We start from the raw sequence: 72,089 nt of genomic DNA, 5'->3' as shown, positions 1-72,089 counted from the left end.
CAAATTAATCATTTTCGTAGTAATATTTGCATAGATTTTACCAGTTTCCATTCGTAGTCTATCACGGCCTCCATGTCCAATAGCAATGTGGGCTTTTTCGATTTCATCAAAAATTTCCTCAACTGGCAAATAATAGAGTATTTCCTCATTCTTGGATTTAGCAATTATTCGCTGTGCCCCACCCACCTCTATGATATCAAAACGATTTAAACGCCGATACTGCAATGAAGTTTTTTTCGAGGCCAGTTTAGCATCTTTAATTTCTTGAAGTAATATTTCATATTCTTCTCTGTTCATAACAGTGTATTTACATGATTTTGAATCTTCGCTATTTAGTAATTCATGCAGAAACCTCTGTTTCCCCAATGTCAATGAAGTATTGATTTCGAGATGAAAAACTAAAAGAAAGAAGAAGAAAAAACAATACTCAAAGAGTTATTTTTAAAAAAACGCACATATCAAATTAACTTACAATAACTTTAGTTGGTACTGTGCCATTAAAGGTCATGAAAAATCTCAAAATCGTGAGGCGCGAATTCGGCACCACATAAGCAGCCTTTCATCGTAATGGTCACTATAGAGAATACCTAGGGCAATGGCACTTTTAAAAAATTTAGTGTTGGGTATACACAAAAATTTAGTGTTGGGTATACAGGATAGTGACTCTTAACCTTAAAAAAAAACATTAGTTTAGGGTATAAGAGGCAGTGGCACTTAACCTTAAAAAAACATCAGTACAGGGTATATCGGGCAGTGGCACTTAGCCTTAAAAAAAAACGTTGTTGTAGAGCAAATCGATCAATGGCAATCACATCCTTTGATCAATCAATTATTAAAAATAATATACAGTAATTCTTATTAATTGATTATGTTTGAAGTTCGATTTGGCAAAAAAAAATAATAATCACCTAGGGCTCCTTTAACGAAAGAGTAGTTTTTAGTCTAAAAAATGCAGACATGCTTTCCTGACACCTGATTGTATAGGTTAGTTTTTTTCAAAACTTAAAAATAAATGAAACCATCTATATATTTTAGGCGAAATTATCTAATCTGGCAACAATAAGCCATTACCTAACATTGTCGCAGGATGAGAAAGGGTAACAAATTTCAGTATGTATCGCTCATTAATCTGTGTTAACAATTTATTGATAAACGTGTAGTAAGAATATGTTTTAACTAAAATGTGCAGTAAATAGCAGAAACAAAATTTTAACCCAGATTTCTCCTCAGAAATTAAAAAGAAATCATGAATGCTCGTAGATATTTTACATTTTTACCAGTAATTTCATGTCAAAACTCCTTTAGCCATTTATGTAAACATACATAAGAAACTGCATACATATTAAATTATTGTTCTAAGCACTTCAAGAATTTAGGTTCCCTTTTAAAATGTTTTTTAAAAGATATAATGAAATCGAAAACCTTTAAACTGCCAATTACTTACTTAAAATCAGCTGCTATATATCATAAAAATGATGAAAGTTATAAATTTAAAATTATATCTACTTTACTAAAAACAAAAAAGAACATAGAAATTTTAAGTAAAACTATTTTGTTTGCACTGTTAGGAATAAAATTTTTTTCATACTTTATTAATATAGTGCAAAATTTGTTGAATGTTTAGTAGTTAGTATCCATATTATTTTTAAAAAAATTTAACATTATTGAACAGTATAGAACCAATACCAGTTTGATGTGATATAGTAGTTTATAAACTTCAGTAAGATTAAAGTAAATGCCTTTTAAAAATATATAAAACACAGATTTAAAGAGAAAGAAAAAAATTGATCATTGACTAAATAAATATTAGACTAAATCAAATTATATTAGATAAATACAAACAATGAAAACATTTTGATATCTAAATTACAAAAATAGAGTATGTTAAACATTTTAAATAATAATTAAAATCAAAATAGCGTCTAAGGATAGATTAAAATCGTCTAAGGATAGATTAAGGATATATATATATATTTATTTGTTTTTGGTTTAAAACTTACAAGTAATAATAATAATAATTGCACCTCGAAAAATTTTTGAAAGAAAATGGCTTTACAATAGACTAAAGGATTTGAATAAACAAAAGCATATAAAAAAATGCAATAAATATATTATGTAAAGTTGTTAAAAAAATTTTATTTTTAAGAACCTAAAAAAGGTACTACAATAATCTACACAGTTAAACCTTACAAAGAAAAGGTCTAACACATGCTTAAAAATGCAAATATAGACTGTAACTTACAATGTAGCTACTAAAAATCAAACAATTGTTAAAAAATTTTTAAAAGAAAACGAATTTAAAAACAAATAAATAAAATAAAAAACAATTGTATAAAACTACGTGTATTTTAAACTAATAAAAGCATAAAAAAGTTTATAAGATATAATGTACAGTTAAATAAAGAAAAATGTTTTTAGGACCTCAAAAAGTATAAAGATAATCAAAAAATTAGCCCACAAATTAATCTTATACATATTAAAAAGTACTGAAAAACAATACTTGTTATTTTGCTTGTTATTTAAACTGGTTATTTATACTTATTATACTATTATACTTGTTATTTTAAAATACAAATGTTAAAACGCATATTGAAAGTACAACATTAATAAACCCAAAAGTACAATTTTTTAAACATAAGGGGTTTTTTTTTAAGAAAAACTGCAATAAAATTAATCTTATCAATAAAATTAATCTTAAAGCATATTTTCAGCATAATAAACTACATATTTTAAAACAACAAGATTTTATAAAAAAAAATATTATGCAAATTTATTATGAAACAAAATTTCATTATTTTTTTAAAAAAAAAAGTATTAGGATAATCTTTAAAGGTAAGCCATACAAAATAAACTAAAAAGCTCACTATGTGCTAAAAAAAAACTGAAATATACAATACATAAAATACAAATAATACAATAATAGTAAAAATACAAATATAACAATATATATTAAAATACAATATTACTATATTAAAAATATAAATATTACATTACATATTAAAAATACAAATTTTACATTATGCATTAAAAATACATATATTACAATAATGCAATGCTTAAAAACCAAGCACTATAAAAAGGTGATATAATCTTGATTGACTTTTATCTTAACCAATGTAAGATAAATGAAGTTTCGTAAGAAAAATACAGTAATTATGGCAACTTTGATCTGAAAATAGCAGTATATTTCATTCAGGTCTATGTATTTAAAATCAAAGTGTTTTGGGAGAAAAAAAATTAAACCGTGTAATAAAATTTTTAATAGTGTTTACAATCAGAGAGAAGTAGGCATGTTCCCATATCTGCTTCTGTACTCTCCAACTGCATTCACCATGCTTGTATAGCACTACCCAGTTCTCTCATTTAAATTTTATATACAGTGGTTACAAATTATACCTTCTGAATTCATCTCATTTAGTGAGCTTTTTATTTCTCTTACTTTCTTGTCACTAAGACCTGGAAATTATTTTGGTGAAGGTACCAATATGATTATCTTCCCAAATTGTCATACAATTTAGGCATTTTAAGAAATCAGTTGGGAAGTATATTTCCTATATTTCCGTAAAAGCTGAAATCTTAATTTTTTTTCAGCTACCATATCTTTTTAAAATTGTTTTTAAACTAAAGAAGAAGAAAATATTAACAGAAATGATAAAATAACATAAGATCTTTAATTACAAAAGAATTGCATAACTTGAAAGAAATAATTCCTGATTGAATGATACCACGGGGATATTTCCGTATCGTGATCGGGCAAACTACAAGATGCCAAATAGATTTTAAACTTGCAATTTTTTTTTAAAAAAAATATGTAGATGTTTGCCTGGGGGTGGCTACGAGTTATACCTTTCAAGTTGGCCCCTTTTTCTGATGGTTTCTTTTTAAATTTTTCTTTTAGTTTCTCACGGGCTGGTGCCGGGAAGTTGTCAAGACTTGGCAATTATTCTGCCACAGATCACAGTACAAAAGCTTCCCCATGATACCATTAAACAACATAAGAAAACATACGATTTATAAGCACTATAAGTATTAAACATGAATAATAAATCAAATGTAATCCAATGAATATGATGCAAAGCAATAACTAACACAAAAGAAAAATAGTTAAAAATTAAATGAAAAATTCAGCTACAACAAGAAATAAAAAGTAGCGATATTTTTATTTTTTATAAACTAATTTTAATAAGTTTTAACAACAGTGGCTTATTAGCGTCACCCGAAAATGTTCTAGTTTACAAAGACCGTCGGTCATATTTAGGACACTGTTTAATATTATATTTTCAATTCAAATAATTTGTATAAAGCAATAATATGGAAAGAAGTTTAGCTCTTCATAATGGAATTCAGAAAATAGGAAATTAGTTTAACTTAGAATGTAAAATCAAAACAAAATTAATGATTATTTTCCCTAAAAGTAGCTACTCTCAAAACAATGAAGGTTAACAATAAAAAAATACTAATAATAAGGAAAGATCAGAATTAAAATTAAAAGAAATATCAGAAACAAGAATGTTTTGTAGACAAATAAGGATATATTTCAAGAAATGATTTGTTTCAATCATAATTTATTTTAATTGATGATAATGATATTCAATTTTAAATACTTATGTTAAAATGCATAATGTGCTTATAGCTTATATTGACAAGAAAGGGCAATAAATTGAAAGACACCTTTATATTTTTAATTTTCTCATGCGTATTTATATATTTTAGAAAGCTTCTTCTAGTCATATTTTTTTCAATTTTAATCTAATCTTTTTATTAAAAACATATTAACACTACATTACTTTTAACCGCAACAGTGCTTATCTTTCTGCTGTTTATGGTTCAAGTAAATAATCCGATTCAATTGAATCAACTTTTTAGATTTTTTTCGCATATATTTTTATTGCATTGCCTACTTTATGAACGCAAACTTTTCATCGGTCCGAACTGTCTCTACCTTACTAAGTTTCATAAGTATTGTTTACTTACAAGATTTCAAGAAACTATTATTACAAATTGAAATAATTACTCGCTGAACTGCATGAAATAAAATATTTATTTCTAGTTAGCAAGATCTTAAAATTAAATTCTTCCAGATAATGGATGATTTTAAAAAAGTCAAAGAAACTTATAGTCAAAAATTCAAAGTACTTAATACTACGCATGTTAAATATTTTCTAACCAAGAGAATGAAATAGCATATTTAAAAAAAATCATTACATTTTTTTTTTGTTGACATATTTATAAACATATTCTGCAGTACCATATTCCGCTGTATTCTGTTTTGCTCGTTATTAATATTTTTTTATAGGGATATGGGATATGCTTTGTAATGAATCACTTAAAAATTCATTTTTCCGTTTTTCTAAAATTGGATTTTGGCGTAAATATTTTTTCCTTTTGACACATTAATACCTTTTATTTATTTAAAACGTTATCAGTATTATTTGTTACATAATATAATTACAAATAATAACAGTAATTCTTGTATTTTAACAAGTTTTCAGTCAATTTTTTTTTTATTTATAATAAATTAAAATATGGCATCATATGTAAAATGGAAAGATTTCTGTATCGTCATCTACGTTAAAATAATCGCCGATTCTTGGCAACTTCAGTGCAGTGGCTCATGCTAAACTAAAAGGAAAACGTGACAGAATGGGATTAACTTAAAGGGTATAATTCCAAACCTCTATATGTTTTTTTTTTTTAATTGCAAATTTAAAATCCATTTTGCAGCTTAATGATTGCAGTTGGATTAACAAATCACAATACAAAAATATCCGCCATGAAGTAATTTTAAAAAGATTAGGAAAATGTTACTCATTCATTAAATTTGTCTCTTAAGTGGGGAAGATTTTCCATCTTGGTCCGTCGCCAATAGCCCATTGCGCAGCTCTTAGTGCGACGTAAATGAACAACAACAACCATCTTGGTACCTATGCCAAAAAATCTTCGCATTTTGACAGCAACCTGGTAGTAGAAGACGAATGGGGATTCTATCATATTGGTATCTATTTGTGCCAATTAAATTTATCAAGTCACCGAAAATATTTTAAACATTCAAACAAATGTAAAAATAAAACAAGTAGAGGTTTAGCGGGAATGGCTAAGAGTCATACCGTTTGAGTTGGCTTCCTTTTCAGATTTTTTTTTTTGCTTATTATTATAATTTTAGTTTATCTAGTGATGCAGAAATCTTTCAAAAAACAAACTAAAAAAAAATATATCACAGAACGGGACTAACCTGAAAGGTACAACTGATAACACCTTTCTTTAAACAATCAACTACCTACTTCTTAAAAAAAAAAACAATTTCTAGTGCCAAAATCCTTGGTTTTAGTAGTTGGTAGCGAACAGGTAACAATACAGAAAAGTTGCTTTAATATACTTTTAAATTTTTAAAATATATGAGAGATTTATTGCATATATATTATATTTATATTGATTGAAAGAAAATTTATCATAATCATTAAAAATATGCTAACAGTTTTGTTTTTTTTAATCTTTAATGGCTGCTGTATCAAAAATTTCTATACATAATTATTTAAAACGACGCCCGGCGGCTGAGTGGTAGCACTTCACGCTCGCATGCCACAGGTCCTGGGTTCGATCCTCGGGCTGGGCAAGGTTGACTCAGCCTTTCATCCCTTCAGTGGGTCGATAAATGAGTACCAAGCATGCTTGGGAACTAAACACTGGGTTTTCCACATTTGGCTGACCACCTAACCGGAACATCTGCTTTTGCACCCCAGAGCCCAAGGTCAAGAAAACTGAGATGGGCACAGTAGGCCTTGGCGCTCTACGGGCTGTTGCGCCACTTTAGTTATCTTAAATCTGGTAGATAGAATAAAAGTTGAGCTACATGAATAATAAAATCCTCATTAATAATTCAAACAATTTTCATTTTCAGCTCTAATATCAAATGTATGACTAGAGCACTATTTGCAGAGAATACTGTACTTATACTTTTGTTTTGATGTAAATTTATATCTTGGCATGAATGTATAAAATCTAGCATTCTGTAAAATCATATATTTTATAGAATGTCTTGTCATGGTATAGAATGCCTGTAATTGGCTGACAATATAGGAAGTGATTCATATTTTTCACAATATCTCTGCCTTTTATAAAATGACCGTTAAAGTGCCTACCAACATTCCTTACAATGACTATGAACAGTCTATATATAATTCTCATATTTCATACTTTACCTAAAGAGCATTTATCATTCCATAGAATATAATATTACTTAAATTGATAGTAACATGTATAACAATGTAATATGAGTTCAATGTTATTACCTTTTTTTGTATTGATTTTTTCTTAAAGATTTCAGAATTGAATACTATTTTTCATATATATATGTATATATAAACTAATTTATGTGAATTTTTAGGGCTTTGGATCTTATACAGAATGTATGACTAGAGGATTGTTCACAGGCTTATCTTCTTTTGCACTATGTAAGCATGTCATTTCAACTTAGTATTTTTATAACAAATATATTTGATTTGAAAAAAAAAATTCATTGTTGAACATTTTCTTAAATCTTAATTTTTTTTCGTGAAATTTAATATTTACAACTTTTTAGAATTTTAAAATTTACTAGAAATTGTAAAGAATAAGGCTCATTTAACCACTCTTTAATATTTCAATTTTTTGAAGAAATTTAAAATAAATTTTACTACTTGATAAAATTCCTAAATATGCTTCAGTTATTTCCTATCAATTTTTTAAGGCATAAACCGTAGCTTTCTTTTAAAAGCAATTATATTTCCACGCAGGCCTTATAAACCATCCATAAATTCTTTAATTTTCTTTTTATTTAAAAAAAAATTGAATTTTTGTATATTAAATTTTATTTCTTCACATGCTTATTAGGTAATGAAATTAGAATTTTCCCCTTAAATGGACACTATACCATGGATGAAATGTTTCATTACAAATTTTGTTTAATGTCCATTGGTAATTTAAAATTCAAAAATTAGAGAAAAGTGAGTAAAGGTAAATCTAAAATAAACCACGGAGTTGCAAATGGTGAAAATAATGCTTTCCAAATATCAAAAGGCAAACAAATTATGTCAAAATTACTTCTCCACTGCATAATTCTGCCTTAATTTGTTTTTGAAACTTTATGATTTAATTTAGGTTAACCTGAATTCACTTTTTCTATAGCTACTTTAAATTTCTTTTGTAACTGAAAGAGAATTTGCCATGATGTATTTTTACCAAAGCATAGTATAGATGGTTTATTTGTTTCATTGTTAACATGTTTATTTATTAACATGTAAGCAAATTTATTAACAAGTTTGATTTTTATTAAAAGCAGTGTAAGCCGTTTTAGCCTTACTAAAATTAGTTGCAATTTTGGTGTTTTTATTCAAAATTTCTAGGCTATGCTTCTTGAAGATATTATTTGATTTGAAAAATTTTTTATATCTGTAATATCACTGTGGATTGGCAACTTTTGTCAGATATTATATTTTGCTTTGAAAAAAAAAAAAAGTTGCAAAACGAGACACTCTATTGCTTAAGTTATTTTATAAGAAATTAGTGCACAAATTTCGATACTTTTCCATTTTGCCAGCAATAAAGTTTCTAGTGTAAATTAAACTGTTTTTTTTTCTTTATTACTATTTTTTAAGGGAAGATTTTTTTTGATAAATAAAAATAAATGAACAGATAAATAAAATAGTTGAGTTTACTTACACCAGCAAAAAAAAGTATACAAATTTCTTATTAAAAATATTTTTTAGACTTTGAAAGATGCATTTATACTTCTCACTTGCTGGCATTATTTTAATTACACTTTCAAAAAGAAATCTTAAAAATCACATCTTTTTCTGATCGTTACACGTATTTTCCTATTAAAATACAAAAAATATCAGAAAATTAAGATATGATATATGTTTTAGTACTTTTAACACTTCGTATCATTAATATTTTATTATTATAACGGATCTGCTGCCTCTCAACACTGATATGTCATTTGTCAATTTCATACCTTGCATCAAATTTTGTTAAGGGAGGAAAGGAATTGCATCAATTTCTAAAATATTCTGAGCAAATTAGTCTTCAAAGAGTTTTCTGTAAACTGTCATCAGTCTGTTGAGATAGCTGAAACCTCTCTCACAGGAAGCTGTGTTCACTGGTAGAACAGCACAAACATGTTGTAATCTGGAGCATATTTGGGAATATCGGCGAACATTCTTTACTGTTAAACTTCCGTAGCATCTGAGTCAATGTTAGTGAAGTGATCATAAACTTGAATTTTGCCCACTCTGCTGACACAGCATCCTCTTGTTCATTAAAGAGACTTGGGTTTAAATACATGGAGAGTTTCCTAATCTCCTCTAATTCAAATTTTTCTTTTCAAATTCAAATTTTTTCTTCGGTAGCATCAAAAACACACAGAGTTAACACATCTGTTTATATAGATTGCAGTCTTTCTGTGATGCACATCTTACATATTTAATTAATATCCCTCTTAAATCTGAAACTATTGCTCCCCATTTTTATTATTTGTCAAATGAAAACTCATAAATCTAGAAAAAATATAGTAGTCTGATTCGAAACACAACATTTTTTAAGACAAAACTTACTTGCCAGCTCAAAATATTGGGTTGCCAACGACGAGCTGGCGAGAGGAAATTTCGCACCCTTTTCTACTATCTATGCATAAATATTTATTTTAGAAATTATTTGTATTATATGTAGTTTTTAACATTCCAGCTTTTTCAGCGATGTACTTTACTCAAGTACTTTTGAAGCGTCATCTTCCATATGAGCAAAAATATTTTCTACTCCTGCCATCCATTGCTAGTACAATTATTGCATGGAAAGTTACGTCTGAAAGAGCTAAGTTATGCCAAGATGCTTGGGTTTCCTCTGAAGCACAATATACTAGTTATGACAAAAAGAGATAAAATTGTTTTTATGATGTTAGATTTTTAAGTTATTAAAAGTTTGTGTTTGTCTGCATAATGTTTATTGTGTTCATCATTAAGAATTTAGTTTTAAGTCAATGTTAATCAGTTTGTATATTATTAAAATTTTCAAACCATGTGTGATATTGTTTTCTATCCATTGCTAATTGCAATTATCACAATTCTATAATATTCTCCTTTTTTTAATATTTTTTATTTTTCAAATGTTTTTTTCTTCTCTTCTAGTTAATAATTATAGACCTATGTTATTAGATAAATTGACAATGTCACTGAAATGTTTTTAAATTCAACTTTATTTTCAATAGCTGTTACACTAATAACAGCTATTGAACTAACCTTTGTCTTCATTTGTAACACCATGATTAAAATTCTGCAATTTATCGGTAAAGCTTGTGGTTAAGTATTTATATTCAAATGTTACAATTGGTAGTTTTGCAAGTTTTAAAATGCAGAGATATTTAATGCTATGATACATGATAAACTAACTACACTACTTAAAATATTGAATTAATTAATTGAAACTTAATTTGTGAAAACTTAACTTGTGAAGACATTAAACATGCTTTTTTTTTTACTTAATTTTGACTGCAATTTTATTTTTTTAATATTAGGTTTATTTTTGTCTAGAAGTTGAAAATCAATCTGAAGCACTCACTAAAATGACACTCTTATTCTGCTATTGTGGCTGTAACATTTATTTTAGAACTTAGAAGGAAAAAAAAGTTATAAATTAATTATACCTTGAAGAAATAGTGAAAATTATTCAGAAATTTTTTAAATAATAGAAAATACCTGCACTAAAATAACAAACCCTTTGTGGGAATTTACAAATAAAAACTTTATTTGAATAGTGATTAGTGTTTTATTTATCTCTGATTATATTCAAGCTTCAGTAATATAGTGCTCCCATTCTGCTTATTAAAGAAATTTGTAATTAGTCTCTCTTTCACATGGATACTAGTCATTTATATCTTATTTTTATAATTAGTATTTCTCCAGCTTTCTTCTGCTGCCAACTCAAGGCCACTAAAACTCAGATAATATAGAAAAGTTATTCCTAAGTTCCAAAAATTATTAAGCGCCTTTTCTCTTAATCTAATAAAGTGAAACTTGTTTACCCTACCTTTGGGCTGCAGAATAATACACTAACATAAAAAAGTTATAAAAAGTAAAAAATTGAGTCCATGGAAATCGAAAATTTAGCCTAAAATCTAAAAAAGCGAGAGCAGAGAGTTCTTAAATAAATGTACACGAGTGCAAAGTTTAAAATGGATGGAAATTCTTTAAATGTGGTGATTAAAACACTCAAAGAAGGTAAAAGGAAAAAATAGTAATATTTTAGAAGCTATGTTTTATCTTAACAGAGTCGTTGACTCACATCAACCTAAAAAAAAATTTTTTTAGCTGAAATAGAAAAAAAATATACCCAAAAATTAGTATGCACTCTCCATAACATAATTACGTTTTTTTTTTTAAATATAATTATATTTACAAAAAAATAATAATGTTTTAAAAAACATAACTATCTTTTAATAAACATAATTATATTTTTTAAAAAAGTAACTAATCTCCTTTTAGACATCACAGAACATAATTTACTTTTGAAAGCCAAGTTTTCTACACCTCTTCATCTGCATAACGAAAGAGAAGGGTACGCTTTCTTTTTTTAGAAAACTGTTCATTTATTTTTTATTTATAAATATGCATATATATTTACATAACTTAAACAGTTTTCTAAAAGTAAAAAGTGTCCCTCCCCTCTCACCCTATGCCTTCATTACTTATTTTTGAACAAAATGTCATGATTTTTAACTTAACTAAAACAAAAACTTGGTTACATTTGTTGGTGCTAAAACAAAATACTGCCCAAAAAAAAAAAAGAGGCAGATTTATCAAATCTTAAGTTTTGCTTTAACTTCTGTGTTCTGTAATCCTTGTCAAAGGTGTAATAAAGGCAACAATTTATATTAAAAGCATAATTAGACACCAATTTTAAATTCACTTCAATTTGTTATGGAAAAGTTATACCTATGTGCTTGATTACAAGCAATAGAATTGATAATTACTTTGATTTATATTCGCTGATTCTAAATTTTTAAAAAATTGAGTACTAAAGAAAATTTTTTACAAAGACCTTAGGTTAACATGTAGGATCAAGACTGAGAAGAAGAAAAGGGTTAGAAATTCTCCAAAACATGCTTACATAAAACTTGAACAGCTTCTTGGTAAATATATTTGCCTTTAATTGAATCATGGATAAATAATTTTTCTAGGATATTCAAATTTCATTTGAAGATCTTCCAGAATGTGAAAGTACAACATTTACACTATTTTTACATGAATTTTAAAATTGAATTCACTTTGAAAATCTTAATTTGATCATGACTATTTTTTTTTATCTTAGATAAAGATTATGTTCCGCTTAAAAAATTTATTAACTAACCATGATCAGTATTTTTGCTGTAATCAGTATATAACAAAGTAGTACCTACCATATTTCTTTATGAGAAAAGTATAAAATTTTAACAAGATATACTAATAATTATTATTTACAGTATTTTTTTAAACATAACAAGATAATCAATTTATTTCTTGGAGTCGATCAGATTAGAAGTTGTAACATTTTAAAAATATTTAAATTAGCTTAGAATAATTGAATTTTCATAACAAAGATTCAAATTAAGTCACTATAAACTATTTATCAATTTATGAACGAAACTTATGACACATAGTTTACAAGTCATAGTTTGCCAACCGCTGACTTAGACCACGAACCTTTATTTTAATTTATACATTTAAATTTTTTTTAAAAATTTCATCAGTGAATGATTTTGTAATAAAGCAAATTGAAAAATTTAAGTTGGGATTTAAAGTTGATATTAATTCTTATTGGTTTTCCAACCAATTAGAAATTAGCTTTGGTTAACAAACTAATTGGTTTTCGTTTAAAAATTTTTCTGTTGCAGTTATTTTTCAACCTTTTCATATATATATACACTCTATGACAAAAAAATCGACGCACCACGAAGCAATCATCCGATTGCTTTGAAATTTTGTATGCATGAATGTTTTGAACAGATATGGCTGGCGACGACATCCTAAGACCTGTTTTGCTACCGTTTCTATTGCAGCGCCCTGGGCTGGTTTTTCTGTAGGGCAATGCCAGAGCACATACGGCACGTGCTGCTATGAACTGTCTGCAAGCTTGTCAAACTTTTCTTTGGCCTGCCAGATCTCTCTTCCATCGAGCATGTCTGGGAAATGATGGGAAGGCGATTGCATCTGGCACGGAATGTTGATGACCTCGTTCGACAATTAGATCGAATTTGGCAGGAAATACCGCAAGAGACCATCTGGCAGCTTGTATCCAGGCTAGTTCCGGGTCAACACCTTATTGAACTTGTTACTGTAACTCTGCAACAAATTATTCAATTGTTCTGAAATTTTAATCATTTACTATTCTGTACTTTGTCTTCCAATAAACCAATTTTCGTTTCAATCGGACAACTCCTTGGTGCGTCGATTTTTTTTGTCATATTGTGTATATAGAAATTATGCATATTAACGTGAAGGCAGAAAATCACAAATTTGAGGAAAATTTTTGTATCTGGTTAAATCAACTTTCAGTTGATAACTTTAATTTAATCTATTCATAACTAAAATCGACGAGGATGAAAAGCATTTGCGTTATCATCTGTTAGTCATATGAAATTAGTGAGAAGCCTAAAAAAATCTTATTCAGAAATAGTCCATTTTTATTAAGCTGCATTGGGTTAAAATGTAGATTCAAATACTACTTGGTATCACAACAAATTTTGCATAAACTTCATTTCTGCTTACCATGATATTCTTCGCTTTCATTGACATCACTTTCAGGATACTACAGGTCTTGTTTTATCATTATGCAATTTATTCTTGATTTACTTTCCTATTAAATAAACTCGCCACAAATAAGAGTAACGTTCAATTGCAAACTTTTATCCATTGTTCTTAAATAAATTTCTTATTGAAAAAAACGCACAAATGAAACCTTAATTAAAATAAACATAATGTTGAAGCTTATTTATTTCATTCTAAAGGATCATAAAAACATGATGAACTAATGCATTAAACTAAAATAACACAATATAAACTATCTAGAGACTGTTACACATAGACAATATCACAACGATTATAACTACATATCAACATTATCACTACATTCAGTCACATACTTTTCCAGATGAGTATTCTTCTGATATAACTCATCGTTTTCCTGAGCTAGTTTATTAATCTCGTCCTTAAACACTTCGATTTTGGCCATCTCAGAGTCTACATCAATTCCACTCAATCCTAACAATCTTTTCCGTTCCCTAATGACATTAAGTTGTTTTTCCAAAACTTCAATCCTATCTTCCGCGTCAATCCATCGCTCTATCAATTCAAATTTGGTCAACTTCTGAAGGTAACTACTGTAATAGTTCTCATACTCTTCCTCAAAGTCCTTGTCAAAAGAATCTTCTCGACAATATACCTCTCTATCTAAGCAAAAATCCTCTGGTGATGACAAACCTCTATCTTTTATCAAAAAGTCACTGGTATTATGGGGTGCTAAAGCTACTCCAGCAGCAAGAAGAGCATCCCGATCTCTCTGAATTCTTTTCAGCTCCCGCTCGTGGACTTTTTCCCGTTCTTTACGAGTGAGTTTCCACAGAGGCCTCCATTTTCGCTTTTTCATAGGCTTTGATTTTTTCTTTAAGACTCTTGATCGATGCTTTTGCTTTGATGTGGGTGATTTGTGTTTAGATTCCGGTAGTTCCTTTATTTCGCTGGCAAACTCTCCACAAGATGCGTCATGTTCTAAATTCAAAATATCAGTTATATCATGGTGAGATGGATTCTCTGTACGAACTCGAATTGAAGGAGCTCCTACGTCAATGTTTTCAAGTTTTTCACAGATGCGATTAGATTCCTCATTATTCATCTCACTATCATCAATAGGCATTTGCTCTTCATCAGTAGCAGCACTTTTAAATTGATCTTTTTCACTTTTTTCAGAGTCAGACATAGTTTTAAATTCGAAAACGTTTGCAAAAGAATATTAAATTTGTTTGATACTCAGCAGTTACTAATTTGAGTATTGAGTATAGTTAAGTGCTGCGAGCTCTCTGCTTATCGCTTATTTACTAATTTTGATTTCATCATCTAACTTTTTGTTTTTATTGTTAGTTGAAGTTGAAGTTTCAAATTGATTTTTCGATAAAAACAAGTTGCAAGTTTAGTTTTTACGAGTTTAGGTCAAAGCGTACAATAATATTCTCCATGTTCGATCTTTTAAAGTAAATTAATGTTGTCATTGTCACTCGATTACAACGAGCTCGATTACAAAAGTAAATTTAAACCAAAACTTGTCAGAATCTAATAAGTCATGTTAGCTCTTATAATTTAGTTTTTATATTTTTATTCAATGGATTGTTTTCAACTAAAAATAGTTTGCTTTGGTAAGATAAATATTTGTACACGAGATAAAATTTTATTACATGTTCTAAATAACTTGAAAAAGATTATTATGTATGTCTCTTTTTTTTAACATAGGTGGATTTAAATCGTTTTTGAATCATGAAAATTTTCTTTATTTGTCTAAAATATTGAAGAGAACTTTCGGAAATTTCTAATTATTGAAAAAGGGCTTATCCCCGCCAACGTTTGCCATAGTTGAAGTTTATTCAATATCGCTTTTCGAAAGAGCATTAGATTATTTCCATTATAAAATTATTTATATCTTAAAACTTGTATATAGACCAAAAAATTTATAGAAAAAAATTGTTAAATCGCTATGTCCATACTTTCGTGATTCTTTCTTAGTTAATTAATTTTTTTTCCCTATGCTTTGAAATTAGTTGAATTTTGAAAATAATGTCTGAAAGATTAACCTTTAATAAACACACATTAGAAATGTTCCCTGCTTCTTCCCTCACCACTGTTGAAAAATTAAAATTAGCTGTTACATTTTAAGAAGTCTCAATATTTATTAAAACACAGGATTATAGATAATACTTTTCTAGTAAACATGCAGTAGTTGCTTCTTAATTGCTCAAAAATACCACTCATGGCTAATATATACTCAACATATTTTGTCGAAATAAAACTACATTGTGGAGGTAAGGAAATTAACTGAGAAATTGATAATAATTGAGCTGATTTTTACTTATGGATTAAAAGTGCTGTTTAAAAACATGAAATTCATAATTAATGAAAAACATTATAAATTATATGCTGGTTTTGGACAACCATTTTTGATTAAAAAAACATTCTTATGGATAACTGCAAAAACCACAAGTTTTAACTGAGACTATAAAATTTCATAAAAAAATGGATTAAAATTTTCAAAAAAAAAACAAAAAAATTATGAATAAATGTATTGTGTTCTTAAGAAAAGAAATGTAAAAATAAAAAAAAATTTGACATCTTTTTGACCTATTGAATGCACTTAGGATTTTATGTTCAGTATACCCTGATCATATGGGATAAGAAAACTAAATTATTACAACCTTGATTTCCTGATAATGGTACAATATACAATTTTGATTATTCTTTATTATTTGATTATTATTTTATATAATCAAACAATTTTGATTATGTTTGATTATTATTTTNGGGGTAATTCCTGATCAAAAAATGCAAACATCTATTTTGTGAAAAAACTATTCAAGATAGAATTTTAATATTTACTGGAAGTTTGAGGCTATATGAGATGAGTCCTATGCTACCTTCTTTTGTTTGAAAATCTAATTAGAATTTAAAAGATTTTAAATTTTTAGTGATCAGGAATTACCTCTTCTATTGATCATTTCTGGGGTAATTACTGATCACCACTTTTTATAGTAAAGGGGCTGTTTAAAAGTAATTATGCAGTGGTAATTAACAAATAAGACATCAAGATCAAACAAATAAGTCAAAGAGATATGTTTAAGCAGCTAATAAAACGATTTATTTAAAAGCAAGAATAAGGATTAACACTTTAAATTTTCCAAAAATCTTTGCTTCATGCCATACATTTTAGGCAAGCAGCCAACTCATTCTAATGTTCTACTAGAATATAAGAAAGAGTTGCCGCATAGGTTACTTTTGCTGGATTTTTTAACTTCATTAAGTGAGAGTGTAAAGTTAAGTAAGGTATGTCAACAGCTCTGACAGCAGCTTTCACACTGAAATTTTCATTTTCAATCATTAAAAGAAATTCACTAATTTTGCTTTCTGGAAGCTTAGTATTTTTTTAGGCTTATAATTTTTCACACTACTTATATTAGGCAAATTTATAAACTTAAAAATTATTCTAACAATGTACACACATAAAATTAAGATAGAAGCAAGGTAAGGCAAACCATCAATGGTGAAAATCAGAACATATTTGTCTTGTATACAGTTAAAAGCAAATTTTGTGATTACAGTTAAAATACATTTTATAGTTGTTCCACTTAATAAATATGAACTGTTATTTAAGAAAGGACAATCCGCTATTTATTAGCTATTTTTTATACTATTTATAAGAAAAAATGACAGTGATCAGGAATTACCCCAGTGATCAATAATTACCCCATGTGTAGGGGCAACATTTGATATAGTTTCCTATAATTAATTACAATGTTTACAGTAGATGCGAAACAATTAAACAAAAGCTTACTCTATTTTTATATCAAAGAAAAAGAAAGTAACTCAAAATATTTATTATTAAGAGAAGGAGGGGAATCTTTGCAGAAATGTGCACATTTTGAAACCCATCTTTGAAATGGAAAATACAGAAAGCAGTTTAAAAGATACTTATTTTGTTAGATTAAACAAAAAACTATTATTAAGTAAATGTAGTTATATTTTAGTAAAATGTACAAGCATTCTTGTCCATGTCTCAAATTTTAAAAAAAAAAAAATTTAAAATAAAACTTAGGTGATCATTATTTACCCCAGAAACAGAGTGATCGTGAATTACCCCGGGTCACCCTACATTGTGAAGATAAGGAAATTAACTGAGAAATTGATAATAACTGAGCTGATTTTTACTTATGGATTAAAAGTGCTGTTTAAAAACATGAAATTCATAATTAATGAAAAACATTATAAATTATATGCTGGTTTTGGACAACCATTTTTGATAAAAAAGCATTCTTCTGGATAACTGCAAAAACCACAAGTTTTAACTGAGACTATAAAATTTCATAAAATGGATTAAAATTTTCAAAAACAAAAACAAAAAAATTCTGAATAAATTTATTGTGTTCTTAAGAAAAGAAATGTAAAAATAAAAAAAATTGTGACATCTTTTTAACCTATTGAATGCACTCAGGATTTTATGTTCAGTATACCCTGATCATATGGGATATGAAAACTAAATTATTACAACCTTGATTTCCTGAAAATGGTGCAATATACAATTTTGATTATTCTTTATTGTTTGATTATTATTTTATGTAATCAAACAATATTGATTATGTTCGATTATTATTTTATATAATAATTAATCAATTTACTGTGCGCTTAAGAAAGGAAATGTAAAAATAAAAAAAAATTTGACATCTTTTTAACCTATTGAATGCACTCAGGATTTTATGTTCAGTATACCCTGATCATATGGGATAATAAAACTAAATTATTACAACCTTGATTTCCTGATAATGGTGCAATATACAATTTTGATTATTCTTTATTGTTTGATTATTATTTTATATTGCGTTAATTTTTTGACTATTAAGGAGAGAGTTTAGAAGATTATGTCACACTCTTCCTTCATTGGAATACATTCCAAGGAGTTCCTCTTTTAATGTGTGGTTGTATCAAAAGAAGTAATGTTTCTAACAATTTATCTGAAACTTTTGCTTAATTAAATTATCTATTGTCAGTTAGAAGCAAAGTATTTTGTTTTAGAATAGCAAAAATGTTTTAAATTTATTTTGCAGTGATTTTTATGGGAACTGAAAAAATTTATCAATGTTTCATTTGCTATATTAGAATAAATGATTGAGTTCAGTTTATCTAATTGGTTATAAAAAAATATATATTCCATCAATGCAATAGCAAACGGGTCTTTATGTATCAATCATTAAGAAAAAACTAGATTATATTAAGGGGATCACACAAAGAATACAGACTTTATTGAGTACATAGTGGCTCATTTAACTTTTGTTTTTTACCTATAATGCTCATAGTTCATACCTATCTGTGTGTGTAATTAATATTTTGATGAAAATATCATTCTTGTCACTATTATTAACCTTTTTTTATGTAATGTTTTTATGAAATATAATCATCTTATAAGCACCTATTATTTACCTATTCATAGGCTACAAAAGTGAAAAAGAACGTACATAATGGCTATTGTTAGATGTTAAATACCTACTTATTTTTAACCTGACGTTATAGTTTTAATCTTTTGAAATATTTATTTTAGATTAAATTGGAAAAATGTCTGAGAACGTTGAAGATATCATTGCTAAACAGCAAGCTATTCTAGATGAGTATTTCAGTCTGTTAGGAAATTTTGCGTATGACAAAGCAAAAGAATTTTTGGTATGTATAATACATAAAAAATAGTTTTAAATGTGCTGTTAATAAAATGTATTAAAGCTTTTACTTTCATCACTTACGGGATGTGTGTTTTAAAATAAATTATTAAAATTATAAATATTGAAAAGTTAACAAAAAATATAGTACATGATTGTTTTATTTCTGTGACTATTTATTGATACAGAGATGACTGTGCTCCAGAAAAAATCCGGATTTTTCACTGACCGCGATCTGTGCATTTCCACGAAATCATCGATCACATTTGTGTAAAAAATTTCTTGTACATTTTATTTAAAAATATTAGAACTAGAATTTATACTCTTTCATTTGTAAATATTTTTTCTGGTAGAATATGATTAGAGAAAAAAGGTGACTTATAAATAATTATTCATTTAAATTATGCTGCATGTAATTTATTTAGAATTTCATGTTTTGAAAATATCAATAATTTAAATTTATAAAGACAAATTTTTTTGAAATGCATCATTAATGATTTTATTCAAGAAATTTTCAGGATTTTCGAGTTGGGCTCACAATCACCCCTGTTGATACTATGTGCATTTAAATAAATATTATTGCAAAACATTTGATTTAAATCTTAAAACTAGCTTAGAAAACATTTAAGAAGTAGAAAACATTTTTAAATGATAATCTTCTAATTTTTGTTAACTTTTATTTTGCTTTTACTTCAGATACTACACGACTTTATAATGTCACCACTATTGATGATTAACTAATAAATTTTGTGATAATTGGTTATAATTTCAATTATTACTAAAAGTGAACCATAAGCATTAATGAATTTAAATGGAAAGAAAAGTTCAGAGAAAATTTTAGTGATAAGATATGTATTACAATAACAATATATGTTATGACAAAATATGAAATGTTCATATGATATCATGTCTTTGTTTGTGTCTTAAATTGTTATGAAATTTTAAATGCTTAGTTTTTTTAATTTCTTTCAATTACTTTTATTAATTTATTTCTGTATTGTCTGTAATAAGACTTATTCCAATGTTTTTCATTTTAATGTATAAAAATTAGTTAAAAAATAATAGCAAAACATTGTACCAGTTTGTAAATTTAAAAAAAAAGATTTTTTGCCAACAAAACTTGACTTATATATTTTTTAGTATGTTCTTATTTCTGGATTTCTTTTTAGGAAAAAGAACGAGATGTAGCAGTAAAAAATCATGCAGTTGCCCCTTTCTTTAGTTCTGCCTTGTCAGCCTTTGCAGCTTTAGCTCCTGCTGAAAAGAGTTATTCAAATTTTATGTTCCTTGGACCAAAGGGTTTTTTACGAAAGGATGTGAGAAAATTTACATTCTTATTGTATTCTAAACTATTTTACTTTTATTGAAATAAATTTCACCTATATTTGAAGCTTTTATATTTAGAATTAATTTCAAAAAGTTTCTTGAAGAGATTTTCTCAAACTAAAAAAATAAATAAATAAACTCCTTCAACATCCTTCCATCTGAAATTCTAGTTAAATGTTTGTCACGGCATTAAAAGTCATTACGTTTCGTAGTTTCTGAATATCATTTAACTTTTAAGTTAACATTTAATCCTTTTTCTAAAAAAATAAATTTCAGCATGTTTTATTCACAGAAAACAATTATCACAATTTAACACTTGTAAAAAAAGTTTTTACTCTTAAAATAGATTTCAACTACACAATAAATAAGAAAATTACTGATAATATATATTCTTTTAATAACGGAGGAAGGCCAAGTTTGTCATTATAAACAGGCATTTAAAATTATTATTGAGTTAAAATTTTGACCAAATTATTACAACTTTGCCACCCTTTTTCATTTGAATTAGATATATGTTTGATATAATAGTAGATCTCTTCCTATATTGAGTGACCCTCACTGACTTTTGATTCAAACTTTAAAGAAAAATGCCAATAAAGAGAATTGACCCTTCCTTCAGTTTTCTTTCTGTACAAAAATTCAAAATTGTTATTTTTGGAATGATTTTTCATGACTTGGAATAGATGTAAAGAGCATAGACATATGTTTTCTGTAAAAAAAAAATTTAAAAAAATCCTCAATAATGATTCTAAGATAATAAAATATGACTTGAATTTTTTCATTTAAAACCCTATTTTTCTTTATACATAAACTCAAAACCTAAATTTTTAACTATACTTATTTTTCTGAGTCATTTTTTATTTATAAAAGTATCAAAAAAACAAAATGCTATCTTAGTTTTTCTGCATTAATGTACAATATTAACTGTATATGTTGATCTTTTGGGCAGCAAATTAGTGCTCTTAGCCTTACCACCTAATTAGAAATTGATTTATTTTTTTTTGTTACATGGTAAAGTACGTATCTTTAAAACTCTTAGGAACTTTTAAAATTCTGCACATTAAGTTAAATACTGATACATAAATATTTTACAAACAGTTTTTATTTTATCATGTGGTCAACTTATAAAGTATTTAAATTAGAATTTCGTAACAATTCCAGTCAAATTTAGTTTACTTCACTTGTCAACAGATTACATAAACTGGTGGTCAGTTTGCTATGATTTTGCCCCCCCCCCCTTTTTTTATAAAATAAATGCTTAATACTATTTAACACAGTTCGATATTATTGGTTTAACTGTGTATGAAATCATTGTTTTTATAATAAACGATTAATTTTGCTCCAGAAAACAAACTACGTTGATTTTACTATATAACACAGTTCAATATTATTGGTTTGACTGTGTATGAAATCATTGTTTTTATAATAAAAGATTAATTTTGCTCCAGAAAACAAACTGCGTTGATTTTTAAGAATTGCAGCATTTTTAGAGTCATACTTTTATAATAAGTTCTATAAATGTTTTATTTAAAAAAAAACATGAGGTAACAAAAATAATGAAATTTTCAGAATGTTTTATTAGTTTCACTATTATTGTTGATAACAATTTTTGTATTTTTAGTTCAATTGAACATTATTACTTTTAACTTTCAGAGTACCTTAAAATCAACCTATGAAACCCTTTTAAATGAGTATCAAAAACTTGAAGACAAACACTATATAACTCCTGTATCAACACCTACCATGTCTCCAACATCATCCTGTCGAACACCCTCTCCACCCACTGCCCTGCCATCACCTTCTCCAATCAGTGCCTGCAGTGAAGTTTCTGGATCAACTGCTAGTTCTATAAGTATTGGTAGCTCAGCACGTGGTAGTGTACACACTTTTCCTACTTACCTTGGGGAAGATATTCTGGAAAATTTAGCTAGTCATTTATGTGGACAATTATTGAGTTATGTTAGGGCACGCTTGAAGACAATGGAGTTGTATCCTTCATATTTGTTCTATTTAAGCAAGTTATGATAAAAAATGTTACATATATCGGAACTGATTATTTTTTAATGAAACATAAAATTTACTACTAACATGAAAATTTAGCAATTGATGACATATTCCCTAATTAGCATAAAGTTAAGTGGGTTCATTACGCTTAAAAACTGTCAAACACGAATAGATAACACTGGAAACTTTTCCAAACCGGTTCGTTGCAAAATTACAACAGACATTTGTTGAAAGCCAAGTTTTTCAATTTACCTATGACGTATCAGACTTCGAATTATACATTAACGTATGACATATGCATGAGCTCAGACTTTCTGTCTTGAAATATTCTGCCTAAACTTTCTGCCAAATTCATAGCAGCTTAAATTTAACAGATTTATTATTTTATAACAGTAATTAAAGTACGTGTTATCCTGTGCCCATGAATAAAAATGCCTGTTTTTTTTTCCATGTAAAATCCTCTAAATTTCTTTCTTTTCTTATTATAGTCATTCTTATGTTTATTATTTTTGAGCTATATATATATATTAAGCCTCATTAAATTTGTTGTTTAACCTCAACCTACATGTGTTTTTCTATATTCACAGTGAGTTAATCACCATGTATTTAAAAAAAAAAGTTATGGATATTATCTTCTAATGTAACAAATAAATTGCAGCTCTAAATGCAAAAATGAATTCTCACAAAAGGAAAATTAAAATCAAAGGTAAAAATTAAATTCCTTTTACATTATCATTGTTTTTTTGTTTTTTTTAGAAAGGGAAAACCTTGCTTATGCATCACTGTTGTAAAATATAACTTGCCTATGTTCTTTAAAAAAAAGAATCTATAAATTATATTTTATAAATACTGTGCCTAATATGCATGCATGTTTTGCATTTCTCATTATTTATATACCTTTATGAAAAATTTCTATGTAATATAACATATATTTTCTTAGCTGATACTTAGTTATGAAAAAATGCATTCCATGAGTTCAACTAGATTTATGAAGTTTGAACAGCTATTAGCGATGATATCAGATATTGTAAAATCAAATCAGAAACTTTTCCATCATCCTATGTTATCACCACTAAAGTCCTCTTTTAGGTATTCAAATTTATTTTTACTATTCTAAGAAAAAAAATATTCTTTTCAGCCTCTTGTCTAACTTGTACTAAAATTTGAATTGCTTTTAGGTACAATATATATATACAATGAAACCTCTTTACGTTATCTGTTTCATAGGTTATCCCGCTTCCTTTGTCATTTTCTTTCTGCTGTATCGTGATAATAGCCTTTTCCAGTAATATTAAATTATCTCAGGATCTTTGTAAAGAAATCCTGCTTTATATGTTTTTCTTGCAGATCAAAACCATTTTTTCTCTACAAAGTTCACACAAACGTTCGTAATATTTTTTCTTTTATAAAAAGGAATAGAGGCTGGTTTAATAATTGTTGGAAGCTGTTCTGACATTCTTTCTTTTCAATCTCATCGTCCTTTTATCTGTGAGAGGGAACCAATTTGTCAAAATCAGAAAGGTGGTGTGATGGGCTAAGTAGAAGAAGTGTGGTAAAACTAAGTAAGTATGGGAGATTAAATTGCAATTTTTGCAAGTGAGTTTTTTCCACTCCTCTTTTCAATCTTTGAATCATAGAATTATTCAATCATTTAAAGAATGTTATGCTTACCACCTGTTTAAGTAATCATTTCTTTTTCTGATTCTGGTGACTTGCAAGATGCTTTCATAACAAAAAATGAATGTCCTCGAAGCTTTGAATTTGATTTTGACAGTGTTGAATAAAATGCATTTCGAATGTGGTTTTATTAATGTAGTCTTCTCTGGATCCGACAGGAACATTGGCTCTTCAGAATAACATTGCATGGCTAAAGATTTGTTGCTGATATGTATATCGACTGCAACACACATCCCTATTGCTTGTTAACTCCTTCAATATCTAGTTTAATGCCTGCTTCCGATGATAGTTATAAAAACGATGAAGATAAGTAAAAAATATCAACAGCTATATCCACAGTTGTACAAGAGTTCCAAAGCATAAAAACTCTGAAACAATATTTATTTTCAAATGTAAACCAAAAAGCAAATTTGTGAACAATAGTAAGTTTTGAAAAAGAACATTGTTGGGTAAATTGTATCTAAAGTAATGATTACACATTTTTTCTAATAGTCATCTCGTAAGTGTTACATTTTGAAAAATATATATTTTTTTTTTACCCTCGTTTTCCACTTAGTGCGTTTTTAACTCTAGTCCGACTGAAAATTTTAAAGCAGGGTTCAACTGTATGTATATATACATGCATATATACAGTAGAGCGCCAATTATCCGAACTGCTCGGGACCGAACATGGTTCGGATAATAAAAAGTTCGGATAATTGGAAAGTTGTTTAAATTATTATTATTTATGCACTAACTTCCCTTCACATATTTTCTAGACTTAGGACTGGCAGAGTACTATCTAATATAGTCCTGGCGTGTTTAAAAGTTGTTTTTTTTTTTTTCAATTTTTAAATACTTTTTATTTTATTTTTTTAAACTTTTTTTTTTCATTTTGAATTATTTTTACCATATTTCAGCTTTTTATAAATTTTTTTTATCAATTACTGATTTTAAATTTTTTTTTTCTTATCTTCCATTGCAAGAGAAATACGGGAAAGACTTTTGTTTCAAAGAAGATGCTCTTTTTTGAGCAGCCATATCCCTTATTCTTTTTAAATAAATCAACTGAACTGGATCAACATCATTTTGACGTTTTAGCCAATTCATTGCAATATTTAGTGAATTGCATGCCTCTATATGAGAAGGTCCACTATCTTGAAATTGATCACCTACTTCTTTCTCTTCGTCTGTGGAGTTCCGATTTTCATGCAAAATTTCAGCATCAATTCCATTATCATTTAAAATTTGAAGTTCTGGGTGATTTTCAGTGTCTCGACACTAGTCTTCTATTTCTTCTGCTGTATAACCTGGCATCTTTTCATCGGGAAGATCTACTGGTTCAGAAGCTTCTGTTTCATTTATTTATTTGTTAAGAATTTTATTCCTAGATTTAAGATTCCAAGCACTGTAATCACTAATCATTAACAATAAGTGACAAGTACCCATCCCCCTATTGTAAATCTTCAGCACATATCTATTCATAAACTTCTTCCTCTTTTCAACCATTGTAGACTGTCAAATTAAAACTCGCATTCTTGATTCAAATAGTTTTCAGTGGAAGAGGGCTAAAGGGGTATGTAGGTTTAACTGTATAACAATGCATGTATGTATCGGCTACTATAAGAAAACTGCTAAAAAAGGTTGTAAATTAAATATGGTCTTCAGATGTAGTGGATATTATTAATTCTTCTAAATTTAGAAAAATTGTCGATAAGTTAAAAATTATTCTAAACTTTAAATAGAAAAAAAAGAAACGAATTCGGACATGGTTCGGATAATTGGACGTTCGGATAATCGGCGCTCTACTGTATATATATACATATATATATATCCATATATGTATATAAGTTCAAAAATGTAGATAAAACAAGGGAGAAATTACAGAACAATGAAAAACGGGGGGGGGGGACAAATTTTTTTTTAAAATATCCGAAAATGAAAGATATAATATTTCAATCAGCCCACACGATTATATCCGCAAAAAAGAGTGCTTTCTAATATTGTATCAATATAGCCAAAACAAAATATATCAATACAATAGTGTGAATTATTGTTTATTGCAATTATTATAGTCTATTGTTTTTCTTAATTTTCTTCATGTTTTTTGTATTTATTTATTATGTTATATATATATTATAGACCACTTCAAAAATGACAAATGAAATCAAAAAGAATAAAAACAAAAGATGATAAAAAAGTATATTCCTAAACTAGGCAATTTATTCTCACCAAAGTTTATAAAATTAACTGCAAAGTTTGTCAACAGATATTGATGATGAAAGAGATTAATCTAAAAAATAATGTTTTCAAAATAATCACCATTTGCAGCAATAACATAATGCAATCGGTGGACAAAATTAGTAGATTCCCATGCAAATATTTCAGTTGAAATGATCTGACATGCAGCATAAAAAATTATTTTATAGAGTTTTTAGTAGACTGCGCCAGCTTTTAAATTTACAACAAATTTATTATTTTAAATTTACTAATTTTAAATTTACAAAATTTTATGAAAATAAAATTATAATTTCCTAAGCAGAATGCAGAAATCCATACATTCATATCTTCTTGCACTTTTTTTAAAATTGATATTATGTAAAATTGAATATCCAGTATAATGTTCCAAAACTCTTTTTGATTAATTTCGAAACACCTTATATAAATTAGGTAACTCAAAATTACATATTACTAATTTTGTAAAAAAATATTTTAAGTCTTTTGAAATAAAAGACTGTTTTAGAATGATTTATAAAAGTATATGCATGTTTCTTTTGTAGCTCTGAATGTGAGATTTTGGTGAAATTACTTGAAGCTGAAATACACATGCAAAACTGGAGATTTTTGCCTTCACTGTTGTGCTTGCATGATGCTCATTCAAAATTAGGTGCCTGGCTCTCATTACCGAAAGATGTAATTTCATATAAGTAGTTTTTTTCTTTTTTAATTTAGATTTTTTTTAAATTTATTGTATGGGAAACTTTTTTTTCTTAAAAAAATATAACAGTAAGTAATTTCTCAAAAAACTGTAACATCAAAATTAATTAAAATAAATATTTTTTTTTCTTTCACTGCTCTAAACCTAATTTTAAATTAGTAATCAGATGCATCTTTAAGTAATGTGAACCCTCTGCAATCGATTAATTATTCCGGGTGACTACAGAGTAGGAAAATCAGTGAATCTTATCATAATAGAAAAATTAGACAAGTTTCAGGGAATTAAACTAAAATATCCAAAAATTCAAAGAAAAGAAATTAATTTGAGTTTGAAGTACCTAGAAGTCCATTTTTTTGATCTTGTAATTAAAAGAAGAAAACATTATTTTCAACTTATGTTACAAGCTATTAATATTTTGTATTATATTTTATTCATCAGAATAAACCAAAGCCAAAAAAATTAATGATCACTTTTATGCCACCAATTTCATAAAACCAAGGAAATTCAATAAGTTTAATCTGGACAAGTCCGGGACATTTTTTTAGTCTTATTGTCCCTTCTGTTGTAATATCATACCTGCCAAGTCTCCTGTTTTTTATTGAAGACTCCTGTATTTTACGACTATCTCCTGTTTAACCGTATATTCTCAAATTTCTCCATATTTCTTGAAGAAATTGAAAAATAATTTTTGGCAATAAAATATCCTCTGATGACCAAAATACCTCTCTTATTCCTGGTAACCCAGATGGTACTATTGCCAGTACAACAGTATGTTGAGTGTTAATAGTTGAAGTAATTATAAATAATGGTTTAAAAAATCTTCTTAAGATTAATATTTATGTACATAATTTTTACTTCGCGAAATGTAAGAATAAAGTAATGTAAGAATTAAGTCTGCCAAATTATATTATTTTTAATTTCTCTTTTTGACTTACATGATTGTGCATGATGCATCAAAACTTTACTCGTAGCCTAAAAAGTGTCGCTAGTAAAATCTCTGTTATTAGAATTCTCCAATGTTGGCAGATATGTAATATGTATTATTTATTTTTGTATACATGTATATAATTTTTTTATAATGTAAACTCCAGACTAAGAGCAAATAGGAGTGCATTTTTATGATGTGCAGTGACAGTATCAAATGAAATTTTCAATGCTTTATTAATAAATGGATTTTGTGAAGCTTTTTTTAATAAAAAATTTTCAATTTTTATAGGTGAAAAAGTCATCTAGCTTTTTTAAACCAGCACCTCCTCCTCTTCTATACAATTGGTTGAGAACTTTGAAATCTGCTCTAGTCTCAAAAGTATGCATATTGTCTTCTGCTTTCCTCTGTTTCCTTTGTTATATACTAAAGATATTTTTTGTTTTGTTGAATTATTAATTTTGAGTTTTTGATGTTATTGACTAAGTTATTACTAAGTTGTTGTTTTGAATCCAGTTAGTTTTAAAATGTAATACAGTACAGAACCCGTTATCCGGAAATCAGAAAACCAAAAAACCGAAACGAAATTCGAGAAATTTTCCCGCCATTTTTTAAAAAAATATTTTTTTTCCTCATAAGATTTTAGGATTTTTCTTTCTTTTTTGAAAGATGTTTACCTTACCATCACTTTGGAAATAATCATTAGTGTATTACTTCATCGTTTTTTCTTCTTTTTAAGATTATTTCCATAAATTTTTTTTAGTTGGGTTTAACAATAAAAAAAACGGCTTTTTGTAGTGATTCAGAAAACCGGAAAAATCAGTTATACGGAATAGCGATGGTCCCGATCTTTCCGGATAATCGGTTCCCTACTGTACTTAGACTACTTTATATGCATTAAGTCAATTTTGTTACTATGCAATATGAAGATTTAATTTTCCTTTTGTTTTACGTCATTTTTTTATGATTTATTGGTATGGACTTCCTATTTTTAAGGCTTATAATCTTATAAAATGAAATTTAATTAGAATATTGATAAAACTAGGTTAAGCTGTTTTACAAAATGTAAATTGATAATAAAAAAAATTATAATTTCTCAAAGTGTAATGGTTAATTGAGTGCAATAGCAGCAAAATATTTATCTGCAGGAAATATATTTACATTTCACTTCTTAAATAAAATTTTGCATGAAATTCTTACAATAAATATAATTTTTATCTGGCTATTATTTTATTATTTCTGCAATATTTTGTCTGCACAAGATTCTGTTACGTGATATTTTGACTGGTCATTCCTATTCTGTACTGTCTTTTAATCCTATTATACTTTTGGTGATAATTGTTGGTTTTCATTTTTTACAATGACAAAATGTTATCAGAACACTAATTAAAGATAAGAAGAGGTATATGAAAATAATAAAATGTATGCTGATAATACAATGGTACTTTTTTTCATTTTAACATTTCGTAACATTCATTTTAACTGTGGTCGTGTCGCATCATCTAATTCCTGTACAGCAATCTTTATTTCTATATATAAGAAACAAGAAGATTTTTATTATCTGTGAATCACTAATTTTTATGGTTCACTGTTTCTTATAAACTTTAAATTTGTTTTTTTGTTTTACGTAGTTTTATGAGCAATTACTGATGTTGACATCCATGTCCAATTTTTTAATATTAGAATCCAGGGAATAGTAAGTAGGTTATAGTAATTTTAAAGTTTTCAATTGTTTAAAAATGTTTTCTAGTTTTTAAATAGCTCATTGCAGAGTTGGCAAGATTTAGGACAGAATGGATCCACGGTTTAAACCGTCCTGTCTAAAACCCCTTTGTCCAACAGCTTTTTATTCAAATTATGTCACAATTTTAAAAAAAATATTGTGAAAAATAAAAGGTTAATTTTTGAACAAGAAACATAAAAGACAAGTTTTTGTTTTGTTATAAAAGTTTATTATTATTTTTAATATTGCATTATTTATCCTTATGCAAAAACATAATTTATCAGTATTAAAAGCACAATTATTCATATTTAAAGGGTAAGGTATTCACTTTTGTTGTTCAATAACTTGTGAAGCTTCAAAAGTTATAAATCTTTTCCTATTATATTATTTTCCTTTAATAAGTTAAAGCAAATTGTATAAAAAGTATCTAAGATATGTAATTATTATGTGTGCAATGGTTACACCTATAGAATTTTTACCAAAGTTCAAGGTTTTGGATACTTTAAGATTTTGGACAGTTTTAGTCAGTTTAGGACAGTTTACGACAGTAAAACCCACATATCCTGTCCAAAACCCCAACCCTGGCTCATTGTTTATTAAATTCTAACTACACATTAAAAATACTGATATTTAAATTACAAAACTTTTATGATATAATTATGTAACACCCTTATACTACAAGAAATCAGTCATAATATAAAAATAATTTTTAAATATTAAATTTAATTTGTATAATTTTTATTTTATCTGATTTTACTAAATTTGTACATATTTTCAAAATGATTTCTGCAACATAAATCTGTTAAGCCTCATTTGAATATTTTTAAAATAATTAAATATAACCTACTGTAAATATAATTTATTACAAATATGGAATGTTAAAACTGATGAATTATTGACTTTTTTTTTAAAAAATATTACAAAGGTGTTTTGAAGGTCTGGTAATTTATATATTTTTATTACTTATTTTTCACTGAACAACATTTATAAATAAAAAGATAAGTTTTTTTTAATTAAAATATTGTTGATCACAATTTTATTTCATGAATAAATCACGAATGAACTTAGATAATGGTAACAATATAGTTTAACCTAAAGTATTCTCAACCCTATGGACTATCTAAATGTTTACCCATTCTAGCCAAATAGAAAAAAAGTTTTAATTCTATGCACGATTTATCTATAGTTCAGTCACACACAAAATTTATTAAAATGTGATGCTTCCAATGAATTTGAATAACTATTTTTTTTTTCAAATCTTTTTTTGTTATTGTTAAAAATTTTATAATGTATTACAGTTTGTAGGATTATTCATTATTGTATAAGAATACAAAACTTACCGTCTTTAATCTTTGTGTTCATTGAAAAACTATGAATCTTGATGAATTTTGCAAATATTTGTAATAAATGTAAAATATTCAAAATTGAAAGATTAATTTTACAATTAAAAATCTTTTTTTTTTCTTTCATTTTAACCAAAATGCCATCCAAAGTTTGAAACATTTTGTTTGATTCATATTGTTCCAAACATAATTTTGTTACAAATTTTATGCAAAATTTACAAAACAGAAAATTTTTTAATTAAAATATATTTTAAATATTAGCCTTTTTCTTGTGCTCAGAAGTTTTTGCTATAAAATGAAGTTAGACTAGTATTTTTTTATTTAATTTGAAATCACCTCATTGAATGCAAAAAATGATATTTTTTAACAAAATTTTAATACATATTTTTTTAGTTTAATACTTAATTACCATTTTTAGTTGCATTCTTTAAAAAAAAAATTTTTTTAAAGTATATAAAAACATTTGTTCAAATTATTTTTTATGCTTATATAATAAAATTATAAATTTTTATTTTATGCTAATTTAAAACTTCAAATTGAATTCACCCTATTATAAACTTTATATACAGCATAAAAAAGTGAACTTGATTTAACAAAATTTTCATTCATATTTTTTTAGTACATATAATACTTAATTACCATCTTTAGATGCATTCTTTAACAGAATGGTTTTTAAAATTATATCAAAACATTTATTCTGTTTTTTTATTATGTGCTTCTATAATAAAATTATATATTTTTATTTTATGCTGATTTAAAACTTTAAATTGAATTTGCACTGTTATAAACTTTATTTACAATAATAATCATAAAAAAGTGAACTTGATAGTTAATTTCGCAATGCAATTTTATATTCCATAATAGTTATTTGATGCTTGTTATTTTTGTATATCATAAATGCTTTAAAAAATATTTATATTACATTGCTTTAAATATTTTTTTTTTTTTTGAGAAATGCTCATTTTTTATATTTTTTTATTTCTAGTTCACATTATATTTTCATGAAAATTTAAGCAAGCAAACTACTCCTCCGGAAATGAAAAGTTTTTGTTCCAAAGCTTCTGTCGACTATTTCTCCAAGTATGTTTTCCTTGAAAACAATTTTCCTTATTCTTAGCTATAATGCCATTTGATTTCATCCTTATTTTTATGTTTTATTTATTATGTAATTCGTTAAAATTTTTTCACTCAGAAAAGCACGACTTTTTTTTAAAAAGAAAAATCATATTTGTTTTCCATCTTAAGAAATGAATACAATTTCAGGATTATGACATTTCAAAAACGTTATGATGTTGCCTGTTTAGCCATCGTTCTTGATACAAATGGTCTTGAGGGATATGCTGGTCATGGATACACCTGTCCTGGTAAACATTATGAAGCACCCAAAGGGCTTGATTCATTTCCAACAATAGTTTCTTATCCTCCAGTGAGTGAACTTAAATTTTTATGTTTATTTTCACCAGGGTTAATAATGCATAGTGATGTAAATCTGTACCATATGTTTAAAATCTCATATTTCTTTATGTAGCAACCTTGGCATCGTGTTCTTAATTTTACCAAATAATTTCATAGTTTTGAATGCAACTACAGTACAGAACCCGTTATCCGGAAATCAGAAAACCGGAACGAAATTCAATAAATTTTCCCGCCATTTTCAAAAAAAAAATTTTTTTTTTTTCCTCATAGGATTTTGGGATTTTTCTTTCTATTTTGAAAGATGTTTACCTTACCATCATTTTGAAAATAATCATTAGTGTATTACTTCATCGTTTTTTCTTCTATTTAAGATTATTTTCAAATTATTATTTTTCTTTCTTTAGTTGGGTTTAACAGTAAAAAAAAACAGCTTTTTGTAGCGATTCAGAAAACCGGAAAAATCAGTTATCCGGAATAGCGATGGTCCCGATCGTTCCGGATAATCGGTTCCCTACTGTAGAATATTTGACAATTTATTTCTTTATCTGTGGCAATTTACATTGTTGGCCCAGTATCCGAGTACAATATCATTTCAGCAGATGTTATGAATTGCGATTATTTATATAAAATGTGATTGTGTTTGAAAACATTAATTTGTATAAAATTTTATGCTCGAAATATTATATTATTTTATACAATAAATTCGTAGAACTCGAGGAGTGGTTGTTCATAATAATGTAATAATACTTCAATGCATTTTTAAATGTTTTTTTTTTAATTCTTTTCATTAACCTGTTTTATCAGTTGATTTCAAACATTTATTAAAAATAAAAATTCCTGCATTTAAGGAAGGGGATTGAGATAACATTTAACAAAAGGCAGGTCAAATATTAAAAGATGTTTTTACAGTGCTTATATAGCTACTTTACAAGTAGTTTAATTTCATTTTACAAAATTTTTTTTTAAATTTTTGATAAACAATTCCTGTTACAAATTAGGACAATTCCTGTTCAATTCCTGTTACAAGTCTCTTGGACTCTCAAAAACATTTCATTCACGTAAGAAAAAATTTTAACAGAATATCTAAGGCGTTTCAACTATTGGTGAAATAAAATATATAGCTCTTGATATAATAGAGCTAATAGAGAAAAATAGCCATAGCTAGTAACTGTTACTTTGGAAGGGAAATTTTCTTTTATCATTAACATGTGACTTAAAATTAACTGTAATGGTAATCATACATCTCTAATTTATATTATAAATCTTAACATTTCTTTGAAATCAGAAGCATGTTCATTATAAATTCTAAATAAGTATTACCATAATTATGTACTTAATGGTTATAAGAACTATGTTATTCCATTTCCCGTCCCTAACACTGGTATAAACGTGTACACCCATATATGCATAAACATATCTATATACATATATAGCAGACTTAGCTTCATGGTCCTTATAACTGGTAACTAAGTATTCATAATTCTTAAACATTTATTTTAATATACTAATAGGGTTGAAATATTGAATATACAGTTTTATGTGTACAGGGTGTTTCAAAACTATATATAGAGGCAGATAGAGAGGAACTAAATAGGTATATTTCACAAAAGAATATGTGTGCGGAAATACTGTGTTGAGCTGGTAGCGAGCGCTATTGTTTACTAATCTATGTCAATACATGTGCTGCTATGGAGCTAGTATCGCTGTTGGTAGTCACTGTTTTGAGCAATTATTTTTTTTCCAACGCCGCCCTGGAAAATGATCTTTCGCAGGGCTGATTGTGCTCCGGAAAAAATCCGGATTTCCGGAATTTTCGCTAACAGTGATCCGGAAGTTTCCGGAGATCGAAGGTCCAGATGTTTCAAAAAATCATTGATCACAGAAGTTTCCGGAAATCAAATTTTCAAAGGTTTAAAAACACAGTTTATTTTATTTGTTTGTAAGAGAGAGACAGAGAGACTTTACTTTATAAGCTTATATTCATGATTAATGTTCATTTTTTATCAGTAAATAGTTGTTATAATCATAACTCAAGAAAGAAAGACATATTTGTAAATTTTAATTACTTCTCCATGTCATCATAGATATGTGTAAAATTTTAAATATATTTTAAGTAAACTAAGAAATATTGAGAAAAAGGAAAAAAAACCGTGTTTATATTTTTTTCTAATATTTCAATTTAAACTGTTTTTTTTTTTTTTTCTTTAACTCGTGGAATTTTCCGGAATTTTGACTTGGGCTTTCGTCATACGGGCATCTGAAGGGTAGATTTGTTGGCCACTCTTGCTAGAGCACTATATTAGGTGGGCCAACGTTGCTCCCACAGCAAGGACAGATAGTACAGAGAAGGAAAGGACATCCATGCCTTGCCTGGGATTCGAACCCAGAACCTTTCTGATGCAAGGCCAGTTCCCTGACTCCTACACAGGCCGGTCGGCTTTTGAGCAGAGATTGTAAACTGTAATTTATTGTAATTTTTACGAATTTCTGCCTGACCAAAAGAGGGCATTGTAATCACTCACAATAATTCTGTATTAATACTTACGTGGCAGGCAATAGATGGTTTATTGGAAAGCTCTAAAAATACCATACCATCATATTGTTGGTTTTAATTGTTTTACTGCTATTTAATTTCTTTGTTATCAAATATGACCTCTTTATTCAATGCAACCATTTGCCACTGAATCATTCTACAACAGTAATCTATAGTAAACTATTAATAATTGTCTTTTTCTAACTTGTTTTTTTTTCACTTACATGAGATTAATACTATTTTACTAGGTGGTTAACAGTATTAATACTTGAGATTAATACTGTTAACCTAGTATATTTTAGACTTTCAAAGCATTAAACAAAATTTTCTCTTTATATTAAAGTGAATTTTTCTTTCCTTTTTTTCAGAATTTTTTCTCTCAAGAAAAACATTCTTGTCATTGGCCAAGTGTTGTAATGATCATGAATAACAAAGAACAAGATATTAGAAACACTGATACTGCTGTCTCATTTTATGATCTTGTAAGTATTCTATAATAAATTTAAATATAGCATAAAAATTGTTTAATAACTTTTCCATTTAAATATAACTTTTTAACCATCCAAGCTTTGAGCCCTTAGATAAATTTTTCTTACTATACTCAACTTTTCTTATTGAACAACATAGGGATAAACCAGATTTTTGTTGCAAGAAAGCTACTCGCTTAAAGTTCAATAATAAGTAAATTTTAAAAAATCATGACTAATCATGAGCTCTGCGGCTTAAATAATATCTAAGTCTTTTAACAAATCTAGCACATTTAGTAAGATGACCGAGATATTTCCAAAAATATTAGCAAGAATGGGGTACTCTTAAAATATGTTTAAATAATGTTTTATGTTATCAAATTTTTATGTAAATGATACAGTTCTCAATTTCAAAACAAAAATTTAAATTTAAAAATAATTTAAATGATTTTTTTGTTCAATTCTTGAAAAGAGTTTAAACATAAGAATTGATGTAACAATTATTGTATACTATTATAATGTAAGAAATTCTAAAATTGTAGTATAAAATGTCATAGTTTTATGTAACTGAATCTAAACTTATAATCACTATCTCAAAATGTTTTTTTTTCTGTTATACATCAAGTTATTTTTTTTCACAACATATTTGTGTAACAAATTTCAACATTTTTTATAGTTTTTTTTAAATATAAACAAGTGAGAAAAAAAACTAAAGTGAAGTTTTTCATGTATATTAATCTGGCAATACCTCAATAAATGACATACGTAGTCTAATTTTATTTGATTAGTAATTGTGTCTAGAGCAGCTGTTCAGTTTCTTTCGGCAATGGAACTCTAAATGATCGACTTTCTTTTAGCAGAANGTTCAATTCACTTCATTATTTCTTCTCCAAATTTCAAGTTATTTTTAAATGTTCATTGTTTTTAGTATTTTTAATTTTATGTTAAATTCACTTAAATTTGCAATATGTCTTCATTAGTAACTTTTAAGAACTGTAATATATAAGTAATTGTTTAGTAGTTCAATAATTGTTGACTAGATGCCGCCACTACCTAAACGGTTAACACGAAATTCGGTTAACACGAAAAATTTCGGTGGTCCCGACGATTTCGTGTTAACGGGGTTTGACTGTATATATATTCCTGCATTTCCTCTTTTTTACTCTCTGACTACTCTCATCCCTGATAAATAAAGTTTATTAGCATATGAACATATTAATTTAAGAAAGAGAACAAGAGTAAATTTTAGAATATTTAATGTGAAGAATGAATTTTTTTTCTTTTCTTTTACTCTTTAATAATAGACTTGAAACAGGGTTTTATGTGACACAGTTGAATTCGCGAGTATAATGAGGCATCTAGTCAAGTTCTGAATTTGTTTCGTGCATATCTTTTTAATTGAAAAATTCAGTGGAAAATAATGTATTTTTTTATAGCAACATATTCTTTTCATAATTTTTTTTAATAATTTTTTTAAATTTTAAAATTTAATTTTTTATTTGCATTTTATTTAAATAATTTCATAACACTAGCCTAAATATTATATAATGAATTAATGTATTTCAAGCTAAAAAGTTCCAATTCTTGAAGCCCCTGTGATTCTTTCTCGGAATTCTTGGGTTTTGGGAAGCATCTTTAGGGAACCACTGGTACAGACCCAAGGTTCTTAATGCATAGATTGCAATACAAACTTTGACTATAAGATCTTCTAAAGTAGACCACTAAAGATTCTAAAAAAAAAATAATTATAACCCTTATCTGATAAAATCGTGAGTTAGCTGAATTTGTTCAGCTAACTTGCAAAACAAAATGCAAATCTGCATTTTGTTTTGCAGATTTGCTTTGGATTTTCATGCCATTTTTCAGTGTTGAGCTATATTTGTCATGTGACTAAGTTATTGTTAAAATTGAATAAAAATAAATAGAGCTCTAAATCAGGCAGGCATAATCTGAATCAGGCATAAGTTCTGACCTCAAGAAAATAGGTCATAGCTACAATCTGGGTGCTTTGGACCCAATAATACAAAACTTGAGCAAAATCGGCTGAATAGTTCCTGAGAAATCGAATTTTAATTAATTTAATTCTATTTGTTTCAATTAATTTAAACAGTTCTTGAGATATAGTGAAATACCCAAAAAATAAAATTAACATTACGGGTCCAAACTTTGAAGCGTTCCAGGCCAAACTATTGGGACTATGTTTCTCTAATTACGGCTACTAAACGTAAGAGTTAGAAAAAGAATAGTATGTTTATTCAGAGATTGTACGTTTTTGTGTCTGATTTCGTAACTTAAAACATCGTCTACTCTTATTATTAGCATATTTGAGGTCATCCCCTCGAACCATTAAGATTGAGTCATAAAATGTAAAAATCCGATTATTAGATCAAAAGTTATTCAGGGTGGTCTGCTTTTTGGTGCACTGTACACTAATGCAGAATTTTGCATTTCAGCTAAAATAATACAATATTTTAATCGAAACAGTGAAAGAATTTGTAAATGTTAGTTACGAATTTGTAGCATTAGTTAGTATGGAATTTATAATTTCATTAGTATATTAAAACAATACCAGGTATTTAAAATTTTATTTGGGCTTTATTTTTTTATTTCTTTGATACTATACATTGATGCCCGGTGACTGAGTGGTAGCGCTTCGCGCTCCCTTGCCACAGGTGTTGGGTTCGATCCTCGGGCCAGGCAAGGTTGACTCAGCCTCTGGTCGATAAATGAGTACGAAGTATGCATGGGAACTAAACACTGGGGGTTCCGCGTTTGGCTGACCACCTAACCGGAACATCTGCTCCTGCACCCCAGAGCCCAAGAAAACTGAGATGGGCACAGTAGGCCTTAGGCCTCTATAGGCTGTCGTGTCACTGAGTTTAGTTTTTTTAGATACTATACATTATGACCAGTCCTAAGTTGTTGTGTTTTTTATTTCAGAGGATGAATGCAACATACTTCATGTCTAAAATTGAAGCAAGAATGACACTAGTTGTAATTTTCGAAAGTAAAAAAACAGACAGAGACACTCATATCCATAGGTTTATGCACGGTATCTGCACTCAATTGAGAGGAAACAAATTATTTTCAAGTTTGAAGCCTGGTTCTAAATAATCTACTCCAAACATTTCTTGTGGCATTGATTTGTTGATTCAAATTTTATATCGAAATTTATAATCACTTTTGATATATATAAATGTATATTTATGTTGTATGGTTTAAATGTCAGATTTTAACATTTACTAATTAAATAGATTACAAATCTTTAAAACATTTAGTTTATTTATAAAAAGGAGACTTCAGCTTCTTATACTAATTTTTTCTAAAGTGATTCTAGAAATTTTCAGCAGTTATTTGAAAATTAAATAAAAATATTCATCATGACACCCTCAACATGATAAAAATATATGTATATATAATTTGAAAAATGTGGGGGAGAATTTGACAGTGATTTCCATGATATTGTTCGGAATGCACTTGTGTAATCTTTCTTATAATGGTCACAAAAATAATATTTGAGCCAGGAATAATTTACTGAAACTATATGGTTTTGTTTTTTCATTTTTATAAAAATTAAAAATTTATTCTAGTTTGTTCATACAAAATATTTAAAATAGTGTATACATTGTTTCTCATATTGAATCTTTATTCTTATGGCCAGTGAAATATTTTTTTCGAAAATCTGAAGTAGCTTCAGGAACAGAGCCTTTCTCGACACAATTAACCTGAGAAGCAAAAATTTAAAAATTTAGTTAAAACATTTATCATATAGAGAGAAAAAAATAAAACACTACAACTTTAAAACAGCTATTCCACTATTATTAAGAGTCCATAAACAAGACAAACTTCTTTTTCTCAATTGAGGTATAAAAAAAAAGTGCAGTGTAGTAAAAACAGATACACCTATCAAAGATACAATTATCTTTCCTTTTTTTAACACTTGATGAACTGGTTTTTTTCCTTAACTTCCCATTTTCCCAATGAATTTAAAAAGATTTGGTTGATTTTAAAATTTTTGACAAGGGATTACATATATATATACTAGGGACCTAAGCCCCCTGTTCGCTACCGTTCACCAACCCCGATAATTGCTTCGCAATTACTGTCGTTTCTTCCTAAAAGAAATTTTGTTTGCTTACGCTTGTGCCTCTACTTCCCACGTCCAAATATTATTATCTATTAGTATTATAAATATTTAAATCCATTGGTAAACAGAAGTAATTTTTCTAAGTAATCATTTTTAAAAATAACAATTTTATAACAATATATTGTTCAAACAAATTTGATGAGTTCGCTTACCAAATGGGCGTATATATTAAATATTACTTTTGCTTGCATCTTATTGCGCATGAAGCTGATCATTAAGTTATAAATCATTTAACAGATATCTTTAACAGTAATTTATTACAGTATATTAACGTTATTTGCACAACAATAATAATTGTAAGACGGTTAATAAGATTTAAAGACCTTTCTAACTAACTTAATCTGAAAATGTAGCGCAGAATTACATTATAATAATAATAAAAAATACAATTATCCTCTTAGTTTTAAGCTCAAAAATTGAGTTAAAAACGTAATAATAGCTAAACAGGAAAATAACTTTATATTAGGGATACAAAAATCTTCATAGAAAAACAATATCTTCACGACTTATATTAGTTTTATGCTGATGACAACCAAAACAAAATGGAAATGAATGAGAAAAAACTGGACCACGTGATTTCCCGGCCAATACAAATGCATGGACAACAATGTAAAACTGGTACACCATTATATACTCAAAACAAAATAAAAATTTTAACAAACTTTAGCTAGTAAGTTTAGTTGTAACAATTCAGCAGGCAGCATTATTAAAAATTATTACTTTTTCACACTCATGCGTTCTCAATTTTGATTGGCTATGTGTCTTATATTATAAAAAGATATATATATATATATACTTATTTATATATATATTGAAAATCTTAAACAGTGTTAGCAAAATTAACACGTTACAATGTATTTTATTAAGTTCAAAATCACCACATTTTTATAAATTCAAATAAATATGTTGATGTAAATTTTTGATTTCCTAATAATCAATTCTAAAATGAAAGCCAATAAAAGAATTTAATTTTCTTTTTACAAAATTGATACAACTTTATTTAGTTTTCAAGGAAAATACAACCCTTGTTTAAAAGATATTAATTAATAAAACTTAGCATTTTATTAAATAAGAACTATTATATCAACTAGTGTATTATATTACACTAGAAGTCTCTTAAGATTATTATAATATAGATTCAGAGTTTAAATAATAGGTTAGGGTTAGCTTACAGGTTCTACCACGTAGGGTTAAATGATAGGAAGCACCAAATTGCTAGCCCCAAAGATCCTGGGTTTCACATATACATGGAAATAAAAACTAAATATTATAAAATAATGAGCACTATTTTTTTACAAAAAATTGTTAATGGATTTATTTCTGCTTTTGGTCGACAATTCAAAAAAAGTTATATATAAAAATTTACTATTTTTTATTGCAAAAATTTATGCAGAAATTGCAAAATGTCACTGAGTAAAGTGAGATTTCAATTTTGGAACCATTTTATTCTTCATAACTAAAACTGTTTTTTTTTTTTTTTAATTTAATTAGGGGAAAAATCTGGCTATTGAGATATTTGAACTCTGTAAAAAATAGATAGCACACCATTTTAGATCTGGAACAAGAAGCTTTTTCTTCAAATGCATGATTTTAATTACAACATCACAAAATTTTTTCTAAAAATTTACTTACATTTTCTTTTATTTTTTTCATGATGATGAGATAACGCGAGGAATGACCTGTTAGAGCTTGTTTACAGCTGCCAATTAATTCCAGACATGGATGGTGAGGAAGTTGTTTTTTGTCAAAACTGTAAATAAAAAAGTTTTTATCATCATGTGTATTTTCTCAAAAAACACTTAGAGAATCATTTTACAAATTTAGAAATATTTAGGTTTTGAAATTCTTCATACTTTTCAATGCAGTTAAAAGCTTTTGTAGGTTTGAGTGGGGCCCCAATAAATTACAAACAGAAAATAGTATTTTTATAACATCTTAGGCCAAAAATGATAGCAATAAATTTGTAATTTATAAAAATTATTTTGGTCTTTTATCCTACGTATGCAAGGGAAAAATTTAAAAAAATATATTTTCTTTATTTTGTAAAGAATCGTATTTAACAACTAATGAAATTAGATTTGAATATTTTAAAACTTTAAAAAGTTTCAAGCAATTTTCTAAGTAGTTTTTGTAATTATAAAAGAATGCTCAAAATGATATGGGAGTTTCCACATATTTCTATAAAAAATAATGCTGGCATTTTTAAGGATTATCCCAGATTACATATCTGGTACTCTGGGGATAAGCTGGGTCGTGCTTTGACCTTCAAAGGTAATAGAGGCGATCAGACTTCACTAGATTCCTCAGTGGTCACATAAAGTGCATGAGGTATGAACAACAGCAAAAGATCTATCCCTCCTGCTACAAATGTTTCTCCAGTGCAGCCAGCCCGGCCCACCTCCTCAGCTGTGTGGATTTTGAAAAGGAGGATTTTCTGCGTAACCCGGACTTGTTTTTTGATTTCCTGAGGGTGAATGGACTCGTGGACCTGTGGGGATGAGGAACAACAACAACAGGATTATCCCCCATAAAGTATGCTTTTTTTTCCTGTTTTCTTTCCATATTAAATTCTGTCTTATGATACAAGGTAATATTTGTAGAAAACCCCTTATCATTTTGAGCTTTCTTTTAAAAAGTACGAAAACTACTTTGAAAATAGCTTGAAACTTTTTAAATTTTTAAGACATTAAAATCTAATTTCATTAGTTGTTAAATATGATTCATTACAAAATTTTTAAAAAAATTCATTTTCCTCACGCTTGCGCAGTACGAAAGAGCTATTTTAGATGCTCATATCTTAGCATATTTTTTTTTTTCAAATTTTAAAAGAATAATTTTGTAATTAACTTTAAATTTCTCTAAAAATTCTGTTTAATTTTATTGAATATTTAGAAGTTATAGCAAAAAAAGTAGTTTTTTTTATAAAAATGTCTTATGTTTCCATAAATATTTAAGCTAGGCTTACAAAATTTTGTGTAATTATTACATATAATAACCAAAATAACTGCCCAAATTATAAATCTATTGCAACATTTTTCGACATAGGGTGTTCAAAAACATTATTTTCCATTTGTAATTTATTGTATTATTGTCCCTCAAACCTAAACCTTCGCTGATATGTATGAGAAGTAGCATAATCAAAACACTTCTGAAGATACATCATTAGGTATTTCTGGAGAAATATAAAAAAAAATTATTAGTATAGAAGAGTTTCCATTATTTTATCCATCCCCTGTGTAAATATATATATATGTTACCGTTAAAGTATATAATGCAGTTATTTCATAGAATACTTAGTTATTCCATGAAATAACTGATCTGTCCGTTAAAGTGTGAAATATGTTATTAATTTGACACTTTAACAAGTTATTCTATGAAATAACTAGGTATTCTATAAATTAACTAATGAGAGACAGTTAAAGTGTAAAATAAACAATTTATAAATGACCAGGTATTCTATAAATAAACTAATGATAGACAATTAAAATGAAAAAGAAGCAATTTATCTAATTTATGCAGCATATAAATGGTATTTATGGAAACGTACCATAAAATCATTTGTTACAACAAGGATTACTAAAATGACACCTGGAATTACAAAGAACATTATTTCTAAAACAAAAACATTTTTTGTTGACACACTGGGTTTTACACGAACATTTTTTAAATCCCTGTATAGATTTTAAATCCCAGATCGTTATTCTATGAAATAACTAGTTAAACCATGAAATACAAGAGAGTTTTAAGCTTTAACGGACATGATCAGTTATTTCATGGAATAACTAGGTATTCTATAAAATAACAGATTTCATACTTTAACGGTAACATATATATAAATTAACTAAGCATAATGTAAAGGAGCATTTGAAACATTCCTCCAAAAACAAATACAGTAGAGTCACGATTATCCGAGTTTCCGCTTTAACCGAGCTATCAAATATTTCAAGGATTTTTTTTGTTCTAGTTTATTTTTAAAAAAACCTCTGAAAAATAAATCTGAATTTTATCTTCCAAACACTCAGAAAAACAAAATCCAACCACTTGGTCTGATGAAGTCATCGTTAATATCGTCAATAATGATAATGAAACCAGCGAAGATGATGAAGACAGTGATTATTAAAATCAACATATAAAAATCTCTCATACAATTGGACTAAAAGCTATCGAATGTACTATTGAATATATAGAACAACAAAAAAAGGCGACATCAGCCTTCCTGTTATCCCTAAAAAAGGCGAAACATTACTACAGAAAAGCGTCAAAGTTACGTAGAACGAAAAACTATTAAGGACTTTTTTTAAGTAAAAACTATTTAATTCTCGTAAAGTATACTTTTTAAATGTTTTTAAGTAAGCTTTTTAATTATAATATGAATTGTATGTGGTATACTCGTATACATTTCGTATTTCTTAAATATATTACATATATACCTTCTCTTTTTCTTTCCATTTTTATACTCTTCGCTTTAACCGAGTTTTTCAGTTATCCGAGTTTGTTGCGGTCCCCATTAACTCGGATAATCGGGACTCTACTGTGATAAAAACAATTTCCAGATCTACATGCTCTCAATAATTATGCTGAATGATAAAAATATATTAAATGTTTTAATTAACATAACATGGGAAAAAGACTTTAAATTTGGAATAAAAAACTAAAACTTTTCTTTAAGTATAAAATATGAACTACTAGTATCTTACTCTTCATTAAATGATGGCATCCAATACACCAACCGCCCATGAAGTTTCAGATATACTGAGCTGAAGTCAAGTAGATCCTCTATAATATCTTGCAAACTATATGAAACTTTGGACGGAATATGGTTCATTGCCCTGAGCATAAATTAAAAAGAAAAAAATTTTACTTTTTCAAAGATGATTAATATATGCATTAGATATGTCAAATGAATTATTTATTAAATAAGTGAACTCATTACAAACTTTATTAACACAAAACATCTGGAATAAATGTTTTATGTTAGACCTTGTTTTATTTTTATTGTAGTCAATAAATAAAATAGGTAATGACAAATCTCGTCGAATATCGAATACAAATTAAAAAAGCAAGGATTTGTGCTTTAAAATGAAAATATAGCTATACAGTGGATAAAAATTTTAAGAATGGAATAAAAAAAATTATTATAAACATAACATTTGCTGAACTTATTTAAAAATTATTTATTTATTAAATTTACATAGCTGCCAACCTTAGGAATCAAAAATTAGGAACACGATATGCAACAAAATTATACGCACTAATTACAAGAGTAAGACAAAAAATTAACTATTAAATCACAACATTGACATATATTTAAATTAGTAAAACAAAACTATAAACACTATCTTTAGTGGGAAACTTATAATATTAATATTTTATAATTAGAAATACCGGTATAATAGATTAAAAACAAACATTACCTATTAATATATAATTATTTATCTCCAAATTATAAAACACAGGTAAATAATAATCTACATCATAAACAAATATTTCTGATGCAAGTGTTTAAATATTACAAAAAAAAAATTTCAAAAAATAATAATTTAGTGAAATAATTAGCAACAGCTGTTGGAATACTATTTTCCAATAAAAAGCTACTAAAAATTACTTTAGCACAATAATCACAGGATGCGTGCTGGTGGCGATCAGAACAAGGGATTGGTTTAAAATCAAAAATTTTATGAAAATTCTGATTTTTTATAAAAATATCAGATTTTTAGATTAGATTTAAAAATTAGGTACAAATCCGAAAAATTTTGAACAGTTGGCAGCTATGAATTTAAAAAGTGAATAATGAAGTAGGTACAAACATAGAAATCGTGACTTTTTGCCATATTTTTCCAAACAATAAATAAAATAAAACCTGCATAGGATCATATGAAATAAAAATGATTATTTTAAAATTACTTTTGATAATTCACTGTTTGAATTAAAATTTATCTTTTTTTTCTCTCTCGTAACATCGAAGGAATTTGAAAAAGTCTCCTACCAATTTAATGAATGCATAGTTTATATCGTCAGAAAGTTCATTATGCTTTCTTTTATAATCAACAGAGGGCTCTGCTTTCTGCTCAACATTGCTCACTAGCCCTCAAAAATGCTAAAGCAATATTTTTCCCAGAGTGCTTCTCCTTCTTTTATCCTTTTTACATTTATTTAATAGTTAAGTTTTTCACATTGATATTTTTTGTTTATTTTAATATTTTTTTTTTAAAGGTTACCCTCTCTGCTTTTTATTGCTTACCAATCCTCAGAGTTTTACATTTTAATCACTCGAAATAAATTACAAAGTTAGACAAATTGTTGAACATCAGACATTCTAGCTATAAATAATAATACCCCTAGTAATAGTTTTTGCTAAACTGTATGACATGCGAGAAAAAAAAATCTTTGAATTTGATGAAAAATAACTCATCTAATAACTGCATCAATTTTATATCTGAATGAATTGTTATCATTTCTAAAAAATGTACAAGAGCTCATAGTGTTCCTCTAGCATTTTTTTCTACTTATGGCACTGAGAATATGGTAATGATTTTCTGAATCAGAGGTAACGGAGGCAATATTTTTTTTAAATATACAGAGACAATCAAAAGTATTCTAAAAATTTAGCATTTTCCTTTGTATTGTTTACTCAGTCTTTCATTCATAAAAATTTTTTATGTATTAATGAATAAGTTTCTTCATTATAAGAATTACGAAATTGACGGTTTGAACAGAACTTTTTTTTCATCAAAAAAGTCAAATAAATATGTAATAATTTTATTTGTGTTTTCTAAATAAAAGGGGAAAATGAATCTTCATAAAAATGCCAAATGGTGGAGCAAGATTTGCTAAATAGCGAAAATGTTTGGGAGGTCACAATAAGCTCCCACCCCAGCACCCCTCATCAGTTCCGCAAAAAATGTATCAAAAACTATTACCTACTGGAGAAGCTACATTCTTGCATTAAGAAAGTAATGCAAAAAAGTTTGTAGTGTGTAATATAAAGTAGGAATTTATATTAAATCATTTAAGTTTCAGGTTGCAAATTTTTAAAGAAATAATTTTCCAATGCACTGCGATAAAATAGAAGATATTTTAAATGAGCTCAGATAGTTTAAAATGTATAAAGTTAGTTGAAACTAAGTTTTAAACTGTTTTTTTTTTAATTTATATTGAATTTAAAAATTTAATATGAGAGATAAACTAAAACTACAAATTTCATGTTTAAATTTTAAAAGAAATTTATTCACAAAACTCTTTTATTTAAACCATATTTGTATTTTTTAAGAAAATGTAATTGGTTTAAAAACCTTTAATATTTTATTAAGATAGTTTTTTTTTTCTGAGTTGATTCTATTTTATCAAAGTAATAAAAATAATTTTATTTTTAAAAATTAGTTATACTTGTGAAATTTCATTTTAGTCAAAAGAAATAATGAATTTAATTATGATATTGAGTTATTTTTCCAACTATGAGTTAACACTGCTTTATCATTAAAATGCAAGACAATTCAGACATCTAAACAAAGGCAGTCTTATCTTTTAAAGTGTTATTTTCTATTCTATATAAAAGCATATAACCCAGTTATATAGATTTATTATCAATATTGTTCTTAGTTGTGCCATTCTAATATTGTTCCATGCTTTTAAATACATTTAAAATATTTAAATTTATTCAAATTAAAATAATAATGTGAAATTTTTCTTAAATTTTTAGAGATAAGTTTGTAAATACAAATATTGATTTAAATATAAGAGAAAAAACTATGAACATGTACCTCAACTGTTTATAGTTTAGTATAATAATTTTATTCATTCATTTATTTTACATAAAAAAATACTAAGGAAGATAAACTTTATGAATGATAAATCTATTATTCTATACATATACCAACTAGGAGTGAAAAATATTTAATGCAAATAAAATTTATATCAATAATTATTTGTTTGCATGATTTTGTTATATGCATTTTCATTTCATATGTCTAAAGTTTATTACTTTTAATTTATGAAAATATTTGTTTTTTTTTTCCTTTGAGAACAATCGATGATATTTGTGTTATATACCTAACAAAAAATATTTAATAAAGGAAATAAAATACATAAATCCTTGCTGAGAGTTACTCTATAATTTTAACATACAATTTGTTTCTTCCCCAGAGCAGTTTTTTCTCATATAGAAAGAAGCTTCCCTACTTAATTTAATTTTAGAATACAAAAATACTAAAATATTCAAGCTAGCAAATATTTTATACGCCTTCAAAAACCATGCTAATATTAATCTATATTTCTTAATTCATTTGTAATAATGAATAAAAACTCAAAAAATTTTACAGCAAATTTAACACATTGGACATTATTATACAGAAAGATATAACATCACAATTAAATATGGATCAAAAAAAGAATTATGTACTATTCATATGCAGAAAAACTTTTGTATGATAAACTTTTTAAAATAAATTACATAAAACTCGAATAAATCTTTGCATTTCAAAAATTCCTTTCGCCAAAGCTTTCCTTATTTAGATGTTACTTTTAAAACTACAAATACTGGGAATTATGATTAGAAATTTGACTTTAAAGAAAATTAAACCATAACTGAGCTCAAATAAAGATAATTTTAAAAAAATAATGGTTTTTAATAATTTATATGTTCAGTTGAATGAATTTTTTTTCACAGTAAAGGATGAATTAAGTATTAAAAATGTAAGCAAATCTTAATTGTCTAAAATATACATAATTTTGTATATAAAAAAAAAACCATTGAATTTTCAATAAAATTGATAAATACCCAGGTATTTTACATCTATATGTGTATACATAGCAAGTTTTTCAGATTGTTAAAGAAAAATACTTACAGATGATCGGGAATTTTATAATCCTTTTCAGTACCTATTCTTTCAGTAGATTCTCTAATTCCATAAGGAGCTGCAAAAGTTTAAATTTTTAGTAATGTTTAGAAGACATAAGTAACTGATACAAGTAATCTTGGCATGGCATACAACTATGTTATGCCTCACTCAAAAAAAAATTACATTTCTATTATTAGGTTAATAAGTAACGAAACTTAACCTAGAAGTCAGGAATAACTGTTATAACCTCACAACAGTAATGAAAATGGCATATTATTTGCAGAAAATACATTATTTCTTAAGACAACAGAACAACCTTAGAGCAATACATGCATTTAAAGCTTCTACTTACGATCTGTTATAATTGCATCAAATAAAGAGGCTGTTCGCCACATCGGAAGGGATGTATCTGAAACAATTACATCTAAATACTGTGACTCGTAACCGTATTGCTTCATGTTGGCATAAATACTTTCATCTGGATCTCTCTTCTTTTGATTTAATCTGGATGGTTTAGCTATAAAAAAAGTGGAATTTTTTTATTTATTTCAAGTTTTAAAAAAAAAGTTTGATATAATTTATTTAAGAAATAAAATATTCAATTAGAAAATATGTGATTTATAAAACTATTAGTTATAAACATATTTATATTTTTCTCATTTTAAAATCTTTTTTAATCAAATAAGAAATGTTAATATACGTCAATAAATTGCAAATAGTACAGTTGAAATTTTTGACAATCTCTAATAGAAAATACAATGGTAGAAATTCAAAGTCATTTTAAAAATTATTTTTAATTAATAACACAACAAATTATCTATGTTACTCAATTAGAAAAAAAATACTGAAATAGCATATCATGAACAGGCATATTTTATGATACTGATGAGTTTTGACATGTTTTTATCACCATAAAGAAGGTTTTCTTTTGTTCAACAATTGAATTTTGATTAAAAAGGACATACTTAGTCTTAACTTTTAAATTTTTTTATCACTAATTGATCAAGCAAATATATCGCAAAAATTGATTACTGTAATTCAAAATTCATACATTGTAATATCGTATTAAAAAAAAAAATTTTTCTTTAAATCAAGGAGATTTTTGCAGCAATAACCATTGAAAAGGCAATCAATAAACAAAATCGACTTACACTGGAATCTATGCAAATTGAGCGCATTAAAACGTGATGATTCAAACTTGAAATTCAAAAATTTTTAAGGAAAAAAAAATTCATTGTCTTTAAGCTCTTGGGGGACACAGGTTGTCAACCCCATTAATACTAAAAAACATCGCTATAAGTACAAAGTCTCTCAATAGTTTCCTTTTCTTGAAAATATTTGCTTTGTTAGCCTTTTCAGGCAAAAAAAGTTACCATGGTCAACTCAGGCAGAAAATAGTCGCATTTTAGTCGCCTGCGGCAACCCTGATTTCCTTAGACTTGACTACTGATTTATATTAAAAAAAATAAAATCAAAATACCAACAGACCTTTCCCGTGAAGCATCAAAAAATCAATATCTGTTCCAACAACATATCCACCAAAATGAGCAGCAGAGACTAAGAGACCCCCTGAAAATGAGAAAATCATTATAATAAATAAATCATTTGTTGTTTAAATAAAGACACAAAATGCTTTAATAAGATGTCTAATAAAACAGCTTTAATATTTTAAAACCTTTCATATTAAAACCAACTCAGTATGGTGGGTTTTCTTTGCATACAATGACTAACATTGAAATTAAGTAGGCTGAATGCTGATCCGATAGCCCTTTTTAACAAGTGTGTCTAATTATTTAAAATTCCCCTTGAACGTAATGAGCAGTCAGCTTCTCCTGAGCAGCAGTCAACAAGTCGGAAAAATTAATATACAGTTGGACATTATGCCACAGATACAAAATAGTTAATATTTCAACAGAAAACATTAACTTGTGCACATTTTTAATATACATTCAAACCCCGCTATAGTGAACCTTCAAGGAATCGAAATTTCGGTTCACTATAACCGGAAGCTCACTATATCCGTTACGCAGGCAATTTCACTAATGGTTCCCAAACTCCTCCCTTTTATCACACTATATTCATATAAATGACTGAAAAATTTTATGTAGCAACAAAAAATGCGTTATTTTTCATCACTCTTCGTCTTGCGCACAAATAAAAATTAGTAATCTTTAGCTGATGAGCAATCTTCAACATCAGATATGGAAACACTTCCCGACTCTCAGATAATTTTTCCTGAATTTCTGTTATTTCTTTTTAAACCTGTCTAACCTGCCATTTGAGCACATAAAAGTAGTTTCTATAGATGATTTTAAAAATCGGTGTATGTATTTATTTTGAAGCAGAAATTTCAAAATTATTACAAAGAAAATGGGGGGGGGAATCAGTCAAAGACATAAAAAAGTTCATTATATCCAACTTCCTCACTTTTTTGGTTCACTATATCCACTAAAAATAACATTATACGTGTATAGCAAGGCACGGGACCGAGCATTTCGTTCACTATATCCGGGAGTTCACTATAAGCCGCGTTCACTATAGCGGGGTTCGACTGTATGACATAAATCTGTGAAATCTATTAATATTCTTTGATTAAGTTAAAATTTTACATGATGTGAAATGAAACTGGTTTATTACAAAGAATTTTAAATCAAACATTCATAGCGCTACAAAATAAATAAAACTTGAATGTTCATTGGTATGGAAAAAAAATTTTGGTGTAAAAGTATGAAGCTGTGAAAGTTATAAATGAAATTTATGATTTTGTTTCTTGACACTTGGCTCTTATTAGAATATCTGCTAAACCTTTCTACACAATTTAGGATATTTTTAAAAAATTAATAGAAGGAAAAATAATTTTTTTTTTTTTGTATTTATTACCCAGAAAACTAAATTTAGAAAGTGTGAAAAATAAGTGTTAAATGAAACTTAAATTTATACTTACTTCAATTTAAATACAAATAAATATATATTTTATAACAAAGTAAAACTTTTTCTTTTGGAAAAAAAATAGTAAGTCTAATATTATGAGTCTTATTTAAAATTGCGTCCTGAAATAAAATTTGTGAATTATCTTTCTAAATGTTAAAACTTTTGTGTACATAAAGCATATTATTTAAAAATAAATACCAGTTCCAACAAAAGGATCCAAGATCAAATGCCCAGACTTGACACATGCAACATTTGCCATCACTAATGACAATAGTGGATCCATTGTAGTATTACCAATAAATTTTCTGGTTTTTAAATTGATCTTTTGGCTCACTGACCTCTGACCGTCAGCTATCTAGAATTAATTAAAATAAATGTAGAAACAAAAAACTGTGTAAAAATATAAATACAATATTTTACTTAAGCATCATTTAAAAATTTTTAGGAAATATTTTTTCAATAACGTCTAATCACAGTTAGAAATTATAATAAAAAAGTTATGTGTTAAGCCATTAGAAGTATACTAAAAATTCAAACATACTATATCATTTAGAAAGTATTAAAAAAACTAAACCTTTGCAATAAAAAAAAACTTGCATTAAATAAAGTTCCCATACTTTACGGAACCACTACTAAATAGTTTAGTTTCACAAAATAAAATATCTTAAATTAAAAACATATCATATTAAGTCATAAAAAATGCAGAATTCAATAAAAATACCAAACTTTTAAAAAAATTTCATACGTTAAAGAACTACATTTTTATAATTTAAAAACAATCAAATCGAAACCTACTAAAATATTAATGTTCAAAACTATTAAGTGTCTGTAGAAAGGCAAAGCACAAAAATCACTTTTTAAAACTATGAATTAATTTTAACGAAACATTAAAAAAAAATTTAAAAGCAATCTTATACTTTTTTTTTTTCACATTCTTAGAATTAAAGTAAAAGACCCCTTTGAAAATTAAAACATGAAAAATTTCAGAGAGCTTGAGAAATATGTTATAAGTTGTAGAATAGAAAAGATTTATATATACTCTAAAAATAATGTATAGTAACAAAAAACAATTAAATATCACATTGATTCAGTATAAAAAAAATAAACTTTAAAAGTAAAAAAAAAAATAGCTGCCTGTCTTTAAGACCATTGAACCTGGTGCTTATGCATCATAAATGGTTCACTCAATGTTTAACATTTAGAGTATATTTCAATGACATAAAATTTTTTGATAACATTTTTTAAAATACAATTTACTTTTAATTATTTTGCTTAAACATTCGAATCAAATTTAAAAAGCAATTACAGAACTACTTTATGTGCGTAATTTAACTGAACCAGTGAATAAAAATATCATACAAGGAAAGAAACAAAAAAAGCTTATTTAGCTGATTATTTTAATTTGTTTTTTACAGATATTTAATTTGGCTGAAATGTTTATGGTTTAAAAATATATTAGATCACGATTACTTAAATATTGCATTTTTAGCTGCTTATAAAAGTGAACAGTGACTTTTTTGTTAGCATATTTTTGCTTGATTATTGAAATTTAATTGTTGCTTCTGCAATCGCAAAAAAATTTTATCTCTCATAGTCTAAATCCTGCTTTGGAATGCTTCAGACCACAGACTAATTAAATTTGAGTGATATTAATCAAATTTAATTAGTCTGTGGTTCTTTATAATGCATGCACATAATTCACAATAATTTAAGAGAAAGAGCAATTTTTAATGGAACATCATTTTCTTGCAAATTTAAGATTTTTCTGTTTTAGAGGTCTCGGACCAGTCGGCAAATTAAATTTAAATGATTTTATTAATGATCTCTGATTCTTTACAATGCAAGCATAAAAACAATAATTTAGAAAAAAACATATATTTTTCAAAAAACTGAAAATTTTTCAAACCTGGTCTTAATTTGTTTTAAAGATGAATAGACTATAATAATTTAAGATATAACCCAGGGAAAAAAACTGTTTTTTAAATGTAAACATAATGTTTGAGGAAAATAATAATATAGGAAACATTAAAAGAAAAAAAAATTAAAAAATCATAAAAAAAATAATAAGTTTCCCACATAAATAACTTTTACATGAACTTAATAATTATTCATACTTATGTTAGCATTAACAATCAGATGTAAGTTAACTTTAATAAAATTATTTACACAAATACAAATCGAAATTTTACTGATTATTAAATATACTGACCCATCTTCCAAAAAATAATCTATAAGGCAATTCAGGAGCATGATTTCTATCTGTACCATAATATTCCATAAAAAGAAAACTATGATCCGGATTGTTAAGTTTTATGGGACCTTCCAATTCCAGAAATTCTAATTCCTACAAAAGATTTTATAAAGAAATACATTATTTCACAAAACTTTTACATTAAAAATAGACAAATAAAAAATTTAAATTTAAATAAAATTCTTTATTATTTGAAGAAACTAATTATAAAGTTCAATTTGGTTAAATACAAGGGCTATTTTTTTTCAAGATCCGATTGGTCGCTAAGAAAAAATGACAGTCAGAATCAAGAAAATTTTATATGGAACAATGTGATACAACATTAAGCTACTTTTCTGCATAATCGCTGTTCTGATTCATGCATTTGTCATAACATGGTATCAATTTATCAATACCTTCATCATAGAAAGCAGCCGCCTGTGTTTTCAGCAAATTCTTTAAGCTGGTTTGCAGCTCGTTGTCTGTGGCGAAAGTTTGTCCTCCAAGCCAACGTTTCTTCAGTTTAGTAATGGACCCATGTCTCATCTCCTGCGACAATTTTGTCCAAAAACTCATCTCTGTCATGATGGTAGAGCTGAAGGAAGGTTAATGCGACGCCCATTTGTTGAGTTTTGTGATGGTCAGACCGCATCTTGGGAACCCATCTTGCGCATAGTTTGCGGTACTCGAGTATTTCACTCAAATTGGTATACAGAGCTGACTGAGAAATTTTCGGAATCAATTCACTCAACTTAGAAATTGTGAACCGACGATTTCCGCGAATCCACGGACTGAACAAGATCATCGGTTGACACCGACTTCCTTTCCTGGCAACCTGCATCATGAACATCTGTGGGTCCAGCATTAAAGATCCTGCACCATTTCCGCACATTGCTATCACTCATGAACGTTTCTCCGTACACTTTACTCATTCATCTATGAATTTCAGCTGCATTGCTTCCTTCAGCATGCAGAAATCGAATGACTGAACGCAATTCACATTTGGCGGGAGACTCCATTTTTCAAAGCATGTTTATGTGCTCTATACGTATTCAAAAATGACAACCGCTAATCCATTCTTTCCCCTGGCCAGCTACGGACACAGCGCAAAGACGTCTGTACACAGACCTAGCGGATTTTCCCCTAACTTTTCCTTTAGCGACCAATCGGACCTTGAAAAAAAAATAACCCTCGTAGGTCTAGAGTAATGTGTATACTAATAAAATTATAAAAGCTTTAGATATTTAGCGGGGGAGAATTAATAACTTCAACCTTATTTAATAAAATTTCATTCAAATAAAGCAAATGAAAAGCTTCTTATCTACCAAAGAATCAACACAACTGAAAAAATTCCAAATTGATAGAAAAGATCTAGAGTAATATTCACATTTATTAGTATTTTAAAAGATGTAGATTAAAATCTTCTTTTGAAAAAAATTCATTAAAATAAAGTAATTGAAATAAAGATTTTTATCTACCAAATAAACCACAAAATGCAAAAAGTTATTAAACTAAACTAACTTGGAATGAATTTTTTTTCAGAAGAAGTTAAAGGTTTACATTTTTTTAGTTTAATAACTGGAGTTTAGTTTAATAAACTAGAGTACTGTGCATGTATTGGTAATAAAAGAGCTATAAATTTCAAAAAAAAATTTATGTCTTCAAGCTGTCCAAATAAAACTCTATTAAACAAAAAACTCCAATACTGTTTCTTTAACTGCCAAAGAAAGAAAAAAAAATTAAGAAATACAGTTTAATTTAATAAGTTTAGAATAATATGTGTTGAATTGTAATTATGATTTTACAAACAGTATCTTATTAATGATATATTTAACAAGATGACAAAAAAATAAAAGTTTCAATTTAAAAAAGAAAAAATTATAAAAATGCAGTTTTAATTTTTTTTTCAATTATCATACACCTCAAAATATTTGTTTTTCAAAATCACAAAGAAAACTGCTACATAAAGAAATCAATAGCTTTTTAAATATCCAAAATATTTTTAAAAATAAATAATTGAAAACCTATCCATTCTGAGATTCGTTTGAATACATACTGAGCTAGTGTTAAATGTGCAAGTTCAAGATGTTTGAAAGTAATAGAAGCATTAAATAGCTTGTAAGATAGCATTAAAACTGAATCTTACATCAATACGAAGAACTTTGTAATCCTTGGACATTTTCTTACCGAAAGATTCCACTGAAATCTTAAAAGATACATTTTTATCACAGTATGGGGCCTAGAATAGATAAAAAAAAATCTATATAATAAATGAGTAACACAAAAGCACAAAATGAGAATGAAGCAACGTTCATATCAACAAAATTTTGATGTTTTTGTATAAATTTGTTTCATTAGTATTCTCTAAAATTTAAATTTTTTAAAAATAATAGATGATTAATAAATTTTATTTATTTTTAGTAACTAGTTGATCAATAAAATATAAAACTTAATTAACATTTCTTTTTTTTATATATATGCACATTTATATCCTTTTTTTTTTCTATAAAAATTTGCAATAAAAAAATCCTCCTTCTTAAGTATTTCAAAACATTGGAAAGGCAGAAGAGTTTGCAAAAGGATTTCTATGGTTTTCTATTATTATATCTTAAGCAAAATTTAAATCACAATGGATACAGATATGTGTTCTAATATACATTTCAAAATTTTCAAAATAGCAATACATCAGTTATAATACATAGTATATATTATTTTTAAGATAGAAATTAATTTTCGGTATTCTTAATTCAGCATTAACAGAATTGAGAGTATATTAAATGATTATACAGTCGAATCCCACTATAATGAACTGGAGATATAGCAAACTATCAGTTGCTGTTAACTTTTTTAGTGGTCTCCTCTGAACTCATATTTAGACGTTATTTTATATGCTTATAGTGGACAGCTGAAAAGTTGGTAGTTCATTATAGTGGACTCTAATTTCATTTCCTCAATTTCTTTTTCATTTCTCCAACTTTAAGTTTTCAGGAGTTGCAATAGCAAATAATGATATTTCCTTACAGTATGTCAAATTTTACTTTTTCCAGCTCTTCACTTTTAAACTAAGGAAATAAATTGCTAAATAGCACAACCCTTTTCTTGCTCAATCGTTCTGCTGCTGAAAAGGGGTAAGAAATTTAAGCAACTGTTATATTGGAAGTGAAATTTGCGTTAAAGGTCCTGAATTTTTTTTTCTTCTTTTTACTGGAAAAAATGAGGACTAGAAAATACTAGACTTTTCACTAATTGCTATAAAAATCAGTAAACTCAACTTAAAATGAATTGTAGTGAATTGAAAAATATTACTTTCTTACACAGAACGTTAAAAGATGAAATGTTAATTAATATTTTTAATATTTGATTTGTTATTTAATCAGTTAATAATTTATGAACAAATTATGTACTACCATAATCACTATTTTCAACATTATTATTGCCATGTTCCAAAAATATAATTTTTCAAAGAAATTGAATATAGTGAACTACCGTTTATAGGGGATTTATTGTTGAGTTTGGACAGAGTTAACTACAATGGGATTCGACTGTAAAACCATAATGAACAATATTTCACAAAACCAGATGTCACTGAACTTTAAGAATGATTGAGACTACATTCATTAAAATTTTTATAATTTGTTTGAACTTACAATGAAAGACTTTGGAATTGATTTTAAATTAGTGTGCAATTCATTCAATGTTTTACTTTTTGCCCACAATTCATAAGCTGACCTATAATGAATTGAAAAAAATAGATAAATAAATAAGTAAATATAAAATCAAGCAAATAAATTCATACATAAATAATATTTCTCCATTTTATATACTTTAATGCAAACCACAGTGACATATTAACAGTTTTCTAAAATGTAATACATAATTACCTAATTAAAACAGTTCTGGACATAATTTTCAATACATCTTCTTTTGATGAAAAATTTACCAACAAAAAAGGCTACAAATAAAAATGAAAAAAAAATCAACAATTTTGAAAACATGTTTAAAACAATAATGATCTGAAAACAAATTTTATTTTTTTTTAAATCTCTCATGAGGTAAAAAAAATATTACAAGAAAATTTTTATTTACAAATAATTAGCAATATTTTTTCAAAAAGTAAAATTAAAGCAATGTTGGCCAACCATTTAGAATGAAAATTTGAAGTAGAAATTAAAGATAAAATTTAGTTAACTTTATTTAAGTAGCATTTTTGCAAACTCTTAAGAAAAAAAATATTGGAAAAATAACTTTACTCAAAAATGATCACATAAGATCCTTGGTAGGCATAACTATCACCAAGATAATTTCTTGGTATTTATTTGTTGATTCATTTAAATTTGGCAAATGAAAAAGTTGCCTTTTTTTTAACATTGTTTAGAAGCATGGCAATATAATCTACCACTTTTAGAAGCTCTATGTAAATAACACAATAGTTTTAAAGATTTCAAATTGTTTATAAAAAAAAATGTTGTCCAAAAATTAAACATGCAATTAATAAATCATGCAATGCTAAGATGAAAATGTATTACAAGACCTACATAAGTTACAGATTTTTAATTATTAAAATAGGACCGTTTGCAATTTTTTTTCCTGGATATATCTAGACACACATTTGCTTGCTAAACACAAAATAATAACACAAAATATTTTTTTTTGCTTACTTGTTTTATTTAACGCATCTTAGATACTTTATCACTGATTTCAATTCTACAATTGCCAAGATAAAGTTTTTTTTTTTTCAAACTAACACTTTTAGTTAAGTACAAGTTTAAAAATGTTATACATAGCAGGGGGTTGTATAAATGGCAGTTGGAGAAATGACGCCAGACACCACTAGTGGCACTTCCTTATCATGAAGTGTTTTTTCATGTGCTTTAAAACAGGTCATAATAGAGGAACACCCCTAGTCACAGACGACATTTCCAGGCATGGATTCCTATGCAATTTTTGTTGCAACAGCGCCCCCTGTTGTATATAATACTTTTTTTAAACTTGTACATTTCATCAACAAATAGACTAAAAATGTCATTTGAAATAAAAATCTGAAGCAAAACTTATTTCAGGCTTAAAGTCTTGAAATCTGAATTAGGCCAGATCAAGTATTTGTGTAAAGGCTACAAAAAATTTGTTTAATCAAGTACTCAGGGATGAGAGTAGTCAGAAAGTAAAAAAGAGGAAATCCAAGAATATATATATATAAATCGCACTTTTTTTGTCAAATTTTTGTTTAAACTTGTAATCCATGTGATTATAAATCCCGATATGAGGCTTTTAAATCACGTGAATATGAAACTCTACATCGAATTTAAAAAATGCGAAAATACAAATCATGATGCGTAATTTTTAGATCAAGATGCATAATTTTAAAATCGCGCGATATTACAACCGCAAAAACGAATCACGACATTGGATTTTAAGCTCGCGTAGCTACATAGGGTTTTAAAAGCTCGTAAATACAAATCGCGATATTGGTTTTTTAAATCTCGTAAATAAGAATCGCAATGTACAATATTTAAATGGCCTGAATAAGAATCGCAACGTTCAACTTTTAAATCAGGTAAATACGAAAATCGATGTTTGATAATAAAATCGCGATTTTAAAAATGCAAAAATACAAAACACGATATTAGATTTTTAAATCTCGTAAATACGAGTCATAATGTACGATATTTAAAAAGCGTAAATAAGAATTGCAATGCGCAACTTTTAAATCAGGTAAATACGAAAATCGATGATTGATATTAAAATCGCGTGAATAAAAATCGAGATATTTGCAGAGTCTGGACTTGGGATTTCTAAAAGGCTTGTTTGAATTGTTTTTTGTTTACACAATAAATAAAAATTTAAGATGCTCTTTCAATTAATCAATAAGATTAATTGAAAGAGCAGCCGACCAGTCTGTGTAGGGGGCAGGGAACTGTCCTTGCATCAGAAAGGTTCTGGGTTCGAATCCCGGGCAAGGCATGGATGTTTCTTTCCCTCTATCTGTGTTCTATGTCCTTTCTCCTTTGTGTGTGAATGTGACCCGCCCTATAAACGGGTTGTGGTAGTGTGACCTGGGCGACGCTGTTCCACCGCCGTGGCTTTGCCACAGGTGCCCACTGGGTAACGAAAAGAGAATTAGCAGTTCTGGCACTTTCTGTGGCCAATGGACAATAGCTCCAAGTGCCCGCCATTAAAAAAAATAAAAAAAATTAAAAAAAAATTGAAAGAGCAAATAAATATTTTCACCGCAAATCCACCTCTATTTTTTTTTTCACTTTTTTGTTTGCTTTCACTCCAGAATACAAGAAGCAGCAACGTCTAAATTACGAAAATACGAGCTATCTCGCCGACGGATAAAAAATACGGAAAATCTTATTTTCTGTGCGTGAAATTGGAGAAAATAGCTAATATAAGTAAACATGCGGAAGGGTTAGCAGCTAGGACGTAGTTTGAATTTTCTGTTTTTCTTTGAAAACCGCAAGTAAATATTAATTATTTGACTTCAACGACTGAATTTAAAAAAAAAAAACGGGATATTTATAAATAAAAAAAAAATTTAAAAAAAGGAAACTTTTAAAGAATCTGAGTTTTTGATAAAAAGGCTGAAATTCGAGAGATAAAAGCGAAAAAAATCTCATTCCTGTATGAAGGTCAACCAGTTTTATCCCAAGGAAATGATTTTTAGAGAAACTTCAGAGGGAGGAATGAGGACTTCAATAATTTCGCTCCGCGGAGAATTAAATTCCTCATAAAATATTTTAACTAGTGCAAAAAAAAATTTCAGCGGAAATTAGCGGAAAAATTGAAAAATCTGAGAAAAAGCGGAAATCCGCGAATCCGCGGAAGAATCTCATCCCTGAGTACTTAATTAAAACTAGGTATAATACTGTGACATGTCTACATAATGAATTTTTAAGGAATTTGTTAATTATTAAGTATAAAATTCATCTTCATTGTTTACTCTTTCCTTCTGAAATGGTTTGATTAAGTACAGTACAGAACCTGTTATCCGGAAATCAGAAAACCGGAAAACCAAAACACCCGAACCAAATTCGATACATTCTCCCGGCACTTTTTTTTAAAAAATGTGTTTATCCTCATGAGATTTCAGGATTTTGCGTTCTTTTTTGAAAGATGTTTACTTTACCATCATTTTGGAAATAATCATTAGTGTTAGTGTATTACTTCATCGTTTTTTCTTCTTTTTAAGATTATTTCCAAATATTTGTTCTTTTTTTAGTTCGGTTTAACAATAAAAAAAATGGTTTTTTGTAGCGATTCAGAAAAACGGAAAAATCAGTCATCCGGAATAGCGATGGTCCCGATCGTTCCGGATAATCAGTTCCCTACTGTATTTTTATATTTATGCGTAAGTGATCATGAGAATGTGCCAATACTTGCTGATTAAAAAGACGGGAAAAGGCACCAACATTTTGTAACAACAGAACAAATCAAGTCACCACACAAGTATATTTTGATTAAATTATTTGCAGAAAATTAATTGATTTTGTTTACAATGTCAAATAAGTTACTCAAGAACAAAGGTTCAAAATATAAAATCTCGTAAGCCTTATATCCTTTAAGCCTTAACATAAGAAACTATAACTAATAAATTTCTACTACTTCAATACAAATATTTCATTACTTTATATTTATGATAAAACTGCCTATAAATGAAAAATAAATATTTAAATGATATAATTAAAAAAGAAATTAGGTAATTGACAATGAAATTATACAAAATAAAGTTAAAATTACAATATTTTTAATAAAATATTGCTACAAACTAAGCATTAAGAAAGCTTTAAAAGAAAAAAACATATATAATTGCACAAATCAGAAAAATAAATTTCAATTTGTGAATTTATTCGCTCATGACGTTTCAATATTAGTGTTCAGTTAGTATTTTAGTATCTACATGCATGGTTAATTAAAAATAAAACTATATATAAAACTTACATCATTAATAGAAGGTTCTTCTATCCATTCATGTTTGATGTTGAAGCTTTTCATTATAGCATACAATTCCTAGAATAAAAATATTAAATAAAAATAATAACTGCATAGAGAAGAACTTCACATGACAGCTGCATATGACATAAACAGCTACACATAAGTTCACATGAATTCCTCTGTAAATCAAAAATGACACTTTTTCTGTTTTATTTTAAAAACTAGTTTTTCTTTTCCCTTTTTTAAAATTAATGTGATATGTTGACTCAATGCAACAAGATTAGAGTCTTTATTTTTAGTTGATCTGAGGATCAACTAAATTAACCTTTTGCTTGTGACGCTTAGTATGATTACACCTAATATTCTGTTCACTATCAGCAGGAAGTAAAATGATTAAATTGCTTCTATTGTTACTCCTAACTTTAAATTTGTTTTGAATTAGCTTTAATTTGTATACCTACCTCATGTATTACCTTCGGTCATATCACTAAATTTACAGTAACATCTGACAAACACATTTGTATTCTTTTAATATATTATTGTTAAATGTCATGTATCTAAATGTGCTGTGTCGCCATGTATAATAGCTCGCCAATTTGGCGAGCACTTCTTAATGTTTGTTCTTTTTTGTTCCTTTTGTGTTAGTGTTTGTTCCTTTTTCGTTGAGGATGCTCTATAGTGAGCGTCCAATAATAAAAAATTTGGATATCAACTAAAAATAATCGTTCAAATTTAGTCTACTCTTAAATCGTCGTAAACAATTGTTAAATGTTTTATTTCAAGATAACAATTAAGTGCATCAATATTATACGATATGTTTTAAGCAAAGTTTTAATTGTTTTTGATTATGCAAAATATACTTTAACGTTCCAAGTGTTAATGCTAGAATTTTTTTTTTCTTAACTTTTAGATGCAGTGTTTCCTGCAAAAAGAATAATAAAATAATAAATAGATTAAATTATTTTCATTGCATTGATTTGGAAAATACCGTATGGCGGGGAAATTCCTGTAAAAGTTTACCTAGGGGCTCAATACTTGGAATGTTAAGAATCTTTTGATTTCTTTTTGTGGTAAGAACTATTGACCCCTGAAACATTGGAAGGATTTTTTTCCCAACTTTTCTTTCCACAAACTTAACTTCTTTAAAGAGAATTTTTTTTTTTTTTTTGCATTTTAAAAAAACTTTGAAAATAAGAAAATTTTGGTGCCCCTCTTCCATTGTCAGCAAAAATGAGTAAAATTTAAATCCCCTCTCCCTTCTTAGGTGTTTACATTACTTTGAATGACCCCTCGGAATCACAAATTAACATTTATGTCAGAAAAAAAAACATTAAAACTTAACAATTCACAAATAAGAAAGGCGAGGTTAAGTGCATCAAATCAAGGAGATTGTGACCCTTATGCAACAAATTCAATCAAACTACTGGTTTCCGTTCGATTTATTCGAAAAAAATGTCTGTTACCTGATTCAACTGTAACGTTATGGACATTTATTGTCACATGACCAGCATGATAGCTTGACTTCAAAGGCAAAGTTCAACAGAACTATTTTTGATGAATCATGAACAAAATATTCTCCATTTAATGGCAGTAGAGAGAAATCATGGGCGTAAGATGATAAAAACGTGGTTGAATGTTACAAACACTCTGTGACAATTTTATGTAAATAATACGCTGATATATGTATTCATAGTAGCTTAAAACGTTTAATAAAAAGAATCTTAAAGAAAACTCATCCTCATTGTATCCAAAATTGTTAAATTATTATAAATTCTTTAATTATTCTAATTCAAACTAACTATTCAATTCTATTTTTAAAAAAATATTTTTTCAAATAATGTTATTAATACTTTGAAACATTAAAAACATTTAAGTAATATTGTAGATGTAAGTAAGTATAATACAGTAAGATTACAGACAAACAAGTTTTAAACTTATTGATCAGACGCTAATTTGAAAGTCAAGAGTTACAAATTTTCTTCCTACTCAAAATTGAGAAAACGTGCGTGAATTTTTCTCATTGGCGGAAAAAGAATATAGCTCAAGTGACCTGCTGAAAGAGATTAATTTCCTCATCAGACAACCATTTAACTTCGATAGTGACCTAATGTTACAGTTGAATTAGGGAACCGGTCATCATCGAATAGAGATCGAACGGGTTCGAAGAAAACGAATCTAAGAAGCGTGTTTCAGTTGCATATAGGTGAAAGAGAGAGTAAAAGGTATAATCAATAGAAACACCTTTACATTTTATTCGGCAATCAAATCGATTTTAAATCTGCCTTCTTCAATAGTGATTTGTCAAATTATAACACTTCGGTTTCTTCATTGTTTAAATATGAAATTCCAATTACTGATATATGCATTTTTCTTTCTTCAATGATAACAAGAATTATAGAAATAAAAAGGAAAACTTTGTGACAATACTAATCTCAACTATGAAAATGAGAAGAAGAAAAAAAGAAACACTTAAGATTTAAGTTAAATAAATTATAATTTAATTAAATACTTGAAAGAAATTTAGTTTATGCTGAAACAATATAATTCTCAAAACCCTTTTTTCTAGAATACTAGTTTTCATAATAACATATATCAAAAGAAGAATTTCAGCATTAGAAACTAAGCATAACTAACAAAATATTTAAAAACTAAGCTTAACTTACAAGATAATATGCAAGCATAAAACAAATTTCAATACATACCGCTAATCTAAAATTCTCCAAATCGTGGGCATACCATAGAAGGAAGCTTCTCCCAAAGTTTAGAACCTTGGACATACCTAAGTAGATCTTTAATCAATCTAGTATAAAAATTAAAAAAGAGAAAATAATAACACGATAATTTTAATAAATAATTGTATTAAAAATTCATATGAAATATAAACAAAAAACTTTCTCAAATATTATACATCGTAATTCCTCAAAAGCAGCGGCTATTGGCACAATAAACAAAGAATAATTTTAAAAAATGGCTAATTAACAACAGGTTCTTTCTAAATCTCTCTTATATTATTAACATATGCAACACATATACTATTAAAAAATGCAGCATATTTAGACCCTAGACAGTGTTTCCTTTACGAAAAAAAATTGGAAGAGAATTTCTCACCCTTTCTCAAAAACAGGGTGAGATTTCAAAAAGTTAAGTGAGATTTCTAAAAATTAAAAAAACACGAATAGACTTGAAAAAAAATATTTCTTTAAGTATAATACATTTTTAACATCTTCTAAAGCATTGAATATTTTTGCTGCATTATCATATGGAAAAAGTTCTATATCTACTTTTTCATCAGCTATTCTCATTAGGCTGCTCGAATGCTTATCAGTCAATCTGTTACGATATTTTGTCTAAATACGGTTTTAGGTGCTAAATGCCCTAGCAACAGATGCTGAACTATTCGAAATTACTAAGTAAATTTGTAGCATTGTGCACACACTTTCCTATCCTCTACATCTGCCAGCATAGGCTTTTCAATTATTTCTGCTATAGAATAATGAAGTTATTTCCATGCTCATACTTCATGGTAGGTCTTCCAGCATAGTTTTCACAGCCTTCAACTTTTACAAATTGCAGTAAATTGTCAATGTTTTAAATAACTTATTATAAAGGACTAATTTTTTTTCTCAACTGATTTTTTATTTATCTAAAGAATATCCGTATTTGTTTCGTTTTGACCGTTTCTATCGACATTTGTTTCATTTTCATTTGTTCCTTATGGAGTAGAAAATGTGCCTTAACAAGGTATTTGTCCATCTTACATTCATGCACAAAAAATTTAAACGTCTTACATGAAGAAACCTTACCCACGGTGAACATGTGGTTGCAGAGAAATGTGTTTTGAAAGGGGTTCGGGGGGGGGTTCCGCTGTTCGCACTGGTTCTGAACAATATTGGTAAATAGGAAAGCTAGATAATAAGGACCAATGTTGAAAATAATGAAAGATCAAGGAAGAAAAGTGAAATGGATTTTATTTAAAATGGCAGAAGACGAAATTTTTTTCCAAAATTCACGAGATTTGAAATTTTGAAATTGATCAATAGAGTGCGAGAACTTCTCGCGTTAATTATTTTTTAATGCGAGAAAAGAAAAAAATTTGCAAGGTTCTCGCACTGTAGTGAAAACTCGTTCTTTTGTTGTAGATAATCATTAGTCTCACAAATTATGAATTAAAAATATGCTAATATTTAAATTTCTTTTATTTATATCAAACACCTTAAATAAAAATTCTAATTATAAAGTATAATATCAAATGATTGTATTTCAAAATAAATAATACATTGGTTTTAAATCCATACTTATCGAGCAAAGAACTCACAAGCAATTCTCAACCATTTACAAATATTGTATTTGCAGTCTTTAAAAGCATGCAACTCACCTAAATGAATTCAACAGTTTTAATTCTATGAAATCAACACAGTTTGTGTCATTTGCAACAGCCAGTCTAATGTTTCTATATTTAAAAAATTGGAGCAAGTAAAATCCTCACCCAAGAGTTATATTCACGAAAATTATTAGGACAGCTCAAAATTTTTTAATTGGATTACTTTTAAAATTTGAAAATACAACACATTTAAATGGTGGAATTGCATCTAAATAAATATTTCTTTATATTTAAAATTTACAAAATTTTAAAAAGAGAGTAAGAGACTTTTACAGTAGATATTCCTCAAATATTAAACAAATATAGTGCAAAAGCAACTTTCTACAACTTCTTCAACTAAAATCAAATTATATTACAATCCTAGATTCTTCTAAATCTAGATATTCTTTGCTGAACGAGTGGGATTCCTCGTATAGCTCTAATAATGAGAGACTGGAAATTATAATCATAGATTCCAACTTGTAGGATCAATTGAGATTTTTACAGAAAGATCCTAAATTCATGATTAAAGCACAACATTCAAGAAAATAGATCCGATCCATAATATAAAAATGCTTAAATAATTGAGCTTTCATTATGACTAAAACATTTTATTTTTAATTATTCCATTTAATATTGTAACCTTATTAAGCAAAATTACATTAAAACATATTACATTACACATTATTACATAATATTACATTATATAAATATTGATACAACGGAGAAACATTTTCTAAACGACCATTCAAGTTAGTAGCTGCACATAACTTATGCTGTTGGCAAATTTTTACTAAAATGTAGATACTAATTTATATATTTGTTTTCGAAATCAATAAAAATTAAGAGTCATTCATTATGAACTTGATTGTTTCTGTTTTATTCATTTTGTTATGTAAGTTATTAATTTTAGAAGATAGTCTTGTTTATCTTTAGTAGAAAAAAAATCATCAATTATGTCTTCAATATTAATAGCAGCTGCAACAACTTACACAAAAAATATAATAACTTAATAAAAAACAAAATAAAAACTTACAAAGTAATTCTATTAATTAAAAAATAATCGTAGAAAAAATACAACTTCATATAATACGCGACAAGTACGAGATAAAACAGTCATACCTTCAATAACATATGATCAGTTCAGCTTTTTTAAAAAAGGAACAAAGATTAATTAGACACGAATCTTCTTTAACAATTTATCCATGTTAACGATGTTTGTTTTCACTTATTATTTTGAAAAACACTCGCAACTACCCATTTCTGCTAAGACTATTACTTGCTTAAATTAATCCGCACGTATTGAAATTTGTAGAAAATAGGAAAGTAAAAAAAGAAGCGTATAATACTTTATTTTTTGGCAACGCTGAAAAGGTTACCTTTTTTTATTGGTTTAAAATCTCTAAAAATCAGAACAAAATATTTTTAATCAGGGAAATCTGGAATATCAGGATAACTACGAAACCTGTATATTAAAAAATGCATTGTATAATGTTTACCTGAAATAAAATTATTTTCAAGAACAGAAAAACATGTCATCTTCCATTTATTCCATCATACTACGCTTATTAAAGGAACATCCAACATCCACTAATTTATTTATTTATTAAACGATCTCAACGGTCATACAACTCATTAATTAATTTTTTATAGTCTCTTCTTTTTACTATAATCCAACCTAATCAACAATTGTACTATTTCTGTTTCTTATGGTTTTTATTTCCTAATTCTGATTGATTTTGTAAAGTAATTATTTTTTTACATATATTTTTTTGAAAAATTAGGCTTGCTTTTTTGTGCTTAATTTATTATTTTTTGAATATAGTCAAGGAAATAAAATATTTTAGCTTTATTTTAATTTAAAATATCGATGTTTTAATAACATGTAAATTGTGTCCTTCCAAAACCATTCAATGGTTTAATTTACAATATAAATGACATTTATACTTATTTTAGAACTTATAATTTTCATTTTAAATGTTAGGTAATATATATTTTTGGATTTTAATACCGTAATTCTGAAATTTATTATGTAATTCTTAAGAATGAGTTAGACATACTATTCAAAAGATTTTTTTCCATTTATCTTAAGTTATTATATATTTTAGTTTTGTTCCATTTAAACAAAAGGTGAGTAATAATGTAAATAAATATTTGCAGACGCTTGTTGAAACTTTTATAAATAAAATTAATATCTTGCAGTATTTTAGACCAAATAAATTTAAAATAGTTTTTATTTAGGCATTTTTTGAAATATTTATTAGCTTCCATTTTCTGAAAATTTTTATTAGTTTGAAATAGTATATAATTAATTTTCTGTAAAAAAAAAAAAGGATATTTTGAGACTTTTCATTTGAAAATTGTAAATAACTTTAAGTAATTATTAAGATGTACATAATTTTATAACTCTTTAAAATAATTAAAATTATTCTTCAAGTTTATTTGAATTATTTCAGAGGTCTAATTTGGCACATTTTTTAGTGAAGCAAGATATTAATTGTTGATCTAGTCTTATATAAGACGCCCGGTGGCTGAGCGGTAGCGCCACAGGTCCCTGGTTCGATCCTCGTGCTGGGCTAGGTTGACTCCAGGGCTAAAGAGAATACAAGGGCTAGTTCACTCCGCTCTTAGAGCTGAAGCTACGATCGCTCTTAACCTAAAAGATAAAAAGAAACATTCATTTTTATTAAATGGATGTCCAATATATATTTTTTTTATTAATAAAAGTAGAGAGAACGAAACAAACGTTAAAGTTTATATCGGCGGTAAATTGATAATGACTTTAATACGAGATATGTGTTTTTTCTTATTTCGAGTTAATTGTCTCGAATATTCTGAATTACATCAGAAAAAAATTGAAAGTCAATTATTCCCCCTTGTAATTGTGTTCATTTATATTCAGGCAAATTAATTAATTTTTTTCCTACAACATTTAAAAAAAGACAAACAATGAAGGAAATGCAAAAAAAAAATGAACAAGAATTCTATCTTAAATTCAGTGAAAACACCTAATTTTGATGGAATTTTGAATGTATTAAACCAGAGAGAAATGTGACTGTTTAAAATTTACTTCCTGCTTTTGACTAGAAAAATAATTTGGGAATATTCAAAGAAAATTTGTTTTGCGTGTTTTAACTTTAAAATAAGCTTCTGTAACCATTTTTGCACAATTAACTAAACTTCTTTAAACCATTAAAATCTACTTATAAATAGTGTTTTTTAAATCATTTTGAAATAAAGAATACAGTTCTGACCGACAAGAGTGAACTATCTAACTGATTAATAAAACTTACTTATTTTTGAATAAAATTACAAAAAATGTAGCTTATTCAAAAACGATATTTATTGCCGATTATTATTATAAAAATTAGAAATGAAAACGATTATTATTATAAATAAAAACGATATTATTATAAATAAAAACGATATCATTATAAATAAAATCGTTATTATTGTATAACGATTATTATTCTAATAAAAACGATTATTATTANTTGTAAATTCACTGCAAAAACTGAGGAAAGTCATTATAGAAAATAACAAATGTCTTAGAATATCTCGCAAAAAGAAATGATCCAATATTAGTTAGAGCTAGTAAGGCCAAACGCTCCGTTCTTGAAGTAAAAGTGCGAGCTTTGCGCCAAAGTGACGTCAGAGGATCGGCGCGGCGAGAGATACTTCAAAGGAGTGAACCAGCCCTTCTATTCTCTTTAGCCCTGGGTTGACTCAGCCTTTCATCCCTTCAGTGGGTCGATATATGAGTACCAAGCATACTTGGGAACTAAACACTGATAGTTTCGCGTTCGGCTGACCACCTAACCGGAACATCTGCTTCTGCACCCCAGAGGTCAAGAAAACTGAGATGGGCACAGTAGGTCATGGCCCTCTATGGGCTGTCGCGCCGCTGAGTTTAGTTTTCTAGTCTTGATTTTTGAAAATTACTAACGAATGCTAAAATACAGCTTCTCATGTGCCAAAAATTCTATCATGGGATTCGTAGAATGCAGTATGTTATTAAAGAAAAGAAATAAAAGGATGTAATGATATCAACTGTTTGAGTGCGGCGAAGTGCTCCGCTTGTTATGTNAAAGGCATTTTCAGAAGAAAACGTTTAAAAAAGGCAGAAAAGGGCATTTATGGCATTTTGCCTGAACTTCCGGGCTCTAGTAATAAGTGAGAATAAAAAATATTTTTGTTGGTAAAAATTACGTGTAACATAATAATTAGTGTTAATTGTAACCATTTCTCTTGTTCTCCGGGGGAAAAAATTACTACGCATTTCATTCCACACTATTAGCATATATATAAGAAAACTCTTCAGCACTCAAACGGTTAAAATAGTTGGGCTTAACTCATGTTTAATAATTAACCCGTCACAAGTTTTTGAAGTAATGTTACACAAATAGTATTTTGTACACCGTTTTTGACATGATATTGCGCTCCGGTTGCACCCTTCCATTTTCCATTCTCTACATGTTGCCTACATATTAGCAAAGATAAATCGAAAAGTAAATAACGCCAAAGCAGGTAAGGGGTTAAACAAATGCCCCGTAAGAATTAACAAAAATAATTCTATAGCTATTAATTATTCAGATGCATTTGTTAATGTAATTCACCCTAGTAGATAAAACTAAATTTTTGACTAAAATCGGTTAAAATTGTTTTAATCTATCCTAAACACACAAACGAAAATGTTCAATTGAAACGAGTTTCTTCTTCAGAGGTCTCTGTCCTCAACATTCTGGATAATTTTTGAGTTTTCTTGTTATACTTATGATAAAAATTATTAAATGCGTAATAAAAATTACCGGGAAAAAAATCGGCGAGGAAATCATGAGAAGATTAGGCTGTTGTAATAAATACCATTTAAAAAAAATAACGGATCTAAAAAGTAAGCATAAAAAATATGCCAAAAGTTCGATAATTATTCCTTTAAAAAGTAAAGACTCAAATTCACGATTCGTATTTTCTATATTGTTTGAAATATATTGTTATCAGGGCCGGATTTAAGTTTGGCGAGGCCCCAAGCTACTGAAAAAGATGGGGCCCTTATGAGTTCAATTCTATTTATATACACCTGAGGAAAACTGTCATTTTTTATTGTTGAGTATTAACATTAAAAAAATTTCTTTACGTTACATTTTGCTTTGCTGCTCAAAATCCATAGACTTAGAAACATGAAATTATGAAGGTGTGTAGAAAATATACAAGGACTTAGAAAGAAATACAAGAAAATACAATTTGATTATTAGTTTTATTCTTTTTATGACCACCGTTGAAACACTGACTCAATTTTGAGTTTACAACTACTAATGTTTAACTACGTAGCCTTGTAATTTTGAACTCAATGCAGAAGACAAGGGAACTTCTGGATCAGTACCCAGAGGTATTGATTTGTTATGAGAACTTAGTGGACTTTGTGACCCAGACAGATTTAGCATGCACCAGTCACCATTTTATGCATGGGTACTCTTCGGTCAGCTGGATTCGAACTCCCATTCTCATGAACACGAGTCCATAGTCCTCAACCAGGCTATTATAGCCAAACTATTCGTTTATTTTATAGCAGTCATTGAACAGTCCACTCAATTTCGAGTTTCGACTACTAATGTTCTACTCCGTAGCCTCGTAATTTTGAACCCAATCCTGCAAACAAGAGAACTCCAGGATCAAGTATTTGATGAAATTTTTGCCTTCGTGGAGGACGTTTTGATGGAACCAACCCGCATTTGAGTTACATGGAGAGGAAAACCACGAAAGCCTCCGACGGTTAGTCTAACAGCAAGGGGTCTCTAACCCATGATCCGTCTACCACTGAGTATATTTTACGTCAGCACTGTGGTCGGTGCA

At 27.4% G+C, this 72,089-nt stretch overlaps 4 protein-coding genes and 1 long non-coding RNA gene across 8 annotated transcripts in view; 2 read left to right on the top strand and 3 right to left on the bottom strand.

Moving 5' to 3' along the window:
- Window positions 1-4,576, bottom strand: part of LOC139425927 (uncharacterized) — a 10,603-nt gene extending 6,027 nt beyond the window's left edge. The window contains exon 1 of the long non-coding RNA XR_011637054.1: window positions 3,847-4,576. This is a non-coding gene — a long non-coding RNA (uncharacterized lncRNA). The remainder of the gene's footprint in view (window positions 1-3,846) is intronic.
- Window positions 1-10,053, top strand: part of LOC107455152 (transmembrane protein 141) — a 10,788-nt gene extending 735 nt beyond the window's left edge. The window contains exons 2-4 of the mRNA XM_016072630.3: window positions 4,982-5,132; window positions 7,385-7,451; window positions 9,721-10,053. Of these exons, the coding sequence (XP_015928116.1) occupies window positions 5,085-5,132; window positions 7,385-7,451; window positions 9,721-9,914 (309 nt within the window). The 5' untranslated portion in view covers window positions 4,982-5,084 and the 3' untranslated portion in view covers window positions 9,915-10,053. The remainder of the gene's footprint in view (window positions 1-4,981; window positions 5,133-7,384; window positions 7,452-9,720) is intronic.
- A 3,929-nt stretch (window positions 10,054-13,982) lies between these two features.
- Window positions 13,983-14,982, bottom strand: LOC107455194 (Hexamethylene bisacetamide inducible). Its single transcript, XM_016072682.3, has one exon. It carries the CDS (start codon window positions 14,980-14,982, stop codon window positions 14,113-14,115), a length of 870 nt encoding a protein of 289 aa, XP_015928168.1. The 3' UTR covers window positions 13,983-14,112.
- A 259-nt stretch (window positions 14,983-15,241) lies between these two features.
- LOC107455172 (KICSTOR subunit 2) lies at window positions 15,242-39,192 on the top strand. Of its 3 annotated transcripts, XM_071182517.1 has the most exons (12): window positions 15,242-15,326; window positions 15,365-15,415; window positions 19,357-19,475; window positions 20,638-20,784; window positions 22,448-22,782; window positions 23,750-23,887; window positions 27,235-27,367; window positions 28,609-28,698; window positions 32,369-32,463; window positions 32,647-32,809; window positions 35,701-35,814; window positions 38,740-39,192. In XM_071182517.1, exons 3-12 carry the CDS (start codon window positions 19,371-19,373, stop codon window positions 38,911-38,913), a joined length of 1,494 nt encoding a protein of 497 aa, XP_071038618.1. In that variant the 5' UTR covers window positions 15,242-15,326; window positions 15,365-15,415; window positions 19,357-19,370; the 3' UTR covers window positions 38,914-39,192. The 3 variants fall into 3 exon arrangements, with proteins under 3 accessions (XP_071038618.1, XP_042905972.1, XP_071038619.1); XM_043050038.2 differs by having other exon boundaries at window positions 15,275-15,415; XM_071182518.1 differs by lacking the exon at window positions 15,365-15,415 and having other exon boundaries at window positions 15,282-15,304.
- Window positions 39,193-39,347: 155 nt separating this feature from the next.
- Window positions 39,348-67,540, bottom strand: LOC107455179 (tRNA (guanine(10)-N(2))-methyltransferase homolog). 2 transcript variants are annotated; one of them, XM_043050039.2, is made up of 14 exons: window positions 67,362-67,540; window positions 64,582-64,679; window positions 61,886-61,954; window positions 57,826-57,896; window positions 57,592-57,673; window positions 56,091-56,183; window positions 53,924-54,058; window positions 51,913-52,069; window positions 50,272-50,352; window positions 49,136-49,300; window positions 48,790-48,859; window positions 44,644-44,775; window positions 41,579-41,696; window positions 39,348-39,524 (listed from the first exon to the last, which is right to left on the bottom strand). In XM_043050039.2, the coding sequence occupies exons 2-14, from the start codon at window positions 64,654-64,656 to the stop codon at window positions 39,432-39,434; spliced, it is 1,341 nt and encodes a 446-aa protein (XP_042905973.1). In that variant the 5' UTR covers window positions 64,657-64,679; window positions 67,362-67,540; the 3' UTR covers window positions 39,348-39,431. The 2 variants fall into 2 exon arrangements, with proteins under 2 accessions (XP_042905973.1, XP_042905974.1); XM_043050040.2 differs by having other exon boundaries at window positions 67,276-67,537.
- Between the last annotated feature and the right edge of the window lie 4,549 nt (window positions 67,541-72,089).

This window comes from Parasteatoda tepidariorum, chromosome 6 (assembly GCF_043381705.1).
Source record: "Parasteatoda tepidariorum isolate YZ-2023 chromosome 6, CAS_Ptep_4.0, whole genome shotgun sequence".
NCBI classification, from domain to species: Eukaryota; Metazoa; Arthropoda; class Arachnida; order Araneae; family Theridiidae; genus Parasteatoda; species Parasteatoda tepidariorum.
The sequence above is the reverse complement of the archived record's forward strand: the minus strand, read 5'-3'. Positions and strand labels throughout refer to the sequence as shown.

What these genes read in the sequence shown, in the direction of transcription:
- LOC107455194 (XM_016072682.3), bottom strand. Translation starts at nt 14,982, where the DNA reads ATGTCTGACTCTGAAAAAAGTGAAAAAGATCAATTTAAAAGTGCTGCT.
- LOC107455172 (XM_071182517.1), top strand. Translation starts at nt 19,371, where the DNA reads ATGTCTGAGAACGTTGAAGATATCATTGCTAAACAGCAAGCTATTCTA. An exon ending in ACAAAGCAAAAGAATTTTTG is followed by an intron (nt 19,476 to 20,637) that starts GTATGTATAATA and finishes ATTTCTTTTTAG; the next exon opens with GAAAAAGAACGAGATGTAGC. An exon ending in AATCTGCTCTAGTCTCAAAA is followed by an intron (nt 28,699 to 32,368) that starts GTATGCATATTG and finishes TTTTATTTCTAG; the next exon opens with TTCACATTATATTTTCATGA.
- LOC107455179 (XM_043050039.2), bottom strand. Translation starts at nt 64,656, where the DNA reads ATGTCCAAGGTTCTAAACTTTGGGAGAAGCTTCCTTCTATGGTATGCC. An exon ending in TCCAGAACTGTTTTAATTAG is followed by an intron (nt 57,674 to 57,825) that starts GTAATTATGTAT and finishes AATTCATTATAG; the next exon opens with GTCAGCTTATGAATTGTGGG. An exon ending in GATTATTTTTTGGAAGATGG is followed by an intron (nt 52,070 to 53,923) that starts GTCAGTATATTT and finishes AATTAATTCTAG; the next exon opens with ATAGCTGACGGTCAGAGGTC.